Genomic DNA, 60,948 nt, shown 5'->3' with positions numbered 1-60,948 from the left:
AATTAAATCAATAATTAAAACAAATTTAAGAAACTAGAAATTTCGTCATCCCTAAAATTATTTTAAAGATATCATAATAATAAAAATAAATATTTAAAATAAAATAATTAAATAATATATTTAGTCATATAAAATTGGCCCCTCGAACCTGGAGCTTTGGTTTCACCCCTTGGCCCTGCCAGGTACCTTCTTTATTTCTCTTTCTCTAATTTTTTTTCCCCAAGTAGAGGATGTTGAGAACGTGTACTCGTTAAAAATACAGCAAGGGCTTTAGCCACGTCATCATGGCTACTATGCCTTCTCTAGGGAACATCCATATAACTAGTCGTTTCGGCTTTGGAGAAGGCCATTATCTATTTTGTGCAGAGATTCTTATTGGATTAATATTATTCTTAGTTTCAGGTAAAAAAACTTTTGAAATTCTGGTTTTGGTGTACTCATGCAGAAATTAAACACGCACCAAATTTAATTTATCCTACAAAACCCAGCTTGAGGGTATGCTTAAATGGGTTGAGTTTTTCATAATTAAATTGGGTGATCTCTTCATATTCTGGGCTAAATGCTTCTGAACCGAGGGGAAAAAAAGGTCTCTCTATATGGAATGATCCCATCATTATAAGCCATGCCTCTCTATACGGAGGAAAAAAATTTTAATGCAAGGTGGGGAAGGAGGAATTCCCCTAATTTTGGGGAGGTTTTAAAGGGGAGGATGGAAAATTTAATTTAATTTTCCAGTCCCTCACTTTGTCAAATAAGGGAAGGGGAGGGAAATTTTAATGAATTTTTTTTCCCTTTTCCTCCAACCAAACAAGGAGTAAATAAGGGGTTAGATATCGTTTCTACGAAGCTGACCAATTTTCATGGCTGACTCTCAATGATTAAAGCTTAAAAAGCTCATATTGTTTTTCAATATATTTTTATTCGAAGTCTAAATGTGATAATGCAATTCCACAAATGATGTTGTTGTAAATGATTAATTAAATTCTCAAAATGATTAAAATGGTTTGAACTTTTGATCTCTCGATTTGTTTGAGAATTTAATTGGCTTAGGCTAGAGCTTTGAAAAACGTTAACAAAGCTTTATATCACGGGCTGAGAGTCTGGCGCAGCATACAGCGCCCGTGTGGCGTCCTGGAGGACCCCATAATCCTCAGGACAAGCCTTACTATATACGGATCACACTGGTTTCGCCCTGTCATGGGCTCATCAGGGAGGCGGCACTAGCCCCCGACCAGTTGTGCACTCAGCCCGAAAACTGAGGCAGAACACCCCCAATGCCAATGTTGCCCTCTTTACCTATATTGTGCGAGGCTAACCAGCGAATCGTTTATTACATTGGTCTTTATACGGTCATGGAGATATCATCCGTGACATTTAGCCACCAATTGTGGAGATGAACACATTCTCCTCACAGTAGTAGATGTTTGACGTGTCATTGGTTTTCAACATAGTCTGGGTTTTGGAGCCTCCACTGAAGTGGAGCTCGAAGGGATTGAAACGAAACTTCTGCTGTGTTTAGATTGCAATCCGAGCAAGATAAAGATTCACGCTGATTCAATGTAAGGGATGAAACTGATTACGAGGGATTGCATACCTTACCACACACTGATGCCCACTTATTCAGCAGATTAGAAATATTATGTGTCAACCATGGGATATTGAAATTAATTTCAGTGGGCCACAAATCAATCGATTGTGCTAATCAACCAGCGAAGAACGCGCACTTTGCAGATCAAGATGTGAACCAGTTGCTGATTGTTCCTTCATGCTGTCGTGATATATATATATATATATATATATTTTTCGTAAGGACAAGAGCATATGCTATTATGCTCCAGTATTTAAGCGTCCGTAGACTAATTCTCAATCCCAAGCTTCCTGTCATGGGATTTGTCTTTCAACTCGTGCAATTACATCTTTTTTTGAAAGGTATTAGGTAGGCCTAACTTATTTGAAAAGGAGGAAGTTTGATTAAATTGAGGAAAGGAAAAGTTTGAAGGTAAAAATTAGTTAAGAAAATTTAAAAAATATAAGAGTATTATTGTTTTGAAAACTCGAGATAATTTATAAATAAAGAGGAGTGAGGTATTTATACACCTCTTCTTAAATCTAAAAAATTTTCATCTTTTTAATGGATAATGAAAATTAAATCAATTCTATGGTTACAATTATTCTCTAAAATTCTCTTATAAATATTTATAACAAATATCATGTAAATATCCAAAGGCAAAATTAAAATATTGAGGCTTGAGTTTTGTAAATCTTTTTAAAATATTCTTACATTCTCTAACACTCTTAAGGTTATCTAGGAGCTTTTTGAGAGGTTTTGAAACATTCCGAACCTTCTTAATCTCATAAAAAATTACAGATCGTGACATTTCGCTTGCCTTATATTACTCCATCTAGTTTTATTTATAAGATAGAAAGAGAATATTTTTTTATCTTATTTATAAGTTATCTCATTAAATTTTCATTGCAATTTTTTTTATTTAACCTCTATTAAATGTTGAAAAAAGAAAATATATTATTAAAATATGTACATTTATTAAGAGAAAAGTTGAAAATTATTAAATTTTTATATAAAGTTAATAAATTTTAAATTTTTTTAATTATAATAAAATATATTAAAAATATTTTATAAATGAAATAAGAGTAATATATAAAAGTAGTGGATGTTTGATTCTATAGAACAATGAGCGTATTTTCATCATTTTTCATGTAAATTTATCTTCCGCTGGTCATTAAGTTTTGTAGAGCAAATTCACATCAGTTGCCCGTTTTCCTTACGTGTCATTCCCTCGACGACTTTCTCGTTGCTCTATCTCACCGTCAAGTCATTTGAGATTCTCCCCCTTCAATTCTCGATTTCTCCCTCCCTCCTTTACTTTTCATTGCGGATATCGTCCAGACAAAGGTGGAGTAGAACCCAGGCGATTCTCTCATCCAAGCAAATTTATTGCGGATTTCAATTCTTTTTCAATTTTTCATTTCATTTTCATTTTTTCTGACCAAGATTTGATTTCTTGCATGATACGATCATATCGCCCCGCTATCAGCGTCCGATCAATTTGTAACTAATATGCTGTTCTTTTCTCTGGAAAATTTCGTCTCCTCTTTTTTCACTTCGAATTCTTGTTCCATTCTTCGTCGTTCCTCCTGTTCCAAAATTCGTATCATTCCTGTTGGAATGTTGTGACCTGCCTGACTGCCTGGTACGAGTGGCTATTTTACTTTATTTTTGCCCCCGGTATCAATTTACCTGTTCGCTGGTTTAAATCATGGAAACAGAAGGGGTGTAATTGAACTTCCCATGGATTGATTTTTCCTGTATGGAATTTTGTTGATTAGGTTTTTGTAAAGCTTCGCGAATTGCTCTTGTTTTCTGACCAGAAAGAGAGTAATGCATCTTGAGGAATTGAAGGGAGAAGAGGTGGGAGGTGGAGAGGAAGAGAAATTATATCTCGGAAATGGTGTTATTGGTGGGGCAAATTTTTTCGTTTCAGATGCGAAAAGGGCTCTGGTTGGAGCGGGGGCTCGTGCTCTCTTCTATCCCACTCTGCTTTATAATGTCGTTAGGAATAAGATTCAGGCCGAGTTTCGGTGGTGGGATAAGGTTGATGAGGTATAATTTTGTAAACCCCTGATTTTCTTTCATGTTCAGTGATATTAGTCTTTTGTGATTGGTTGGATTTTTTTTCCTTTTATTTCTGAAGCAACACGAACCACTTGCAGGATTCCACTGGTGAGAGAATATGGGTTTCAATTTGTCTGTATGTAATGCATCAATGTCTTCGCGGGGTTTTCATGTGTTACTGATTACTTTTCTTCTTATGTGGTTTGGATGGAGTTATATGATTTTTGGGGGTATTTTTTGTGGATTAGAAGTTTCAATTTGCAATTCTTTGCTCAACGTAGATGTGTAAACCTTAGTTATCAGATGTATTTCCTATGGTCCTATTTATAAGGTGGAGAAAGAAGTTTTTTTTTTTTGTCTTATTTATAAATTACCTTAATTCAATTTTCATCACAAATTTTTCATTTACACTCTATTAAATATTGGAGAGAGAAAATATGTTGTCACAGTATGTATATTTAATAAAAGCAAAGTTGAAAAATTATTAAAATTTTAGACAAAGTTAAGTTTCAAGGTTTTTTTTAATTCCGGTTAAATATGTTGGAAGTAAGTTATAAATAGGATTAGAGAAGTATGTTTTTTCTGGCGTGTCTTTATTTTTGGGTTTTAGTATTTACTTGACATTTGGTTGGATAATGTTCTTATATTCTTCTCCTTTAGTACGATTCTGTAAATATGTGTTATCAGTTGTCAGATATGTCTTATTTCATAGGCGTGTCCTTATTCTTTTGGTTGGGAGGATACGCATAATGGTCTTATGTTCTTTGGGAAAGTGAGCTTCTCCTTTATTCTGATGCACTTATTTTTCAGTTCATATTATTAGGTGCTGTTCCTTTCCCTATTGATGTTCCCCGCTTAAAGGAGCTGGGTGTTCGAGGAGTCATCACATTGAATGAGTCATATGAGACTTTGGTCTCAACCTCACTTTATCACGTGAGTGTTCTGTGTATAGTTTTATCTTTTCTGCTGCCTGTGATGAAACACTGAATAGAAACACTCCCTACTTATTCATCTAATTGATAGATTGGGATCCTGTAATTTTTTATGAATGTTTCGACGGCTTAGTGGCATTTTGTAATGAAGAAATATTTATAACAAGTGGAATTTTTTGCAAGTTAGTGCTACATGTTTTTATTTTGAAAATAAATTTACACTTTCTTTTTTCTTTTGAAGAGTTTAACAGGAATCATATTAGAAACTGTAACTCAATCTAGCGCTTTCAATGATTTGATATTTAATATATTTTCTGCTTGTTCGGTTGTGGTTTAATTCATATTTAAACTTGGCAGGCTCATGGAATTGACCATCTCATGATTCCTACTAGAGATTACTATTTCGCACCTTCATTGCATGACATATGCTCTGCTGTAGACTTCATTCATGGTAAGCATTTGTTTGAGTATAGGACTTTGAAGTATTCAATAGTAGATTTAATTTAAGTCTCTTACTTAGCCACATGGAAAAAATGAAACTGATGAGTTATATTTCTAAATAATTTAAGCCTGTTGCTTCCCTGTTTTTCTGCACTGTATTTCTCTTCACTTTTAATACGTTCTTCTTTTGAGAACCGACGAAGGAAGAAGAGAAAAGGAAAGGTAAACTATAATGATGAGTTTCAAGAAGGTGTTGGTGAATATCAGCAGTAGCCTTGTCAAAATTTTATTCATTGCTTTTCTATACGATACGCTTAGACTCGGTATTTTCAGTTGGTTTCAATTTGACTTTGTTTTAACAAGTGTTCTTTTTATTAAGAAAATGCGTTGGCTGGACGGGTTACATATGTCCATTGTAAAGCTGGGCGCGGTCGTAGCACAACTGTTGTTATCTGTTACTTGGTTAGTGCCTCACCCTTACAAGGAAAGAAAAGGAAAAACAAGATTTACTGGCAGGTCTCACAATTTAAGCTTTTTCTGTAGGTGCATTACAAGCTTATGACACCTAGTGCTGCATATGATTATGTGAAGTCAATTCGACCAAGGGTTCTTCTGGCTTCCTCTCAGTGGCAAGTAAGAATGAAATTTCTTGTTTTAGCTGTTATCACTTATTAGTGACGATTTGTTTACTGATTGTGTTGTGAGAACTCTGGCTTATTGTAAATGGACTGTAGCTCCAATCTGATTTTCCGCGCAACAAAGTTGAAAAGAAAAAGAAATGGATCCATTATGCTGAGCAGAAAATTTCTCATGATGTGAATTGCGTTGAGAATTGTTTATAGTGGTAGTTGTGAGGACGTTTCTTATGTGATTGGAATGTTGAAATTTCAGGCTGTTCAGGAATACTACCACCTTAGGGTTAGGAAAGCGATGGCCTATGCTCCCTCGGGTAACATAGTAATGAAGGCACCTGCAGGTTCACTAGACCTTGTAACATTTGATGACGGTTCTGTGGTGGTGGTAACGGAGTCAGATCTAGAAGGATACGAGGCCACTTTGGGAAGCAAGATATGGGCAAATGTGAGCGTAGTGTACCAGGTGCGGGTCGCTGGACAGGCAGCGTTGGCAGGAATATCATGCCTTTGGCTGAGATATGGTAGGCACCAGGAGGTTTCCACAGTCAAAGCGAGCAGCAGCAATCATTTGGGTGGCATTAGTGTTGATATCCATGTTTACTGAGAGGGGGATGAGCAGGGAGGAAATCAATAATAGTTCCCTCTTCAGCAGGGCTGAACCTGAAACCCATAATTCCATCTCCCTCCTGTATATATTCCACTTGTTTGCTGTCCTGAATCCGAATGACCAGCTCCCAGTGTTACTTGTGCTGTGTCACCATTGTATCGATTTTCACTCCTTCCTAATAGTCATTTAAGTCGCTTCTCAACATCTCGATAGCTGAAGGCCAAGCGAAACCTAATGCTGAGTCTCACTCACCGTGTCACGCCATTTTTAACAATCTTGCCGAGCAAATTTAAATGCAGAACGCGTGAATCAGAGATTATTAAAAATAACAAAAAGTAATTGTTGTTCAATAATCCCGAAAATGTACTCTCTTCCACCCTGTAAATTTTGCAAGTTTTATGTCTTTAAAGTATAGTTGACATAATTAATATTTTTCTAATTTACCCCTTATTTATTGATGATCCATTCCTAGACAATAATTTATTCATAATTAAAATTAAGAATACAAAAATTATTTTTTTATAAATATTAATGAGTGGTGGCAGTAATAAGTACTCTCTGTGTTCAAAAATTTAAGACATTTTTTGAGGAATTGAATGTTTAAAAATTTAAAGCATTTTTAGTTTTTTGATATGATTGACAGAAAATCTCTATTGATATGACTTTATATTTATTGTAAGATTTTTAATAGAGGTAAATATAAAAAAGAATTAGTTAAAAAGTAGGTAATTACTTTATTGGGGGTGAGATTATGTGAAAAATATTTTATATTTTAAGAGGACAAGTATAGTTTTTTGACTGACAAAACATAATTTCATTGGTTAAATCAAGAGGGTTTAACAATAAATCAGGCATGGCCTAGAGGCTCCCGAACAAGTTGGTCGAAGTCAGGGTCCCGGCTTCCGGGAGGCAACGGCATGCTCCTTCAAGTAAGGCACTACATATTTGTGCATATCTCCATCTGACATTTCCAGATGATCTCCCCCTACACTTACGAATTTGACCTTCCCACCTTCGTCCATGCTTCTCAGCCCAATCCAGTCCTCTCTATAAAGTTTTGTCTGCATTTCATATCAAATCACCAACACAACCATGTTCTAGGATCACCATAATTTTTTACTACAGTAAGCATAATTTTCAGGCTGTGACGCTTGAATTTGAATTGAGAATCCTACCTGATTTGGAGATAAAACCGGCTCGAAGCATCCATCGGGATAATATCCAAACCAGGAAGTTTCCTTTGGTATTAATACTGTGTCATTCTCAAACTTTGTAGCGTATAAAATTAGACAGGCAGATAAATTAGCGTTGTCAAAAAGTCAACTCCAATATTCGTAGGATATCAAAGAAAAACTGCCATACAAGTTCAACTTACCATGATAAGCACCAAGTTCTCCAAGCTACTCAGTCTTTCCTTGTAAGTGGAATTCCTGGTATCTGGGTGTTCATTGTTAAGCACAGGAAGAAACCTGCATTTCTCCAAGTAATCATGGATTGCCTGCAAACAGATTTGGGCTCAGCTGTCAGCATTCCCTCCACAGGGGAAAAAGGATGGGTTGATTTGGAAGATATCATAAAATAACAAAACCTAAGCAGCTTTCCATCTCAATCTAAAAGTTCTTGAACAGAAGCCTCCGACATGCGAAAAGTAATACTCACATTTGGTATTTTAAGATAACCGCTAGGAGCCAAGTGTTCCTGCCAGTTTGAGTTAAGGCATGTCAGTAATACACGCGTGAACGGAAATGAATCCAGATAAACGAGCACACTACATGGAATAGTTAGCGCACTTTGAGAGTAAAAAAGGGAAACTCTGTGAAGTCAAAGGCAGAGTGATTACTTGAACAAGGTCACTGTAAACCGCTAATTTGAGCAGTTGGCCTACAATAATGCATAGGGCATCTGACTTTGGAAGCCAAAGAAATAAAATTGGAAGTCAGGAACAAAGAAGAAAGGGAAAAGAGAATGAGGAGAGGTTATATTCTTGTGTATATAATTTTGGGAATAGAATGCCAGGAAAGCCACGGTGATACTCACGCCGCATTCAGGAACTGAGGCAAGACCGGCATGGGGGCCTGCCAAAGAGATGTAATTGTTAACCTGTTTCAACACTCAAAAGGGGAAAAGTCATTAATGCTTTTCATAAAATAGATATAGTATTGGATTAAAGTTTAAATTGTACAAATAGAACTTACAAAGATAAAGGGTTCTTACCGGAGGACCCCCATCACAAAATTCTATAACACCACGAGCAATTATATTGCCCTGTTGAACAAAATAATAGTTTAGGAATGAAACCCCAAAGATCAGGCTTGAAACTTTGAAAACCAAAAATCTTTAGAATTGAACATTAGCATGATACATGTGACTTGTTGAAGCTATAAAAAATTAAGTAGAATAAGCTAAGTGATATTTAACATCGTTAACTCGTTGAAAAATATTCCTAAACAAACATATGGGCCGCAAGGGAAAGACAAATTGTTTGACATGATCATGTTTCCCTAAATAATTCCTTCACAAACCATGACAAGAATCTGAATCAGCAGTTATTGATTGACTTTTCAAGTAAATACTATAAAGATTAGTCTTGAAATAATGTGATCTAAGTTTAGAAATTTGACATGAACAGGAAACTAGCGTGGAAGCATTTTGCAATGGAAAGGAAAGACAGAAGAAAGTAAAACAGGGAAATCTCAGCCCTCATATTTCACCTGGGAGAGCCCAACAATGTTGTATCCCTCACGCAATATGTTCATTTCCTTGACCTACACATTTTGATGGGAAAAAGTAGTCAGAAGGAAAGATCAACTGGAAAATCCAGGTTAGATACATTACCACAATGGTCTGTGAATCTCGATCACCTTCTGACAAACAATCTCGACCTGAAATTTACAAGTAGAAATAGTTAAAACCATCAGAACGTCTGATAATATAGCATGCCCCTTTTTCTATTTCAAAAGACGCATTCAGCATTGTTGATAAATTTGATGTTTTATATGGATAATAATGATATTCATTAGCACTGATTCTTTTGATGATGTATTACCTGTCTGTGCATGGGCATCAACCATGAATCAGAAACTCCATTGCCTGCCTCTCTGGAGCAAAATGAGACAGCCTCATCAAACACGTAGAAAATTTAACCTGTTTTATATCTAATACTGGATAGATACTAGATTGGTTTAGATATAAAACAGAGTTAGCTGCTGCATACTGTGAGAAAACTAATAGAGAAGTCAGGGAAGCATTACATGCAATGTCCTTCAACACCAGAGAAGTTGGTCAATTTCTCCACGATTGTTGGAAACTCCATGGCTGGAGCAATCACTATTTATGCCTACCATTAAAAAACAAAGACGACGAGGCGGCATTTTAGCTTAAACAGTGTACTGTTTGAAATTAAAAATCCTACCAAATTTATGTAAGACGTGTGTTGAGTAATACATATAATTCTCTTCCTTTTACACGAAGTAAATGGATACTAGATTTATGAATAGATACCGGAAATCTCTAAAAAGCGATATATTCAACGTTGGTGACAAAGAAAAGTAGAAAACAGAGAAACAGAGAAAACAGAGAAACCAAAATGGACTGAAAACAGAGAAAAGAATCCAAACGTTTATATGGAAAACAAATAAAGAAGAGAGAATATGAAACGAATACCGTGGAGTACTATAAAGGGTTTTGGATGTGAAAATGCGATGAACGAGAAGGCCAGAGAGAAGATGAAGAGGAGCGACGGTGAACGAAGAGCCATCGTTTGATAGCTTCGTAGATATGAACAACCTGGCACAAATTGGACATTTAATATTGATTCTTATTTATAGTTTTAAGTGTTTTTACATTTTCACCTAGGTTAATTAATGTCTGCTGTGGATGTTAGTTACAGATAAGGACAAAACTAAGCCAATTTTTCATAGACTTGAAAAAAATTGAATTTTCTTAATAAGTGCGATGAACAAATTGTGTTTGTGAATGAATCCATGAAAAGGGGAGTACGGATTCCATTGGAATAAATGTAATTAAACAGAGGGGGCAAAAGAAGTAAATGCAATTAAAGCAGAAGAACAAGGGAAAAGATGAGTCGTACCTTTTGTGAGACTTACGTGTGAGGAACAGAGCAGAAATTTACTGTATTTATTTCTGTTTGACTTTAGTTGAGTTGAACCTTTTTTTTTTTCCCCTCACAGTTCATTTAAATAGCTTGACCAGATCAGGGACGGGCCGACCGATGCACCATTGTCCCAGCCCACTATTCCAGAATGAAAGACTCTGATAAACTGTTAGTGTTGAGCCTCCATTTTTTTTTTCTTTTAATCCTATTTTATTTTTCTATATTTATTTATTACTTTTTTTTTTGTTTTATAATGATGATTATAAACATTAGCTGTGAGAAAGCATTGCTGCCTAAGAAGAAAAGGGTGTGAGAAAGCGTCAGAGTGTCAGTGTGAAAGCATTTCCTCTTTAATTTGTTATGGGGGCTTGTTTTTCAAGTGAAACATCAAAAAACGAAACTCGTGGTCACTTCTCTGCACAGTGCTTGGCACTTGCCTTTTCAAGATAGAGGAAACTCTCCCTGTTTTTAAATATAAGAAAAACTAAGTAATTTTACACAATTTAAAAAAGATTAAGTATAGTTAATTATATCTGAAATTTAAAAAATTTGGATTAAATTGTTCATATGGTTAATGAAGCAAACTTGTCCAGTGAAAATAAACATTAACTTTATGAGGGATAAGGGAAAAAAATGATAAATGTTTCATTAACCATATGAATAATTTGTCCAGTGAAAATAAACATTAACTTTCTGAAAGATAATTTAAAAAAATGATAAATGTCTCTTAAAATTTATAATTTTGCTTATAAATAAAAATAAAAAAACTCGTGATAATTTTTTTTATATTTAAAAATGGAGAATTCATATTTAAACAGATAATCACAATCCTTGAGGGCCACATTTTATTTTTCTTTTTCCCCCCTCCCCTCCCCCATCCTATCTTGATCACGCTAGTGAGTGTCCTAACTTTTTTTTTTCCCATTAAAGGGAAAGAAAACACTGAACACTAAACTCTAGCATCAGACATTAAACTATTTCAGATAAAATCAAGAGGAGATGTAAGGAAAATCACATCTCCCATTTACTTCAAAGCATCCTTCGCTAGTGAATCTGCAATAGAGTTAGCTTTCCGGTTGCACTAAGTCAAATCAATAGTCCAATCTCATCGTCTCATGCTCTGGATCTTTGAGATGGGTGTCCTAACTTTTTGAAGTATTCCAAAGAACACAATGTAAATGTGTGAATAATGATTTACTAAAATGGAGCACGTAAACTTTGTACAGCCTACCATCATGAAACTTAATATGGAGTTGCATCCTCCTCCTCCTCCTCCTTTCTCTCCTTTTCTTCTTAGAAAAAAACTTATACATTTAGCCTTATATACTTAAGGTGTTTATTTCTAATTAAGTTAAAACATGTGTATTTATTATAGATTATTTATTTCATAATAAAATTTTTATTAATATTATTGATATATTAAAATTCACATATCTTGATATGATTAGATGAAAGTACTCAGTATATAAGTGTAAATATATAAATCTTGCCTTTCTTCTTATTCCATCCTTATCTTTGGATTAAAAATTAAAGGGTTGGGATTTAATTAAATTATTTTATTTATACTCTATAATTAGTTTACCATTGTGAACTATTCATATCATATTTTAATAACCTTCTATTAAAAAACATAATACATTTTTAACCAAATTATACTTTCAATAAGTTAATTAATTATCTTTAAACTAATGCCATCTTTACATATTTTCTTTTATTTAATAATTTGTCTCGTTTAAAGATGGAATGTTGAATAATTTATTTATCAAGAGTACTTGTAGAAAAACTTATTAATTATACATTAAAAAACTAAAAATATATTATATTTTTAAATGGAAATGGAGAGAATAGTTTAGACATGTTTATTTAATTATTTATGTTTTATTATAATAATTTTATAAAATATTAAATCTCAATCATTACATTTTTAATCCAAATATAAAAGATAAGATGAGGAGAAGAAAATGAATGGAATAACCTCATATGATCCAAAAATTCGTTGCAGGCAGAATTAATGCTTGGTAGGAATTGTGTTGTGAGTACTCCCCCCTCACTTTTTATAAGTGATATCCTAGAAGATATTTTTGGCCATTTATAAAAATCCTCTTTTTTTTTTGGATTTTGATAACATTTGATATACAATTCCAAAAGTATCATCTAATAAATTCAAAAAGTAATGTAATATTTTAATTTTCATAAAAACTTATCTCATAAATCAAATCACTCTTTTTTAAATATAGAGATAAAATTGAAAAGTTATTTATTTTTAAAATAATTTTATTATTCTATGTAACTCATTTTAATTTCATGAGTTTGTCAAAACTTTCTATTAAAAAGGAATATTGGGAGTAATATGAATGTGGCTTTACTCATGGTTGACCAATAACAACAGTCCATTATGTTTAGGTGTGCATTTATGGGTACCGCAGATCTGCCAACCTCTCCAATAATCGCCCTAGCCTTCCCTCATTCTTGCCCCTTTTCCTCATCCCATTAATCTTTGCGATGATCACCGTTGCTACAAATTGACCCGGTAGGCCCATGCTTACTGCAACTGCACACACATTCAAACTTTTGGCTTGATGAACGCCAATCACCACTAAGCATCATATTCCTCAACAGGACAGAGAGTTAATAAAACCCGTGTGACGTGCTGCGTGCGAATCTCTCGTCTGTTTCTTGTCATATTAATCCAAGACTTCATAAGGATTATATTCAAAAGGAATTGCAGCTGTTTTCACAGCCTCACATGAGTTGGGGACTAACAATAAAGGGTCAACTGTGTAAACGTGGTGGTTGGAGCCGGAGCAGTTGAGGTAGGTGTAGTTTTTAAGAACATGATAGAAGTGGAATGGGGTGTGGGAGAGATTAAGGTTCAGACCAGAAGGACTTGATGGACACAGTTTTGGGTCAACAAGATCAATTTTTTAGAGGTCAAAATCAATCGGCTTACCAAGTTTCCTTAGGACTAGGAGGGAGAGTGACTAATTGCGAGGTTTTCTTTGCAAGGCAACTGAAAATAAGAGGGTAACTGACCTTTCATCTGAAAAGGATAATGAATATGGAGACCCCCATCACTGCACTTAGTTGCAGGGAAATTTGAATGCAGCACCTAAATTGAGCATTGGAAAAATATGGAAAACCAGAAGAGAATGAGGAAGCTTCTGAATGTATTCATCTCTAGAGAACGCCAAAATGGCGCAAGATCATGACTTGAAGCAGGACATGTGAACCACTATTCTTTCCAGTTGCTTTTATGGTTCAGGCCCAAAAAGATGTTGCTTTTATGGTGGTGGGGGAGAAATAGACTAGAAGTAAAACACGTAATGTCTAGTGTTTGCAAAGCAGTTTCTGCAAACACCCAGAACAACTTTACATGAAGATAAACACCTAGAACAACTTTACATGAAGACGTGGGTTTCTTGTATGCTTAAGCAAACTTCAGGTTACAGGGCTCTAGACTTGTCAACGCTGAGTGATGGAAGTCTAACCTGCATTTTCACCTATCAAGCGCCCTAAAAACCATGTAAAGAAGAAAAGGAAAAGGTAATCATCAAAAGGGTGCAGTCAGAATCCGATAACAGTGAAATTCCATCGTTGATCTTCGCTAACTTGTGAAGATAAATTTCCACAACCGTCTCGAAAAATTACAAGAACTTCTATATTCAAGTGATAACTTCAATGGTCAAAAGAGTCGCTTCTACATAATAAGTACAGTACAGACATTGAAAAGTACAAAAATTTACAACAGAGTATGTCGGTCGTACTAAAATTACAAAACATTCTTTTCTGGGGTATACAATATACCAACTCGAGAGACTTGTTCATGCGATGTTTGTTAACCAAATGAGAGTCACAAGAGTTCGCGTGCCAGGCGCACAGGATTTTCTTTTAGAAAGGCCACTTCTCCAACATGAGGTGCAATCAACAGATTTTGATCAGCGTCCTCATTTTCGCTCTCCCCAGATGAAGACAGCCTCCTAGAGTCTGATCCCTCATCATCTACAATGGCACACAGTGAGATCCCCCCGGGGAACATTATTAAATATTAATTATTAATTATCAAGATGGAGAACAAAGGCAAAATGAAACTCGATTATCTTAAGGTCCAGAGTGTTATGCCACGTAAAAACATGATAATTTTGATCATTGCCATCACAATAGAAGTAACCAAAATTTTAGTTTCCAAAGATCAAACTTGAGATCTCTCTCGTACGCAAGTAGTTCAATAATTATGACGTAAAATATGCGTTTGTGTTTGTTCTGTGGTCTACAAGAATAAGCTAGAATATCTTACTGTGTTCAATGGGGTAAAACAAAGCAAGTTCAAACTTTGCCTCTTTTTCTTCTTTCACCACAAAATGCACTTACTTTTAAAGGTTTTCCTCTGCCTTTTCCTCAATAAGTATTAAAATGAAAAAATATACACAAAGCATGACAAATGCATCCTGGACAGACTATTAAAAATTACACATTATTGTTGCATAGTCTTACCAGAATATGCCAAACGTTCTGGAATATGTGCAACAGCAGCAACCTGAAGGCTTTCCGGCAGTAGACAATTGCAGAAAGAACCTGAAACTTTGAATAAAATATGATCAGATGAAAACAAGACAAGTACGCGCGGTCACCAGATCCCCAAAGCACGGACATGGACAAGTGTCAACCGCTACTCCACAATAATCTCAAATTCTTGTTTGGCGTTGACACAGAAGCATCTAATTCAACAGATAAATGACGGATAGAATGGAAGGCAGCATACATATCCACATTATGTATCACATATGCAAGCTAGCCTTATAGCATACACTATACACAAAGACGAAACAGGCAAATTACATGCAGAGAGATTCCTCACCTACTCGAGCCAACCTATTTACCCATGCAGGTATAGGCTTTCCGGTTAGTTGTTGGCAGACTTCATCTGTAAAATGGTTGCAATTCTTGGCTATCAGATGGTAAGTGTCTCCATGATATTTACTTGCGAGGATTTCCATAAATGAACGGAACTCTGAAATAGACATATCTGTGGTACCCAAGAACACTGATCGCCTGAAGATGAAGCCAGGGCAGCTTCTAGGTTCCACCTCAAAGACGCCACTTGCTGGGTACTCATGAGCTCCAAAGCCATATTCCATGCCATGCACTGTCCATAAACAAGATAACTATACCTCATTGCGAGATTCTACAGAGAAAATAAAGCAGTTTAAGCAAGCTCCTGGTCAATATTTGTTCAGGTGGCATAATTCAACACCTTTATCTTTACAGTATGGCTTCTTTTGTTCTTTACTGATTCACATAATCTCCTTGTCAGTTAGCGTAACATAGCATGGCCCAAACTTGTTCAAACAGAGAGGACTTGTACACAGTTGGGAACCAAATGTTGAATTACAAGGTCATAACACCAGGTTTAAGTGAAATATCCCCTTCGTTATGTTGACTCAATTATTAAATAATCATCCAAGTTTAACCTACTGATGATATTTCAAAAAAGTCCTTAGTGTCTAATAAATCATAAATACTTCTGCTAAGCCTACACCTTTTCTCCCTCCTTTGGCCAAATGTTAAGCCTTCCCTAATAACTTGACAATAAACAAGTAAATGTCAGCCAGATGATCAACATAAAAAGAAGTCACTTCCTCCAAATCCAATCGCCTAACACAAAGATAAATGAATAAATCATTTAGTTCAAGTAAAGAAACCACAACAACCCACACTACCCACCCAATTTGCTGCACCTAAAATCATGAGAGGGTAAGGGGGAACAGTGGCAAAGAAGGAAACAAATTATCACATCTAACTCACGAAAATTAGTAAAATCAGATAAGATCCAGCCTTTCCTAACAATATCTGCCAATATGGACGCTGTTAGACAAGAAATGAAGACCACCATGCAATGACGTAATTTGCAGGGTGTTGGTAATAGACAATAAAAGGAAGGTCTACGCAATAATTCAATTCAGAAACTGGCAGTAATTACAATTATAATGAATAATGAAAGATTTAGACTTTGAGGAATTGAGAAAAGCCCCTTCCAGGTAGGTTATGACCATAAAGTACTGTATGCAAAATTTCAATGGCATTCACTAGCATATGAGACCAGAGAGAGAGGACGTTACAAGAGAATATACATCACCAGAGATGATATTAAGACAAAAAAAATTGATTGAAACTAAAAGGAAGTTACTTAGCATCGTCATTACATAGATTTAAAAGACAGTTATTTCAAGCTAGAGTAAGAATGACATTCTTTATTTCTTTTATAGGAGTAATTAGTATTTCATGTCTTAATGGCAGTGTAATCTTTATGGCTCGATGAAGAAACCATGAGGCATGTTTGAACTGCAAAACCCAACCCTCAACTCGCTCAAATGATCGAACTTAAATATATTTGCAAAGATAAAGAAAATGATAGTAAATCAAGTTAAACCTCATAGAATGACCATTTGAATCACTATTTCCTATTTTCACCGCTATCCAGTGTATTCTTCTACATATCTCTTTAAAAAGATTGATAATAAAACAATGCAACAAACAGCAAGATAGCTCTTCTATTGATGACATGTTCTCGACACAGCAACTTTTCATCCAATATGTAAATATCGGATTCTCTTTTCATCTTCATTTCGATATTCAAAATTAGACATAATATCATTTAATAATAGATGAAAGTGTAAACCAAAACTCTAATAACCAAGCTAATACCAAGGCTGTATAAGAGTTTCCTCCAACAAACGCAAAGAAAAATAAAGCGCTGGAAACGCAAAGTTTTAAAAATTTCCAGCAAAGGAAGCGTGAGGGTAATACAGCCAGCCAGTGTTATTAAAACCTCGTACCTTCTATTCCTGAATGATAGATTCCAATTCCAAACATGTAAAAATAATTGTTCATAGGCGTAAGGTCATATACATTGAGATGCACCATCGCACTATTTTTCTTCCCACCATCCTGCTCGCTTTCTGAGTTCGGATTCGACGGCAACAACCCCATTTGGTAAAATATCCTCCTTTCCTTCTCCAAAATTCTGCGATGATAACTCCGAAATCACAAGCCTATCTCGTTTGTGAAGAAATGCCTAAAAAACATCAATATAAACAAGATGGCGAATCAACTCCGGGTTTCAAACATACAGATACCATGGAAGGGGGAAATCATAGCTTCTATATGGTTGGCACAGAAACAGACGATGATTACAGCAGAAAAAAGGAATGGGGGAAAGCTTGAAATCTTTGGCTTTAATATGGGGTTGATTCGAAGAAAGTGGAGCAGAACTAGGAAAGATCAGGCGAGGTTCAAAGCTTCTCAGGTTTTATTTATTCCTTTCCTGAAATCCAACTGAATAAACTTCATGAATACCGAGTTTCAAATTGAAAAGGTTGGTAAAAAGATGGATCGAAAATGAAGAGAGGGATCAAACATTAGGCAAAAGGATGCGCGAAAAGGAGAGGAACTCACGGAGGGGCAGTGCTCATTGCGTTCGCGGCACTGGCCGCCATAATTCTTGAAAAATACCAAACTGTATTTGTGAATTGAAAGGTGAAGCATCATTACTCTTTCCTTAATTATTATCTTTATAAAATGCTACCCCTGTTCTTTTTACAACTCTCTTTTAACTAGTTCATTAAAATTAAACTAAATTAGTTAAAATAATAAAATTATTTTAAAAATAAATTACTTTTTAATTTTATCCTTATATTTAAAAAAAGAGTGTCATGATGTACTTTCTCAAATTATATTTATAAATTATTTTTAATATTTTATCAAAGTTAAGAAAAATTTTAAATTTTATTAACTTTATTTAAAACTTCAACAAATTTCCAAATTTATTATTATCATATACACATACTTTAAAATTAAAAAAAAACTACAAGATTTAATAAATTTTCTTACATTTAATAGGTAAAATACTAAAAATAAATATAATAATTGATGAAGTGTCTCATAAATAAGATCAAAATAAATATTCTCTTTCTGATCTATAAATAAGATCAAAAAGTATGAGAAGAATTTTCTTACAAATTAAAATATTATACTTTCTTTTAGAATTTATTGAAAGATATTTTTAAAATTTTACATAGAAATTATAGAGATTAAAAAAAAGTTACTTATATAATGACTTAATTTTTTTTAAAAAAATATAACTTATAAAAAGGACAGAAGAAAGTATGTTTCATGCGAAAACTTTCTTTTATTAGGGAAAGAAAAAGGCATCCCAATTTACTGTGCAAGAAAGTTCATTTATGGTGCTTTATTGGCTACTCTATTTGTTTTTGTTTTTTTTTTTTGGTGAATGATTTTTTTGGCGACTTTAGTCCAAACACACCTACTATACACCAGTCTAACGGTCTCTGATTGGCGACTTAACGTTTTGCGCATTTTGTTTAATCTGTACAGTTGTATATGTTTATTTAAGAAACCATAATATATAATTCAATATTAATCAATCAATTGTATATTTATTCACCACTGAAATATTTTATTTATCTTAAATTATATAACTGGAATTATGTATAGTTTTATCTTGAGTTTTTACATTTAAGATATAATAGTTGTTACTTCTAGAAGACACTAAAATGATTTGTATTTTAAAACAAGATACCTATTAAAAAATTGTTTATGATTTTAAACTGAATGAGTATAAAAAAATTTTAATGAAAATTTTTTGAAGAGAAGATTTTTTTTTCCCCAATTAAACTGTAGATTTGTCATGTTTAGATTGAATAATTCACAAATGAAAACCTGTGTGGAAGACGGTACACGCAGATTGAAATAGTCAATAAATTGGTCCATTCGAATTGAATGGAGTGGAAAATAATTGAAGCTTCATTTGTTGGGTTTTGTTATGGACCATCTAGGATATGGCCGCTTTTTTCAGATTCTCACTTGTTAAATTATAGTATAACCGTGGCAGTGACGCGTCAAATCCTTTGTTTCCCTTCCGCCACGACGTCTCTTTTCTGTTCTTTCCAAACTTTTCCTCATTGCCTATGAAGAATTCCTCCTTCTCTTCTTACACTTTGATTCTGGAGTCAAGATTCCCCCCCCCCCCCCCAAATTAAACGGGTAGTCCGTGTCAGCTAATTCACCTGAATAGACTCAGATCCTGGTAGATAATTCATGCTAATGAAAACAAGTTTAGTGTGAGACTGTGAGGTCAGGTTTGAACTTGGTCCTGATATATGTAAACGTGTGCGTGCATATATGTACATATATATAATCACATATATACATATTGGAAGCGATTAAGAGGTTTAGTTGCCTATACAGTTGACATCTTGGTGGGTATCCATGACATTATAATATAAGGAAGATGACTTTCCATCGAACTTAGAAACCATGTGATGAGGTGATAGTCCACAGTAACGCTGCCCCATGCGAGCAATGCATATATCTATTATCTTCATGAACATTGAATCCTCCTGGATCTGTGGTTGCTTTACAAACTCCACTAGCGGCATCCACTGCACCACCACATTTGTTTCCATCATTTTCCTTCAAATACTTCTAAGCCAACAAAAAGTTTTCATATCCCTGTTGTGTGTGTGTGAGTGAGTCTCACCTTAGCGGCCTCAATTTCAATGCCATCAACAATGATGTTACTTGAGAGGGGTCTTAGCATGCAGATGAAGAACAGATCTGACTTCTGAAATGCCACGTTGTGCGCATGTCTGCAGCTCATGTTCATCACATTCATTAGATCTTTACTGTCAAGAAAAATACAAGAAAAGTGAAAGGTTCTAAATCAAAATATAAGCTCCTGTTGTATTCTTTGTCACCAAAGCCATGATTTATGCGGAAGAAGCAAGCCTTCTTATGGTATTGCTGTCCAAACCTTTTAGTGATCATATTATAATCATGAAAAATTCAGTGAATAAAATGTGATGTTTGAACGGAATCAGCAATTACTATATCAGCTTTTTCGATTACATGTTTCAGTTCTAACCTGAATGCTATGACTTCAATGAACTCAGTATTAATCTGCAACAAAAGGCAACAAGTATTACAAGAAAGCCCTGATTAGAACCAATTATATCATATCATACGACTTCATCAATCACAAATCCAACACAGGGTTGCATCATAGGAATATATTGTTCATATCACTTTAATTCTTACCCCAGTTTCTTCCTTCACTTCTCTTACAGCTCCATTGTATATCTCCTCCGCCTGGTAAAATCTTGGTCATGCGATCTAGATTGGAGTTGGAAATTGGAATACAAAAACAAAAATATAAACAAGGCTTGACAGTTACACTGTCTTCTTGTTGGATTTCTACTCTTCTCGAGAACAGTTAAAAAAAGATGGGAGAATCTACAGTGCATACCTCAAGAATAAATCCAGTTGGAATCTTCCAAAGACCTAAAGTTGCAGGAGAACAATGTTTCTCTTGAACCACAAGTACCTATGCAAATTCGTAGTAGGAAATTACAGTCAAATACAGAGCTTGCCTTGCATACTCAAGCTCGCCAAGAACAGCTTGAGATTGCTGATAAGGTTTAAAACATGGCAAACGTAGAGTAACATGAAAAGGTTCCTTGGAAATTTTGTCTACATTTTAATATAAAATGGAAGCAAGCAGACCTCATTGTTGTCATTGACAACAAATCCCCCAACTCCTACTTGATGTGATGCATTAGCAGGAAGCATGCAAGGTCCTTCAGGTATCCAGTGTGTTAACATCAAATATCCGGGCTCCGCATGGTGGTATTGAAAGCCTTCCTGAGACCAAAAAGTTATCACAGGTTCAACAACACTAGATTGAGTAAAACCAAGAGGCAGAAGCAGATATAGAAAGATCACTGGGTGTGATTATGCAGGTATTTTTGCGTGTCTGTTGACTTATTCAGGGATCTCTGTACATGGCGCACATGACACATTCTGGGATCTTTCACATAAACATGCATAGAAGTATAGATTCTATTTCCTAATAATTTGTTAATCATATTACAAGAAAGAATTAACTAAATTACCTTCACAGCGATGGGAACAAGGTCAGATTTTTCTAAGGGCAACTTAAGCCAAATTCCCTTCTTTCCCTGCAATTACCAGACAGCTATTTGTAAGTTTTCGGCAAGAAGATGACTTTATTCCCCACAACATGATAGATATTCTGTTCTAACGGCTGAGATCCCGTAAAAACATTTAAAGGAAATGGGATCAGTCACTATCAGAACATGGTTGCGTTTTGCAAATTGTCAATATATGTGTTCTCAAGTAAATATCTAACTCTTTTAGTGCTTAAGTAGGTTTAATTCGAGAAATATAGGAGATTGGGTTGAAGGGGCTTACCATCTTCTTCCAATACGAAAGAGAGAGACGCAAAATAGGTGCAAAGGCAGATGGGTTATCTGGCAACCCATCTGGATTAACGAGAACTCCCCCATACTGGTCATCCAAGGCATCGAGCGTTCTTATATTTCTGAAGTACAGATTGAAGGCTGCCCCATTTAAATGTGTTCCAATTACATTCGTTCCATTTAAATCACGGGAACTGGTTTTTGCTGCAACATTATCTGCTAAATATTTACGATCTGAAGTGCCGGACCATTGAGCCATCGGAATTAGCCCTGTAAGACCCCAAAATGAAACTTCAAAAACTTTATTACTTTTGTCAGTGAAATGCCAGCATTGAATTTGTCCCAATGGAACTGGACCATGGCTTGTAATTTATCAGTAGATAAGTTAACAAATCAGACATGAGATTTCAATTTAACGGACAAAAGACGGGCTTGCTGAAACACGAAACGACATGCAGTGATACATACACAGGAAAAGAAACATCCAACCAAAAAAAAAAAAAATGAATGCCTTTGAGAAACAGTGGGATTTTCATTCTTACCTCTGCGGCAGTTGAAGTGTATAGAGAATGGAAGAGTAGCTTGAAGCCCGAAATTGGAGAGCAGAGCAGAGTAACTTGTTCCTAGACGAGCAATCTCAGATGTAGACACAGACATGGAATCAAAGAATTTGAGCCCCATCTATGTCAAAGCCCAAATCTCACCGAAGACCTGTAGCCACAAACCAATCAGAATCCGAATGTTAATATGCTTGGGGTTGAACACAAGTGAGAATATTCACTAATATCAAGAGTCCCATAGCAGATATCGCTCTATAAGTAGAAAGGTGCCCTGGGATTCATCGTCATTCGGAGAGAACTAAAGCTCTCATGATTGAGTAGGAAGCGTGATACTACAGATTAGTTAATCCAAGGTGGTAGCTGGGCTCTTTGCTGGAGTGGGAAATGACTAATTAGTTAGTCACTTGTCCACTTCGCCATCCTTCAAGGGGCGGTGAACATAATGGGTGGGGTGTGTTTGGAGCAATAGTAATCAATCAAAGGGAAAAACCGAACAAAAATCACGAGTTAGGTTTCGGTGATTACTGATGACGGTCCAGATTTTAAAGACATAATATTATATATATATATATATATATATATTATTTATTATAAAAAATTATAAAATTTTTATAAATATATTTTATCATTTAAATAATACAGATTTAATTTGATATTAAAATTTTATAACTTTAATAAATTAATCATCTAAATATATTTAGACAATTTAGATTTAATATTAATTTTTTTGAAAATTTTTATAAATTTTTATTTTAATAAATATAATATTAAAAATAAAAATAAAAAATATTTAAACTAGCACTTTAAAAAATTTAAAAAATTGTAATTTAAAAATTTTAAATTTAGACAGTTAGTGTGTATCAATTTATAAAAATTATAAAAATATTTAATATTAAATTAAATCATGCAAATTAACTTTTCATTGCAAACATTAATAATGGAGTAGATTAATTATTATTTATAATTTTTATTTTAAAAAATATATAATAGAATATAAAAATAAAATGTATAAATTCAAATTGTCCGAATTAAAAATCTAGCCAACCCGTTGATCATATAATGAAGTAATGAACCGAAGCAGGACGCACAAAAATCTCCATTCAATTTTCTTCCAAAAAGGTCTCCATTCAATTGATTAATAAATGCAGGCAACAGACACGAGGGAAGTGACTCAACTCCATCGTATGAGGCCAAGAAAGTGGGGACGCCGCCACCACGCCTTCCAAAGAGCGCGTGACGTTCAATCAGAAATGTAATTCTAGTTATGACTGTACAAAAGTCCTCTTGTCCGATCTGATTCAGTTCAATTTAAGGTGATCTTGTCTTGTCTTATTTTTATAAATACTGATTCTTTAAAATTAAAAAAATTAAAAAGATCAAATTATTTTTTTACGTTGGATTGGATAAGAGATTGAATATTTGGACCACTTGGCTCAATCCAGTCCTATTAATTTATTTAATATAATTATAATTAATTTATTTTTAACAAATGTTTCAAGTGTAATTGATGTTAAGGAAATAATTATATGACGATTTGTTAAATTTGTTTTTAAATTGTTGTTGTAATTTAGTATTGTTAAAGTTTGTTAAGTGTTATTTTTGTTCAAGTTATACATTTAAATCATTTGGACTATAATTGAAATATCTGTTTTCTTGTTATTGGAAATAATTTTGGATTTAGTATGATTATTTTAATTTTATTATATTAATTGAGTTTATTAAATTAAAATAGATTATTGCTTCTCATAGAGAAAAAAATAAAAAAATAACTAAGTAAGTACTAAACTAATATGATTAATATTTTATTTTTATGAACTAAATTCTGTTCTGTTAATCTTTGAGTTATTATTAGATAAAATCAAATTACAGGTTGCCTAATCCAGTCCATTTCATGAAAGAAGCTAAATTTCAGATTGGGTTGAAATCCGCGCCATACAATCTTTTGTGTAATCCTAATTCTAATGAAGAATCCATTTTATAATTAAATTAAATTATATTTATTTGGCCGACAATAACATTTTATATATTTCACAATAAATTATATTAGCCCTTATTTATAAGTGACGTTGATAAAAATATAATAAAATATTTATTAAATCATGACTTTGTAAACTCAAGCACTAAAAAATGTCTATTTTAAATTATTTTATGTGTTTAATTATATGTTCTATTGTCATATATTCAAGTTCATCTTTTTTATTTTTAGCATGAAAGCTCTAGCAAGGTGCCATCAACAAAAGCATTTTTTTTAATGATAAAGTTACTTATATTTAATATATTTCTAATAAAATTATCCTAGTTGAAGTGTTTTAATTGTCTAATTTTATACAAAATTTTAATTTAATTATTTAATTTTAAATCGCTCTTTTCAACTCTCCAACTATAATACCGTCAGCTTCAGCGTATCGTGTCCATGAAATAGACTGGATTACATTGCCAATCCCGCGCTGCTGATTAACATATAATATTAAAAAAAAAAACAACTGTCAACACATGGTTCACAATTGGAATGTCCAGGTCCCATTAAGCTCAAGTTTTCCCACTCGGATTTCCATGCCTGTCTTTACTTCTTTTAGAGATGGCGAGTGGCGCGGCGCGTGCTGGAATATTTGGTGCGTTTCTGATTTTGGGGTCCTATTAAATCTATGCTTTAAAATCTGGCAATGCGCTCATTGCGTGGACAGCATGAACCACACGTGATTCAATTTCACTCTGCCCATTCACTCTGCCACCCTTGTCCTTTACGGGTTTCTACGCTCCACTACTGAAATATCCCTCCCGTAATATTTGTGCGTACACACCCTATCGTTTAAAACTGTGAGCTGAATTACACCTTTTAATAAAATAATTATTTATTTTAAATTAAATTTATTTTTTATATTTATTTTTATTTAATAAAATATTTCACCATAAAATATATAAAATAATTTATTCAATATACAAAAACTTTTTTTTAAAGAAGGTAACGGTTATATATTAAAAAATTAAAATTATTTTATATTTTTTAATGCATAAAGTTCATATACATGTAAATTTTGAAAAACACTTTTGATATTCTTCAAATCTCCATTCTACTCGTGGAAAAAAAAAAATCTTCACTCAGCATCAACAAAATTCTCTTCTTTTATTTTCTCGATTGCTTATAATAATGTAAATTTTATCTTCCAATCTTGATTTTTTGATAAGTTCTGTATTCTGCTTGCATTAAGACAACTTTTTTTGCTTTTTTGTGGCTGCCAACAAACGCTCGTGGGTTTCTAATGCTCACGTGTTTCTAATGGCAGTGTGGGGCTCGTTCAAAGTGGGAGACTAAGACTGGGCATTCAAAAGCCGAAACTGGGCGTCCGGCCCAAACTGTGATTATCTCGAAGGCCTTCTCTGCAAGCCCAATAGGAAAAAAAATGGGTTGGTGTGGGAAGCAGGTGGTGCTGGTCAATATTATGGTTGGACTTTGTAAAATAATTGAGGTGTTGTCGGGAAGCAAAGTCAAAGGATAGAAATAGATGAGAGAGAAGCTCGTTTTTATTAATTGGCGAGGAAGAATTTTCAAACACATTGGTCAAAATTCAAATCCTATAACTTCCTAATTTCCTCATTAAATCTTCTTGGACTAATCCACCGTTCTTTATCCTCAGCGATGCCAACGTTATACTTATAGTTTATTATTCTATCTAGTCTCCATTACTCTCTATAGTCCTATATTTTTTGTCACAAATTTTTCCTTTTATCATCCATTTAATGTTAAAAAAAAATATGTTATTAAAATATATTTATTTAATAAAAATAAATTTGAGAATTTATTAATTTTTTAAATAAAATTAATGAGTTTTAAAATTCTCTTTAATTTTAGTAAAATATATTATAAATGACCAATAAATAGGACTGAAAAGTATAAGACATATCCAACCACCTCATCGAAATTAATTAGGGGTAATTAAGTTGTTAATTTTTTCTGAAAATAAAATAAATTTTTAATTTTATCCCTATTTAAAAAATTAAATTTACATTATATTTTTTCTTCTAGATAATGAATTTAAATGAGATAATATTATAAAAAATATAATTAATATCTCATCAAATGCGAAACAGATATCTTATAATTAAAAGGGAGAGGAGGGAGTGCCACACATAGGAGAAAGGACCCTTAATAGAGCACTTGTTATTATTTTTCTCATGGAAGGATTGCGCATTTACACTCCTCCGGCTCCAGCGGTAACTGCAAAGAGTCTTGTTGTCTCACGTGTGGATGATGTCTTGCATGGTTCTCCAACCATTTAATGGAATATTTTAATTCTTTGGTTTTTTCAAATCCTGCAATAATGAAGCTTTCGAGTCATTCAGTAAATACTCTCTCTCTCTCTCTCTCTCTATATATATATATATATTTATATTTATTTACTCCCCCATCCAATACATAAATTATTACTTCGCACTTTAATATAAGATGAAGCTTGACAATTTTTTTTTATCATCAAGTTAGAGTGATAATTTTTTTTCCAAATTTACCCATTGTAAATTTATTATAATTTGAATTTTTAAACAATAATTTATTATATTCATTAATTAAAAGTAATGGTAAAATTGAAAAGTTACATTTTTTAATAATTTGAAAATTACCAATAACAATTTTTAATAAGCACAAAATTTATTAACTTCATTTTATATTAAGAACTGGCGGAGTACCTCCTAAAAAAAATTAATAATCATTTTTAGAAGTCATCTTACTTGGAAAGACTAGTCATTAACTAGTTTTGTCAATTTTATCTTTTCATAAATTTCAATGAAAATAATAAAAAGTCAAACATGAGAAAGGAAAAATGGTTTAAAAGATTTTTAAAAAGTAAATTGAAAAATTTACATGTTCGCATGATTGAAGGTTTTTAGATGGTCAAAGCTACTCAGGTGGCCTTTCGCATTCACGGGTTTACTATCAATCCTCATGAATTACTTATTATCCAATTATTTTAGGATATTCTGGCCAAAAAAATTATTTTAAGATATATATATATATATATATCTTTCATTATATAAATCCTTCTAGAATTATAAAGTAATCTTTCATAATATTTTCCCAAATTTGCCCTCATCTGTTCCAAAAATTTACTACTATTTGTTTAACACAGTCAAATACTTACACCTATTTCAATAAAATAAAACGAGAGGGGCAGTTATAATGAAAAAAAAATGAGGGGTAAATTATGTCATAATTTTACATAATCATTACTTTAATCTGTATGCAAGAACTTTAAAAGACCAGTATAATGAAGTGAATAAAATACTGATTGGATAACAGTTACAAGATCGAAGGGAATTTTTTGACCTTAAACTATTTTTGCATGAGCAATAAATATCTTAAAACTATCAAATTGTGCAATATTTTTCTTAAATTTTTAAAAAATGCCGCAATGTGGGAGCAAATGTCTATTAACTGGGTGAAGGGGGGCTCGCATGCATGTTTGTGCATGTTCTTAACAAAAATCCGCTCTCTAATAACATCAACGCCATTACAACATTTTTTTTAAGAAGGTAACACCGTAACATTTCATATTAAGCACAATAATTCTATCAGAATAGTTTAATTAAGAGCAAAAAATTTTCTTTAATTCATAAGATATTAATTTGGTTTGATAAGTATGATTAAGAAGTAACTACAATTCGTTTGTTATTATTTTTTAAGATGCATTTTTATCAAAATTATAGAAAGAAAACAAAGATCATCTCTCGTCGATCACATCACGTTCTCTAACTTTACCCTCTTATCTAGTTTTGCCGCAAACAAGGATCATGGAATAGAATGAAGAGAAGGAGTGAAAGTCAAAGAATGGAACAGCATACGACTTTGAAGACAGCGCAGGTTTCATTTTTATCGGGTAACCGTAAGACATCAAAATTCAAAATAACGTTGAAGTCAAAGATGATTAACACATCCTAACAATATCAATTACTCTCTCTATTAGAAAATTATTTTTTAAATTAAATCTCACCTACAATAAAATAAGTAATCATTTTCAAAATAATATTATTTTTATGTTTATTTTTATTTAATATGTTATTATATTTTAAAATAAATATAAAGCTCTTTACTTATGATGGGCACGTTTGTAGAAAAATACATTAATTATATTTTAAAATACTATAAATATTTCACATTTTTAAATATTTAACCTTTCTAAAAAACCCTTGCATTTTTAAAGGAGTAATAAATTACTTTAAAGATTGAAAACTAAGGCATATTAGCTCTGTTTACCATTTTTAATCTAAATTAATGTCTGAAATATTTCGTCCCTCCTTGAATACAAGTCTTAATATTAAAAGAAAAAATTAGTCTTTTAATCCTTCAACTTTTAACTTACTTATAACTCAATCCCTCAATTATGACTCGTTGCGATTCAGTCTATCAACTATAACTCGCTGCAACTCAATCCTTTAACTTTTGATTCACCTATAACTCGGTCTTTATTTTTTAATTTTTTTTAAAATTCTTATCAAATAAGAGGGATAAAAATGTTCATATATTATTTTAAAATATCCTTCTCTTGATCATTGATGTGATATATAAACTAATATGAAAAAAATTAACAAAAATTAAGGGACTAATTTGTAAGTGATTTAAAAGTTGAGGGATCGAGTCACAATAAATTATAATTAAAAAATTAAATTATGAGTAACTTAAAAGTTGAAAGATTAAAAGATTAATTTTTTTATATTAAAAAATAGAAATCAAGGAAGTATACATTTTTAACATCAAACCCATGCCTCTCGCTTTGACTTTTCAATCACCCTCAACGATAGTCTGAGCCGTGTACGGCAGCAGAGTGCACGTGACACTCCACTTAATTAATTAAATGGCCGTAGAGTAAATTTAATCAAGTTAGACAGTATGATAGCTAGGCGATTTTAGCAGTGATGGTTATGAATTGATATACATCATCACAGGACAAAGATGGATTAATTATGAAGTTTAAGCCGCAACGTTACTCGTTTATTTATAATATTATATTAATTAAGCAGTGTCCAGACGAGGCATTGTATGAAATTAGCAAGATGTTTGCTTGTATAAACTCCGAATTATGCACGTGATGCAATTCCGCGCACGACAATCGACAGAGATTTAGTCAATGACAATACAACAACATATAATTAGTCAATGCCAACGAACATTTCGTATAACCGTTGACTTTGTGAATGGCTTTCCGAAACCTCCTTGGATTTTATTGTATGTTCCGGCCTGTTTTCTTGTTTGGTTCTCATTTCAGCACTGGCTTGAGAATGCTCCTCCTGTTTTGACATATATCATTTGCCATGCCCATGCGTGATGTGTTAGAGCTTTTATAAAAATCAATAACCTTATTACTTCACCACATTTTAGTTATTTATAAAACAGGATATCCTATTATCCCTCTTTTTTCAAGGGAAAAAGGTCTTCCCTGGTTGGTTGTTGAATTTAAAAATGCATGATTCAAACTCAAACTTTTACTGCTGGTCCACCACTTTTTCACAACAAAAAGAGCAAATGTTTGATTAGGTTTCAAGATGTGTTTAAGTCTGTTTACTGATTCACAGTTCGTAGGTAATTAATCTTATTCCGGGTTTGATCAGCGATGTGATTGAACAGTTAAGTTGTATGATTACTGACTAAATTAGAGCGTGTTCAATTGCAATGGAGTGTGTTTTCACATCTTAAAACGTGACATATAACTTCAAAAGACATGAATTCGAAACTCAGATGCGAGCAGCTATTTGAAGAATAATCTATAAATGCAACGCTGTTCAAACTACAAGGTGTGCTATGCTCTAACCTGGTCTGATTTCGTGACTCAAGTCACCTATCTTGATCTTTTTGCATACATAAAATTAACCTTTAAACTAACAAATTGAATTGAATTGAATCACATCCATTTTCAAGAAAATTTTACAAAGACGTATGAACCGGGTTCATCTCCAAAACGGGATGCAAACAGGGAAAAGGTTACCACGGCGGATGATATCCACATCATACAACCATGAGCTGGGTACAACCCAAGGGAGGCAGAGGAGATAATGGCGGGACGCTGAAAATCCCGTTCAAGTCGCTGTCCCAGAAACCCTTCCAATTAGACGGCGTTAACGGAGTGTCCTTTGTATAATTCTCCTGGGACTCCGATTCCGTCGTCGTTTTGGCCTTCTTCCCCAACGCCTTTACTTCCACTTCCGCCATCTCCTCTCCGTCCTGACGGAGTCGTTTTCCCTCGCCGGAGCTAACTACCGAGCTCGATGTTTCTATTTCCAAAGGGAAGTTTAGGATGGCTTTGGAGCCGCGAAGCTTGAAGGCAGCTCGATCGTAGGCTTTAGCGGCTTCGATCGCTGTGTCGAATGTTCCCAACCACACCCTGGATCCCCGCTTGTTCGGGTCTCGGATCTCCGCCGCATACTTGCCCCACGGCCTCTGCCGGACTCCTCTGTAGTGCTTTTTCTCATCCACCTTTGACTTTTTCTGCTCCAACATCTCTGCGGGCTCCGGATTCCCAAACTGGATCCACTCGGTTTTCTTCGGAAGCGAGATTTGCAACGACGGTTTCCTACTCGAAAGAAGTTTCTGCTGCGATTCATGAGTTCTAGGGTCGAAGTCCAGCACGCAACTGTTTGACGGAGAGCTTTCTGGGGAACTGGGTTCGAGTTTGGGAAACTTTGTTTCGAACTGCGAAGCTTGTACTTGGGATTTTGGTGTTGAGAGGTCAATTATCTGGGGTTTGCAGTCGAATTCAAATGGATTCGTTTGATTTTGTGATGAAGGTACGGGACGCGTCGGGCAGTCGAAGATATCAGGAAAGCAATCGGACATGATGGAATTAGCGTCAGAAATGGAAGACTGGGAACAGAGAGATTGAGAACTTGAAGTTGCGTTCGCTTCCTCAAACCAAGGGGCTTGAGGAGCATCGGTAGCCGGGGTTACCACCGGAGACAGTTCACCTAGAAGATGTAATTTTATGCGTTCGAGGGCGGAAAACTCAACTTGATTGGCCATCACGGAGTCTGATCAGATTCTTTTCTTTTGTCTACAGGGGATCTTCTGAAGAAGATGAAGAAGAAGAAAAGAGGAACTTGTTTTGAAATTTTCAAGAATATCGAAGGAGCTAGGATGTGTGTTGTGTAAGTTGAGTACACAGGAGAGTGGAAAAGGCATATATATAGACGTGAATCGTTGAACATCTCCACCACTTTCAAAACCCAAGCGCTACGAGGGACGCAGGAAGCATCGTCTGCCCTTATCAATCATTCTCGCAGCTTATTTTTCCTGCGGCAAGGAGCACATAAGTTATCCTGTTCCACTACTTCTCAACCTTTGTTTCTGTTATTGGTCCTTGTGAACGGCCTCGCCTCTGAGATTATGGTTCATGAATTACGACGTTCGACTTTTCTTTTTTGTCGTCTTCTGTCTTTTTAAGGTTTTTTTTCTTCTACGTTCTCAGTAGCTTCCTGAAAAGTTGCTAGTGGTGGGAGTAAGTTTCATATTTTTCAAAATTTTTAAGATGCATTAGGTAATAGGTAGACATATTCTCATCAACAATGTATTTATATAAAGTAAAATTTGATGACCTGGTTTGAGGTGTATACAGTGCATGTATGAAATAATCTTTGGTATTTATCCAATTATTTTAACCACGAGAAGGTAAAATTGTTGAATTATTTCAATGATTTGATTAATTTAAATAATTGGGTATCTTCGAGCGAAAGACGATGAAACAGAAGTCTTTGAAAATCTGATCATTTGGTTAACAAGACGGTAACTTTACGATTGGAGCGGAGGTCGTGGTTCTGTCTCTTCCCGCAGCCTTGATAAGGCTTCTAGAAACCTAGCGTCTGGCTCTAACGTGCAAGTAAAGAAACGTTTTGTCTGCGGGTTTTGCATTTGGCAATAACTAATATAGTGTCCCTGACGTCCAATTCTGTTAAAACACGAGAAATTACCAGGCTAATGGGTAAACTCAGATCGGATGAATAATTTGGAGTGACGATAAGATGACCAGGAATTATGCAGGGCTTCTAGAAAGGCAATCCTTTTTCTCCTGTAGCTTCCTTAGAATGGTGATCATCATCACGTAGGATTTGATTGTAACCCAAAAGCATAAAACAAAGTCCTTAAACTATATTGTTCGCAGGCCAACAAGGTTTAAAGCAATCTATGGACCAAATGACCAATACCAATTAATGATGGCGATGCAAGAGAAGAAAGGATTCTATTATAGGAAACGAAAAAGAAAACTTGGCATGCAGAGAATTATATAAATTGGAAGGGTCTTGCAGAAATTAATGGTGCTTAATGTATATAAAATGCTAACTTACACTGGTTTTACATCCCTGCTCTCGTAATTTCCGGCTATTTTATGTAATTTTCATTCTTCCTTACGAATCTTTCAGACTGATATCTTCAATTTATATGTAGATTACACTTGATATATCAAAGGACCTTAATTTTCTTCCTCAACTTCTCTGGCAGAGTTGGGAACCTTGCTAGCTTGTAGATACTGCTATGACTTGATTTTACGCACTACCTTTCACATAGGAAATAATAAATTCTAATTTCCGGTGAGTGAAAAGGATAGATACGAATTAGTCAATGATCGCAGGTGCAGTTAATACACCGATCGATCATCACCCAGAGGCCAGAGTCTCTTGCTGTATCCAGGCATGTTAATTTCAACCACGAGCCACCTTTTTTTTCCCAGCAGAATTTCAGCTATAGACCATAATAAAGACTTAATTACTTATAGGTCCAAAAAAATTATGAAATTTCAAGTTAGTCCAAAGAAAAATAATCAAAAGAATTTATACCATAAAAAGATTAAAATACCCTTATTTGATCTTGTTATGCGAAATCACTAATTATTAATTTTCTTACTCCATTTATTAATTTACTAATATGAGTTGCAAATTATATGAGTTGACATGTCAATAATTATATAAGACTTGATGTCAGTTATTAAATCATAATCAACAACATCAGTTGTAAATTACTGACAAGTTTTATAATTTATTAATATCAGTTGTAAATAACATCATGGTTATCAATTACTAATAGATCTTATAATTTACTAACATTAGTTGTGATTTTAATAAATTAAAAGTAAAGTTAATAAATTAACAACTAATATTACTAATTATCTAACAAATGGGCGTAATTTACAAATAATATTAGTAAATTGATAAACGAAGTAAAAAAAAACTAACAATTAGTTATTTTACATAACAAATAAGGGGTATTTTGATCTTTTCACTAGCGACATTCTTTTAACTTTTTTCCCCTAAACTGACCTAAAATTTTTTAAAAAAATTTAGACCCACCTATAATTAAGTCGTTAAAATAGTCCTTAATTGAAATTCTTTTTTTCTTTTTTTTTCTCCTTGATTATTAAATATGGACGGACCCATCACCACAGGCGTAGCCAAGCTACCTGCCTCCATTCTTTATTCGTTTTGAAATTCCCTTTCATGTGACAAACCCAGAGAAGTAGAAGTAATATAATTCTCAATTATATGGAACTAAGTCTTACTCTGAGTTGTACCAAGTCTTGACTGTAACCATGTCAAAGTGAGCATCAATGCGCTACCGGATACTTAATTAACATTCCCAATATAGTTAAATCCAACATATGATCATTCGTTTCTTATAATTTTGACTTGGTTAAAATTTAAAATTTTAATTTGATGCAACTCATTTTTTTTATAATTTTGACACAATTATACTCAATTTCTGAAACTTATGTAATTATAATTTAGTTCATATAATTTTTAACTATCGAAAATGCTAATTCTTATATTTTTAAAAATAAAATTATAAATACTAGATCTATTTCTTTAAATTTCAGGGACCAAAAGTTTAAAATATTTTAAATTGTAGAGATTAAATTGCACTAAATTAAAATAAAGCTAAACTAATCAAATAATTAATTTTTCATAATTAAATTCGATGAATGGACTATGTCTTCTGCATATATACTATGTCTTTAAAATTTATAGAGTTGACCAAGCTAGTCATAACCAATCTTGTAGATTGGCAAAGCTCCAACGTCTATGATCGGAAGAAAACCTGCGAAAAGGTCAACTGCTCAACGGCCCAGGATAAAACATGTGCCCGAATTTCTATAAATAAGTGGCGAAATGTCTTTTTAGTTTGTATTGCGAGAGATTTACCTTTAACGAGCAATGCCAGTACTTGTCTTTAATTTCATATTTATTTTAAATTATATTTTATATCTAAGATAATATATAATCCCTCCCTTCAGTTTATATTATAGAACCATTTTTAGAAAGATTCTTTTGCCATATTGACGAACAATCAATGAGAAATATTTAAATAGATTGAGCGCCTTGTATCATTTATGGTCTGTTAAATTAAAATGACTCAAATAATTTAAATAAATTTTTATGTGATATTATTTAAATTAATTTTATTTTTATAATATAATGTATATTTGATTTATTGCTTTTTTTTCTATATATTATCATTAATATTAAAATTAATTTATATTTAATATTATTAAATATCATATTTTTATTGGATAAATCACAAATAACGTAGTGCACCTAGTTTACCTAAGTATTTCTCAGAATTGATTATGTTTTTCAAATATTATCTTTATTTGCATGATATGTGAGAGATAATATGATGTAAATTTAATTTTTTTATTTGACTATGGGTAAAGTTAAAAATTTATTTTATTCTTTAGACAAAGTTAAGAACTCAATAATTTTTTTTAATTTTGATAAGATAATTAGAAGTGTTTTAGAATAAGGGGTTTTTTGTTGATTTCTTAAATATTGCCACGCGTCGCTGCCTGCCTTATTGCTCATTCGCTTCTGCAGGTCAACGAGCCCTGACGCGGTAGATCTGCCCTTGGATGGATTACATTATAATCCTATAATAAATTTTTTATGATATAAATAAAAAAAATATAGTTGCACCGTTTTACAAGAAAAATCATACTCTGGTGTTAATTTAATCTGTCGGACTAATTCATATCCTTGGTTAAAATTAGGTTTATTGGTATTCTTCTAGTTATAGTACCACAATAAATTTACAAGCCGGTAATACTACAAAATTCATATAGTTTTTAATTAAAATTAAATAGGATAAAAATATGCTCTAATTCTAGTGTGTTGTGAGGATTTAACTTATCTATTAAAAAAATTAAAGAGCAAAATTGAAGATTAAAATTATAATGACACCAATCGAGGGATGAAGAGAGGCTTTTTAATGCATATCTAAGGAATTGCTCTTATTGATTTTTTTTAAAAAAATATTTTTAATAAGTAAATCAGTTAACATTTCATCTTTAAATAAAATATCTTATTAAATAAAAATAAAAATAAAAATATAATAATTATTTAAAAATAGATAATTAATTTATTAAAAATATAATTTCATTAAAATTAAAAATATTTTAATAGGTGGTATTCCTTTTTGTGTGTTTATCATTTATTTTTAATAATCCTTTAACTTTAAATAATATTTTATTTTAATTAATTAATTTTATAAAGTATCTTCTTAATCTTTTAATTCTAACACTATTAATTTTACTTCAATAAATTTTTAAATATTAACAAAATATTCTTAATTATTGATATATTTAATTTTAATTTTTTAAAATAATAAAAATTGACATAAAATATATTCATTTAAAATTAATGATATTAAAATTTAAAAATTAAAAAAATATTTTATAAAATTAAAATTTTATTTAAAATTAAATGATTAAAAATATATTTTAACATTTATTTTTATTTTAAACGTGAGTACTATGTGTGCAGGTCCAATGAACAATGGAAGTTGACTCTCACGAACACGTGCGTGCATGTCAGTCCATAAACTTTTCTTTGTTTTTTGTTTTTTTTTTAACTGACATTATCCTATTCTAGTGGTTGTCTTTCTCTGGCACATTTTCTCTCTCGAGAAGTAAAGTTTAAAACCTCCAAAATTTATTAATAAACTCTAGTTCATAATTAAAAAAACATGGTTACATATTTAATGATAACGATTCAAAAATAAATTAAACAACACACAACCTTATCTTATTAGGCAAATTTAACTATATAGATTGCGCGACATTACACAATGATGTATTCTACTTTTTTTTTTACCTTAAAAAATATATTGTGTGATATTGTTGTGTTATATCAATAATTAAATCTATTTAATGAAACAGTTATTTTTAAAAGATTAAAAATTCTGAAAAAAATATAATCCAAGGTTTTGTGAAATAGAAATATATAAGCACATAAAAATAAAAAGAACACAATATACCTTAAAAAAAAGTAACAAAGATCACAAACAAATAAAAGGCACCTATATATTTTTGAAAAAAAAGGCAAAAATGTCCCCGAATTTTTTTTTTTCAAAGAACGCTTGGTATGTTAAATCTTTTATGAGCAATAATCACTCAAAACAAAATGATGTAATTATATTCAATCGTTAACTCAAAAAAAAATGTTAATTGTTAATTTTTTTGACCAAATATTGACACATGAGAAGTTTTCATTGGCCATCCTCTCTTCTCAACCACTCTCCCTTCTTCCCCTTGAGAACAGCAATGTTCACCTTCTTTCATAATCTTCTCCCTTTCCCTTCGGTCTCTAAACAAGCCTTGCCTCTACCAATCCCTGCCTCATGTTCACCGTGCCATTCCCATTCTGAACTAATTATGTTTGTAGTTGATGGATCTTAGCAATCTCCTTCAGATCAAAGCCATCTCCTCGAGTTCGCCTTGACGACGAGTTTGTGGTGATCCCTTTGTTTAGATTTCACGATATTCCTCCTTCTCGACTTAGATCACTGACCCTATGTCGCTATGTGATATGCCTCGTCTTCTCAGGGTAGAGCACAACTGTGCAAGAACGATGTAGCGAGGAGAAATCACTACTAAAAAAATTATATTTAGTCACAGATCAACAAAATCTATTACTAATTTTGGATTTAGTAATGGATTGTCCGTCACTAATTTTTGCCACAAAATATAGCATCTCTAATTGATGGGACAAACATGTGTCTATCACTAATTTAGTGATGAAAAATATCTATCAATTAGTAAACTTTCATCATTAATTGTTTTATAATGATGGTTAATGTCATTAATTGTAGACTAATTACTTACTGGCACCATTCAAAGTTTGTGAAAGCTTTGAAAGTGTGTCTTTAAGAAGTAAACATTTGACTTCCTAAAAGTTTGATGTAACCAAAGAAAAATCTTTTTATACTTTTATATGTTAATTAATTATTTAATTGCAAATTAATACTGTCAATTGTAAAACTATGTTTTAATGCAAGTGTGGTATATGAAACTGTAATCTTCCCTTTATAATAAGGGGAAGTTTTGAATTGATATTATTTTTGTGGAGTTCAATGGTATGATATTTGTGGAGTTTAATGAATGTGTATGGTGAGGAATTCAATGATGTAAAGTAAAGTGAAATTTAATGAATGTGAATGGTGAGGAGTTCAATAATGTAAAGTAAAGTGGAGTTCAATGATTTATTGATATGAGTTTATGTGATATTCATATATGACATGAATACAATGATGATATCAAGCATGCCTGCATATTGAGTATGTTATGTGATATTGCGTTTATGCATTGCATGATCATGAGAGGCAGGAGTTTACTTAAGAAGAGAAATATTATGTTGAAATTCAAGTGATAAGGCTACCATTAAAACTCGATAGTTTGCCTATATATTACTATTTTTATTGTCCTACTTGTTTGACGAAGAAGTTGGTTTAGGAAAAATGACACCATTTAGTATGAGATTTAGGGAAAACTGTGATTCACAAGTTAAGAAACTTTAATCAGGTAGCTTCTCATGCGTGACTGCCTAAGGTAGTCTTATATCATGGATGATCCCAATATGTAATAGCTTATGATTTTATGTCAGAGGTATAAGGAGGATATAGGGGGTGTAATCATGCATATTGTAATTAAGGGTACATGGTTGTCTATTATGTGACTCCTGTGATAAATTATTGTGAAAATACTTGTTTTATATTGTTTAAATGTGAAGAGTGCTATGATGTTGTTATAATATGGAGTTATGAAAATTTATGATGTATTATATTAAAGAAGTGTTTAGTGACTTGATGTTTTTATATGAATATGAAATTATTTTGCCACTTACATTTAAATTAATTGACGCATTAGTATGAGTTAAATATACCTTAATTACTGAGTGATTATACTTACCCTTCTCTTTTTAATATCACAAGAACTAGTTCAACTAGTCAGGATCAAGGGAAACAATCCAAGGCATAGGATACCTATCCTATTTATGAGCCTCATTTTTATTTTGAATGTTATGTCTAAAGTGCTTAATATTTCCAACTAGGATAATTTATGTTTACTCACTTGCACTATGTGATTGTTGAGCTAAGATGTGTATTTTGGGCTCTAGATTGTGTATGTACCTAATTGTGAAATCTAAAAAAGGTCAAAATATTAATGCAAGTAAGTAATGAGTAAAATGTGATTGTTGTTGAATGATCATGAGAATTATGAATTGGGGCTTTCCTTCCTGTTTTTTTGTTTAAGGGGTTGGGCATTGAAAATGTGTCAGATGTATTAACTGTATGATGTAATATGTTGCACAGGTTCAATATAGTTTATTAGGTGTAATCTAGGGTGTAGTTTGGGCGTTTACCATTTAAAATGAAATTAGAACACCTAAATTGTTTTTGAATTGTGAAAAAGGAGTGAATTGAGAAATGGGTGTTCAATTTTAGATTGAGAAACAATTTAATTTTGAAATTAGTGCCAGTAGTTAGAATAAGGAGAAAGTTCTCTATAAACCTTAAATCACCTCAATCGGACGTTAAATGAAGAAATGAAGAGCGTCGTAAGTCTACCCATGTTGCTATCAAATGACAACAATAATGCTATTAAAATTGTGCAATGTATTGTGGTACATGGCACAGGGAAAAATGTACCACAGCGCACATACAACAAGTCGCGATGTACTTCAGTTGTTTTGTACTATTTTGTTATTTGTCAATCAAAATGTAAATGCTTTGTTACAAAATTATATCCGTACTTCTATGAAATTATTTTTCTTTGATTTGCGATATATATGCATGAATTAGAATGTTTTGAAAGTTTTGAAAACTTGGAATCTTGTTGTGCAAACATTTACAAACTTGATAATCCTTTTGATTTAATCTCTTGATTACCTTGATCTTGGAGTTAATTGAAAATTAATAAGGGAGACCTCACAACTTTACCAAAGACTTCTCCCTTTTCATAGGTGCCTTTTGCCAGTTCAGCCGCGATTGCCTTTCATTTTTAATATACAAAATTCAATATACATACATATGTACATATTACTTAATGTTTGCTGTCAAGTGTTACCACAAGCACATAAGTCATCACAAGTTGAGAGTTTTGTAGGATAGGGAGGCACAATGGAAGATTAAAATTTTAGAATTTTTATTTTGATATGGACCGAATGAACTCGTTTAAGTCAAGGTGGATAGAAGCGTTACTTTTTAATTCTTTGAACTTTATGCATATTCTCTTCAAGAGTTTGGATCTCAGGAGATAACAATGTAGATATATTCCATCTTCCAGTATCCACAAGACCAACTCTCTAACTCGAACAGCGTGCTAGCGCTCCCAGAGTCCGTTCTTCTTTGAACTTTGATTTTTTTTCTCTAGGGTATTCTGTGGCTCTCAAAGTGTTTAGCCGTCATAATTTTTCTAACTCTCTATCTTTACACGTCCCCTTATATCTATTATATATAAATTAGGGTTTTTTTTCTTCCTCTTGAAGACAAGTCATAAGTGGCCTTTAGCAAGACATTACAATTACCCAATTCATATAGGGATCGATGATTCGATATAACCTATCATGCAACCGTATTATATCCCTTTTGTCACGTGATATTTTGGTTAAGTGTGGGACATGAAATTATCATTCTTCTTTACCTAACCACTATTTTCTTGATCTCTAAGTGGACTGATTGTAGCAATAGAAAAATTATTTCCATTATAGTATGTCCATACATTTTCTCAGTTTTACTTATCGAGGGACCCAGTAACATCTTTCACTTAATGTAAGGGATAAATTTTATCTTAACCACTCATATTTCTCTACATGAATATCACCAAACTCAATCATAGCTTTTATAATCACTCGATCCAATGTGATTGTTGACTAGGTTAAAGTTCAGTAGCCATCATGTCGGAATCCATAATGATCTCAAGTCAAAAGGCTTAGTGATATAGTTACATATAAGATAAGTTTATGATTTATACCATGCAACTTTCTCATAACAAGTCAATCCAACACCTTTTACTCCTTTAAATACCTATGATTTTAATTTGTATCTCTATAATTAATTAAAATCATACTAGTCATATTTCATCTGTGATCCCTCATAAATGATTAACTAGAGACATTTAAGACAATTACTATAATTTGTCCAAGAATACAGTTATCATAGTGAACTTGTAATTGATATGATAATAAAAGAAAAAATCATTAAATAATAATATACATAGTACAATGATTGGCCTTAGGGCATAATTTCTAACAATTTTTCCAAAGATTTTGTTCCCATGAGGATTTAAGTAAAGGAGAGTTAAAAATTTACTATTTAACTTTGAGTTAGGTTAAGCAAAATTAAGTGTGGGGTTTTATTTAAAAGGAATGAAAATTAAATTGAAAAGTGTTTTAAAGCAAGGAAAATTTGATTGAAATTTTAACTTTAAGAAGAAAGAACTTAGGATCATCTCTCCCCTTTATATTTCATTAAACTTGAATTAATTCCTCTCAAAATAATTTTTAATTAAAATAAATGATAGTCTAATATTTTAATTTACTTGAAAAAGTTTTTTCAAGTCAAAATCAAATATTTATGCAAACAAGATATTCTCAAACTCTTAACCATAATTAATGAAAACAAGCTTGAAGCTCCTATCTTAATTTGACTATAAAGGGTTAGTAAAATATCTTCATTTTACTAACAAAATTATCCATTTATCTTTGTAAATTTTAAGTCCATCACTATTTTAGCTAAATTTTACACCTAAATTAGCTTTCTCAAATACAACCCAAGTGTTGGTTAAAAAAAAAGTACAACTTAAGTAAATAAAACAATATAAATAGTTGTTAAACACTTAGAAGCACCAAGCAAGAGATAAAATAAACATATATAACATTAGTTATCAAAACAGATGAATAATCAAGTCTTAATCTATACAAAAATTCAAAATAATTCTAGAAAATATTATTAGCTACTCTTGTTCAAGAACAAGCTAAAAACACCACAATATTCGAAGCCTCTAATAGAAACAATAGAAAGAAGGTAGGAGAGACAGAAAAACTAAAGGAAATTGACTTGAAGCTCTTCAAATTTTCAATCATTAGCTAAATCTCCTTCAATAACCCTAAATCCTAGCCAAACTTGAGCTCCAAGGCCTCTCAAAGTTGTGCGTGTCTAGCTGGAGGCATGGAAATGAGCTTATGTAACCCTTTGTGCCACAGTTTGTTATTCTTATGCCACAACTTGTGTGCAAATTTGGTGATACACTACGGCGCGCCTGTAATTCTTGGAATTTCACTTCTTTGTACCACATGCCAAGATATACCACACATGCACTATAGCACATGACACAGAAAGCTTAATCTTCACTTGTGATCCAATAATTGCTGTCCTTTTACTTTCAATTCCATCCTCGAGCATCATTTAGCTTGCCATTAATGTGATTGCTCATAAGAGGTCACTTAAAACACCAAAAACATCTATGAGATATTTCACAGTTAAATCAAGGCAAGATTCTTACGGAAATTGTCAATAAACCTATCACCAAAGATTGATTCAACAAAAGCCTATTTTTCTATATTTATATCCAAACTATTCATAATTGAACCAAAATATATATAAAAAAGTAGGAAAATATATTGAATTCGTATCAATTTCAACAGGTTAACACTTAACTGAGAACAGATATATTCCACATGATGTAATTTTTATTTATTTCATATATTGTTATTATGTAAATATGTTGATGATATGTATTTCCATATATGTACATTAACACACACAAATGTATAAATCAATATATATTATTAATAAATAAATTATTTAAAATTATTTAATATATATTATTAAATTAAATATTTGTATATACCGTTTTATATCATTTTGTAATTTTGAATAATTTTTATGTAAATCTCTATGTATATTATAATTTTTTAAATTTAGAAAATATATAAATACATTTGATTAACTTTTTTAATTAAAATAGGTGTTACTAATACAAAGATTTGGTGACATAAAATTGAAACATATTTAAATTTGTCACTAAATTTGCATAATTTGACAAAAGTGTGATGACATGTATTTTATATTTATCACTAATTTATGTAATTAGTAACAAATTTCAGCCTGTTACAAAATTTTTGTCACTAATGTCTATGATTCAATACACTAAATATGTATAATGAATTTTTATTTTTTTTAACAGTGAACTTAGAAGAAATAGAGAGTCTATAAGAGAAGGAAGAGATTGAGAGAGCGAGAGAGGAAATCTAGACTCGGCAGAACAAGGGCAAAAGAGGGTAGGAAGATAATAGAATAGAAAGAGGGGAAACAAAGCACAGAAAAAAGTCAAAAACAAAGAAAATCGAAATTGATGAAGGGTTGAAAAAAAAAATAAAAAATAAAAAATCCTGGTTAGGGAGTAGGGACTTTTGGGTTTGAGTTGAAAATTCCCGGAGGGGTGGTTGGCTATAATTGGAAGTCAATACGTGGCAACACAAAGCAAGTGCATGCACCGAACCGCAATGTTTGAGCCTGGTCTTCCTTTTTCGCTGAATCCTACGTTGCAGTCTTCCTTCCTTCTACACCACTCCTACCACACTCCCTGCGGGCCCCACCCTCAGTCTCGTCTCATCTTTGAATTCCATCACCCATATTTATATTCCCACGTGTGCATATTATCCGAAGCTGCATGGAACCTTCCCCACCCCCAGCCGCATTTCCAATTTTTACTTTGTTGAATGATCCCAAACAACGTCCTTCTTCTTCTTCTTCCTCTTTTTAACTTTATCTATCATAATTTAAGTTAAAAGATTCAGTTCCTTGAATTTGTCTCCATTATTAATATGATCTTTCAAATTTTACTTTTATTAATTTGATTTTTTGGATTTTCTTAAGTTATCATGCTGAGTTTTTAAGTTTTACAATACAAGTGGGTAAGTTTCAAAGGATGCAAAATGCTGCTATGTTTGCCTGGAATAGTACGTTAGTTCGTTGGTGGAAGCAAACCTTTAATTAAAATTAATTTCTGTCTTCTCATTCACCACGAATATGTGAAAATCATAATTTGGACTGGATTGTTAATTATTGTTCTTCGTCTCTATGATTCTAATTAAAATCTCTGCGCCAAGGTTAGAAAAGGAAGCTGGAAATCCCATGCTATAAACAATTATATATTAAATATATGAAAACTTGAAAAGAAACTAATATTCGAATGACTTCAAAATGTCTTTAAACAGGATGATGATGAAATTGACACTACTGAAATTAGCCAAAGGACCACTTTCAAAAACTCGTGCATTACATGGAGTTTAAAAAAGTGATCCATAGCATTAGCGAGTCACGAATAAGAAAAAGAGTAGTATAACCTTGGGTGTGACCAACAAAAAGTTGATCCAATCTGTAAAGAATTTGTCTCATAACTCATAAAATTATGACTCCAAATCTTTTCAACCAATGTGAGAGAACTTTAAAAGGATTTTCTTAAATTATTATGCTAATTCTTTAAGTTTTAAAATACAAATATAATGTTAAATTAATATAATGTGTAAATTATATTGATAACTTGACACACACACACACACATATGTAATTAAATAAGAAAAAATTAACTTTTAAACCATTTTAATTTTTATCAATCTAGTTTTGACACTACATTTTGCTCTCTCTCTCGTTAAATTCTCAGTCTATTTTTTCATAAATAAAAATTATACTTTTTTAATTGACATGATTGTCATGAATATTTTATTATTTATTTGAGATTTAACAGAGTTATCTCTTCTTTAGACAATAAAAATTAAATTGATAAAAAAAAATCTCTCTAAAATAGATATAGGGCATCTTCTAAAAGCTTTACTTTATTCAAAATATAACGTATTGAGTAATTTTTATAATAAATTTTTTAATTATACTCCTAATTTATTTATTATTACTCTTTTTTAAAAAGTAATGCATTAAAATTTTAATTGTCATTATCAAAGTGCTTATATAGGATATTTAATGAGAATATAATTGAAAATATGTAAATTTTTGAAGAAGTTTATAATTTAACTAATATTTTTTAAGAGCTATGAATTAATTAATTATCAATGCCCGATATAGTGATCGGTGAGCAGTCTTGAATGTTGATAACTTAGAGAAAAAGAAGGTTTTATTATCGCTTAAACTAATATTGATAATTAAATAATACACCCAATTGTTGAATGGGACTTTGAGGAAGGCTGACCGAACCTTGGACTTTCGGAATGTCCAGTTACGTGCCGTAAATCCCTCCATGCTTGGATTCAAACAAGTTGAAATTCAGAAATTATACCTTAAAATTACGCCACTCTGGTTAGTAGGCTGTTAAATAATAGTAAAAAAAATTATATTAAAATCCCACGTTAAAAAAATTAATTATTATAAAATTTATTAATAATTGAACTAAAGTCCTTTAGGCAAAAGAAATAATTAAAAGTATTCACAATTGACTGTATTATTAATAAATTTTATAATAATTAAATTTTTTGTGTAAGAATTATTTTTAATTCTCTCACAATAGCATTGCCCCATACTATATTAATATTGTCGGGAGGGCCCTTGATTAAACCCCAGGAAAGGGGGAATTTCGTGCGTTTCATTTGTCAAACATCAATTACTCATTCAACGCTTGCAGTTACTTTATGCTTCGCGTTACTGGTCAAATCAATCATCTTATCTAATTGCTGGCTAAACTCTTTCATGAGTCCAAAAGCTTTGATAAAAAAGTCGGATTAGTTTACAATTACAGCGAGTGACGTCTTCATATTTATCAATCAATTTCCAATGAATGCTGGTCAAAAAATTAATTTCCAATGAATGCTAGTCCTGGATTTGTACATCAAACCTCGTATTTCCCTCAATAAACCACTTGCCAAAAAAGTCGTTTACTTATTACTCAAGAATTTTTTGTAATGCATATTTTGGGGGTTGAGGGGATGAAAGATTCTTAATTTATTTGTTCAAGAATTAGACCTTAACACGGTTCAAATGTATGTCACTGCACGTGCTTAACTAATTATTATTGTTATTATTATTTTATCAATGATCGTGAAGAATGTGAAAAGGACGCAATGATGTATGCACGATGCTTATTTTTTTAACGAACATTTCCCATGCACGATGATATTGTCAAATGTAAATTACACTTGTAATTTGAAGCAGGCTTTTTGAATCGCAAGGTTTGAATTTGAATGTCCTGTGGAGGAAAATGAAACAACTGAGTGAGGACCGAAGTATCTTGATTTTATTTCGTCTGAACGCAGGTGTGTAAAGACTGAAGAATGAATAAATAATATGTTAGGTGGGATTATTGACTACTTCTCTAGGGTAAAATATATACAAGATGGCTGCAAACTTGGTTTTTTCCCCAAGCTTGGAAGTTTCACATTTGTCGGGGTCGTGGTCCTTAAATCACATACCTGCTATTATCTCCTGTCGCTTTATACTTTTCGACGTCGATGTAATATTGTTATTGAACATTTGAACTATCAAAATGTTTTTTGGTTGGTCTCGCCACCTCTTAAAGCAGAGGCAGGTGGAGAGGTTCAAATTAAACTTCAAAGGTACCAGATCGGACTTCTGTTTGATAATTTAATTTAGAAAAAATATAATTTGAGATCTCTGCACTTTGTTATTGATTTCTACACTTTTTTTAAATGTTTTATCTTTACAATTTTATTTTTCAATATTTTTTATATTTTTCCTTTTATTTAATATAAACATCTGACATTTTTAGGTCGCCCGCAATTTTTTCCCTCGATGGAAGTGATGCTACTGGTTATTAATTAGAGTGAAGAGTCAAAAGTTCAATTGTTAATTTAGATTCTTAAATATATTTTTTTAAAAAAAAATTAAGAAATGGTTGCAAAGTATTCCTCCATTTAAAAATATAAAATATTTTTAATCAAATCTTATCCTCTAATAAAGTTATTTTCTACTTTTAAACTAACCTTATTTTTTTATATTTATCCTTATTAAACACCCTATAATAAATATAAAGTTACTATCAATATGAGTACTTTTGAAATAAAAGATAATGATTACACTTCAAAAGACTAAAAATAACTTACATTTTTTAATATCTAATTTTTTAAAAAATATTATATATATTTTAACAGAAGGAATATAAATTTTCATTTCTCTTTTTTCCACCAAGCGTTCATGTATTACAGCGGAAGATGAGTGACATTTGTAAAGGGAACCTTTAGTTTTTAAAAATAATCAAATTATGTTTTCGGCATGCATGTGGGTATTAATTATGATTCATAGCAATTTTTTCTAGTACCTTGATCTTGAATTGAATTTGGGACCTTACATAATGTTAGCAGTATTTTGTTGTGAATAATGATAATGTTATTTTGCTTCCCATGAAAGTAATTATTTCATGGTTTTTCACAGGTTTGTTTGTTGGTTTTGGTTCTCAACTAAATAGATTTCAGTTTACATTAAAAAAAAAATGAAAGTAATTATTTCATGAGCATCGTGGACCGGTAAGACGCCGACATAACTGCCTCGGATTAATAATAATTACGCCGCCTGTACCAGTCCCTCTCACACGTGAGGTTCATTAAGAAGCTTCCTACACAGCCTCCCAGCCCCTCCAAAAATCCTATTTCATAATTTTCAATTCATGTATCAACGCTAAATTGGGAAATTCAAAATTCAAATCACTTTCTGAAAACGTCCAAAATAACATTCAAAGACAAAATATCAAACGAAGACGGTTCCCCTGTATATATCCACTCATATCCCAACCCCATCGATCGCTAGCTTGCTCGCTTCCTAAATTCCATCAGCTTCAATCTCTATATCTTCCCACCAACCCAATCCAATGCAAACCCACGACACCATGTCCGGACCCACCGGCTACTACTCCGATTTAGTCTATCTGGAATCCATTCGCCGTCACTTGCTCGGTGAATCCGACGCTGCTCCGGTTGCTAAATCCAGTAACACCCCTGCTCGCGAACATTGGGGTGAATTGCCTCTCAGAGAGGACGACCCCGAAGACATGCTGCTTTATAGTGTACTCCGGGGCGCATTCCAAGTCGGATGGCCCCCATCGGTCCACGCTGGCTCACCGGAAACCGTCTGCTCCACTTTTCCATACGCCATTGCTGTGAAACCGGAACCGGATGTAGTACAGGTGGCGGGGGCGGCCCCGCGAGAGAAGGTGAAGGAGAAGGCGAGGCATTACCGAGGGGTGCGTCAGCGGCCGTGGGGGAAGTTCGCGGCGGAGATCCGAGACCCGGCTAAGAATGGAGCTCGGGTGTGGCTGGGGACATTCGAGACGGCGGAAGATGCGGCTATGGCATACGACCGAGCCGCTTACAAAATGCGGGGCTCGCGGGCTCTTCTTAATTTTCCACTCCGGGTGAACTCTGGTGAACCGGAGCCTGTTAGAGTGAGGGCGAAGCGGTCTTCTTCGTCGGAGACCGGGAAGGGAAAGGCGAAGGTGGCGAGAAGGGAGGTTGGAAGTGACGTGGCATCTCGTGCAAGTAGTGGACAACATCTATCGGTCGGCTGAAAATATGCTAAATGCCGTTCTGATGTGTCCTGTAAATTATGTGATGAGATGCTATGGAATACTAGGATTTCTGCATCATGCAGTTAGCCTGAGAGATCAAATTAATAAAGATGTGGCTGTATTCAATTCAATACATTTCAATAATAACTATTCCTTTTCTAGCGTTTGGGGCAGATGGGAGCCACATAATAATCTGATAATGCTTCATAGACATGAGTGCGACTGTATGATTTTCTTTCAATTTTATTCCCTTGCTCGTATCATCATTTCACCGATGCTTGCGCGTCAGATGCTCAAAATGTTTCACTCTTCATTTGAGATATATACCCTTCTTGATAACGAAATTAATGTTAGTGTGTGCGAGGGTGCGGCTTTTTTTTTAAAAAAAAAAAAACGCTGACATAACTATAATAACGGTTGTTGGACCGGTAATCACATTGTACTTCAGGTTCTTTATAGTTTTTTGTTTGGATCCCATTTTTAAAAACGGGGGAACAATCAGGTGGTAACGTACAATATAAGATAAAATATAAAATATTGATTACTAATTTATAATTCTAAAAAAATATTAGTTGAAATTCTAATTTTTTAATTATACTCTCATTAAACAGGAGTATAGTTGAAAAAAAATTATAAAAAATACACTGTATCTTATATCTTGGATCAAGTAAAATTTTTAATAAATGTGTTATGTTGTGGTTTGAATGGAGTTTGTCCTAATCTGAGGCATTTGTTTTCACACAACATATATGTTGACCTGAATAAGAATAAGAGAATAATAAGTTGCTGTGAAGGCTAAGCAGTTAAGAGCGAGGCTAGCAATTATCACTGTCAATTGATCAATTTACAATTTCCAGTAGCTTTTAAGCTCGGAATTATTTTCAAAGCTTTGACCTTGACTTTTCACCGTTTACTTTTATTCAAGTTCAAAGGATCCTTAAAAAAAACAAGATCGAACAACGAGGGTAAACTCAATAAATGGAAGACCAAACAAGATCCCGTGGGGCTTCATCCAACGATCATGATATTCTTCATCTGTAAAGTCCCCACGAATGAGAGTATATTTATTTCAGAGTTCAAAAAAGAAAAAAAGAAAAAGCCCCACGACAACGCGCAATCCACGGCAACATAACCTTAACGTGAGGCGGTGCAAATTAATGATTGGCAAAGTTAGCGAAGCTTTCAAATGACGTAAACTTTTGCAAGGATTGTGTCATCAATACTCTCCGACTTCCTGTCCTACACCCCACTATAAGCATGGAGAAAATTATATCAACACATCTAATGAGTCCATCGGTTTACTTGAATTTCTCTGGACCCAATTCTATTTATTGTAAACAACTTATATCAGTTGATTTTTTTTCCTCAGTTGATAAATAAATTTTTGTGCATGTTTGGGATTGTAGGTCTTGTAACTTAACAACCCATGTGCTTCGAATTAAGAGCTGAAGTATTTATCGGATGAGATTAGGGCCAGACAATTTGAGCAATCTAAAACAACAAAAAATATTCTAGTTGATAAAGATCCACACCATAACCTACAAAGTTATAGTTTTAAATTTCATTATTAATGTAAAGATCTTATTAGTAGACAATCTATAAATACATATGTAAGCACATCTATAAGCCCAAAGATATATTCTAGTTTTAAAAAATTTTGAAAGTCAACTCACCTAAATTTTTTTTTTACTTAAAAGAAATTTAAGCAGTCTACACCTCTATGGTTTCTTAGATTCAAATAAAATGTTTTCTTCGAAGTTTCAAAACTAATAACACATGATGAAGGTGGGAAAAAAGCCTGATAACTGTAGGCTAGTCAAGAGCATGAGTATAGAGATATAGATATATTATATATATATATATATTATTAAAATCAAATAGGATCAACCAGTTCAATTTGTTGAATTGAGAATTGATCCTAAATCTGGTTAGGTCACCATAAAAATTAAAAAATTTGAGAATCAGTCAAGAAATGGTCGAACCAGCCTCAAACTGATAGAACTGGCGAGGAACTGGTTGAAATGAACATTTTATTTTTTATTTTTTATTTTTATTTTTGTTTTTTATTCATATTTCCAAATTATAATTTATATGTGTTTTTTTACCAACAATTTATATGTGTTTATACCTAATAAACATTTTGAAATGAAAAAAATGTAAGAAATATGTATAAATCATGCATATATGTATATATTTTAAAGTTATAAATTATAAATTATGAAATAATTATATATATTTTGGATGAAAATATTGTAATATTGATGGACAATATCTTTTTTTATTGTATATATTTTTTAAAATTTAAACACTCATTTTTTGTTATTATATATGATTTTTTTTGTACTTTAAATATATAATATTTAAAATATATCAATTTATTCATGATTAGTTGAACCATGATTTAAATCATGGTCTAATCATTGTACCACGAACTAGTATCTCTCGATCAGTTTAATGGTCAGTTCAGTTTTCATAACATTGTAATTATAAGTTAAATTGCTCATAATAACCTATTGATTAAGATATCTGATAAAAAAGATCAAGTTTTAAAAATTTGTAAATATTCATTATGGAGTTGCAATCTAGTCGGATAAATGCATAACACAAATTTTCAAAATCTCTTGAAACTTGTGTTTGGGCTAAAACTAAACTAACACTGATTTAAAAGGACACAACAACCATAGCAAGAGCTGAGCTGAGTGAATGAAACGTCAAGCCTAGTAAAAAGTCCAATAATGACAAGGCTGGTCCATATCATGGTAAAATTACTTGACCAAGTCAACATAGGTCTTGGAATCCCTCAATACTCAAAAACTCCTAGTTAGACCATTGCCTTATACGAAACCATGATATCAACAAGCCTCTAATCTCGCAAGTAGAGGTGTATATGGATGGGTATGTGCCACTCGTGGCCTTACCCTTTACCTGCTTTGTGTTTGTCTAAATAAGTGGCCACCCACCCATATCCACATATACCTATTGCACCCATTCTAAAACAGATGCAAATGGTATGGGCAGGTTTGGGTCACCTGTTTAATAAAAACACCAATTTTCTTTAAAAAAAAATCAACAAAAAGCCCTAGCAAATGAACAACGCAAGAAGATGTGGGAAAGAGTCCCTAGATCAAAATAACAAAAAGGACAAATTTCAACAAAATTGAAATTGAAGCATTTTAAAACTGTTCAAGTGGGTAATTGTTCTCAACCAATTTTCCAAATGAAAACTTAGATTCTAGGAGGCAGTTTGCAATCCCAAATACTTAACCATGGAAAATTGCCAAGAACGTGAGGAGGATTCAGTAAATTAAGAGATAAAGACTATCCTTTACAGAATAATTACCAAGTGAGTTTACATTCAAAACCAACACATCATTCTGAATTTTTGATTATGCAAAGAAATGGGGAAAGATAGAATATTAGTAGCCACAATTGGTAGGTAACCAAAGTGAATCAAAGCATTACATCCATAAATCTATGAGAGCATTTCGAGCAGGTTATCGTGATACTGATAAGGAAGTAGGCCATCAGAGTTTACATTACTTAAAAGAAATGAAAATAGGTTCGGTTCAATCCAAAACATTACATCCATAAATCTATGAGAGCATTTTGAGCAAAAAGAACATATAAAGAGTGAATCAGAACATATAATTAGATCAAAAAGAACATATTTGATAAGGATAATAAGAACATATAACCAGCAGCTTAAGTGAATCAGAGTTTGCATTCAGATTTAAGCAGAAGCATAAATGTACAAATATAACCAAAGTACCGAACCAACAGCTAGCAGCAGTCAAGGAGAGGACGATAACAATGTGACTTACTCGATGTTGGCGAGACAGCGAGGGAGTGACAACAAGTAGATGAGATAGGATGAGAGGAAGAACAGCGAAGGTGAAGGCGAAGCTTGCATAAAGGCAAACGCCGAATACTGAAGCTGAAGCTAAAATATCTTGCAGTCTCACTCGACTTAGGCTGTCAGGCGAACAGAAGAGGGGAGACGGCCGAAGGAGGCAGAGGCGACTGGCTCTGGTTGGCGAAGGCGAACCCCGAACGAACGAGAAGCAGAGTAGAGGAGAGGTAGCTTGGTTAGCTGCTTAGTTAAGGCACAGCCACGGGTTAATATCACTTTAAGAACCTTGGCCTTTGCTTTTTTAAGTTTTTGAATTTTTTTTTTCAAACATCACCCTAGGCCCAGTTGAAAGGAACAAAGCCAAATAGAGAAAATTAAATAATTTTATTCAAAATAATAATAATAATTATATACAATGGGTACAAGCTACCTGTGACCTTACCTATCACCCACCTATTTTTTAACTTGCGGGTATATACCCGTCTATACCCATTTTTTTTTTAGAGAATAAGTATGGGTTAACCTGTTTTAGTACGGGTCAAGTGGGTACGTAGTTCATAAGTAAATTACACATTTCTATTCACAGATTGTGACCTTCACTTGCAAAAATTTTGAAATGTGGGTTAATAGTTAAAAACAACTAACGATAGCCGACACACACTAGCCCTTACTATAAATATCAGAACAATTACAAAGAAAATACATCACAAAAAAATTCACACAACACCTCAATACTCTCAAGAGTTCTTTTATTTATTAACATTTAGCCTTAGTTTATATTCCAATTTAGTGTACTTTTTTTCAGTTTACCTATTGTAATTCGTCCTTACAAACATTACTTTAATCAAAATTATTTCATTTTATCTCAAATCACATCTCTATATCTGGATAAATTAAAGTAAGGGAGTCCAAAACTTCATTTATTTGAGATTTAATGTTTCTAGCATGCTTAATATATTTTGTTGTTTGCAGAGAATAACTTGATTGTAAGGTCTATAATTTGCAATAAACTTCAAAAGCTGGTGTTTCTCCCTAATTTATTTTTTGTTCATGATCCTTTTTGTACAGCTTTTCCTTATTACCATGTATGCTCTGTTTGCATAAAAGGAAAAGTAGAAAGAAAAAAACGAAGAGAGAAGATTAGAGGAAGAAGTTTCTAAAAATAGAAAAATTATTGTTATTTTAAGAAGTTTTCTTTCATAATTTATTTCCTTTTCTATTTTTCTTCTCAATCCAAGCAAGGGTGAGGGTGGCAAGATAAACGAAAGCATGAAGGCGCGATGTCAAGTGATCTTAATGGCGCAGTCAATGGACGTCTCCACATCTTTCGCGCATCAATCAATCAATTAACCGTAAAATAGCTCCCAAGTCAATTACTTTGGGATCGTTAAAACTAGCTTGCGATGTGATCTTGCTCACTCATTCTTCTGTTTGATTCCAACTTTTGATATTTTGGAAATCTTAAACGATCACTATTATATTTCTTGCCCAAACGGATCCAAACTTTCAGGATTACTATTTCTTGCCCAAACTGATCCAAATACAGGATAGCTATTATTAACAGTAACTTTATGAGTTTTTCGGGAATGTCATTGGCATAGTTATTTAACCTGATTGTTTGTCTTGAGATTCAAACTTGAGACCTTAAGATAAGATAATTCAACTTCATAATCAATTGAACTAAAGCATCATTTAGTTTATTGATCACTCATTCTATGTGACTTTTTTTTTTAAATAAACCAATTGAACTAATTTACAAATTAAAGTAAGAATTATTTTAGATCATAGTATTAAAGATGATAATTTTAGTTTAAAACATATTATTTAATAGTGTATTAATAAAAAGAAGGATGAAAATAAAATATAAAAAACAGAAAGTTTGTACAACATAACTACAGTGTGAGATATGTCCTATAAGGTTTTAAAAAGAAAGAGAGCTCGCTATAATTAAAATAGATTAAAGTATGCCTATTGCCTTTAATTTTATATAAAATTTTAATTTAATTCCTTAATTTTATAAAACAACTTTCAAGTCCTTTAGCTTTAATACTATTACTTTTAAGTGATTATTTTTGTGTCAATTATTATTATTTAAAAAATTATACTTAATATATTAACATTTGAGTAAGTTTTATTAATATTTAAAATTTTAGTGTAAAAAATTTTTATGATAAAACTAAGGGAGAATGTCTGCTCAAAAAAAAAACTAAGGGAGAATGCTAGATAGGTCCTAAAGGGATCAACTAATTCAATTTAAATTTTAAGTGCCAAATTTTAAGAATTTACAAGTTTAGCTCTCAATTTTACAATTTTATTTTAATGAATTTACAACTTGTATCACAAATTTTAACAAAAAAGACAATTTCATTTATTATTCAACCATATTAAAACTTGAAAAAATAAGTTATAAATTTATCACAATGAAATTATAAAATTGAGAGCTGAACTTGTAAATTTCTATAGTTTGATACTCGAGACTTAATTTAAATTAATTAATCCCCTTATGACCTATCTATCATTCTCCCTAAAACTAACGATGTTAGAGTTAAGTGATTAAAATGACACTTTATAAAATTAAAGGAATAAAATGAAATCTGTTAAAGAACTACAAATATACTTTAACCAGTAAAATATAAATGAAAGGAAGCAACACATTATGCTTTTTAAAAAAATCAAAGCCATAGCTAAGTTTTCAAGCTTGATTATTAAAAAGATATTTAATAACATGTATTTTATAGCAATTAATATCCTAAAATATTTTTAAATACAATGCCACCTTAACATTTATAAAAATAGTACAATATTGTCCCAAATATGACGTGTGATTGTTAGTTGACCTTACCATACTCAGGTGGCATGTCAACATGCAACATCATAATTTTACAACTTTACAAAATGTCATGATAATAAAGAGATTTTAAACAACAAAACAAAACAAAATATATTTACTATGATATAAAAGTTTAAAATCAGTTCTCAAATTTATGATTATTATTGTTTTTGTATAAGATAACCATGATAAAAAAGAGTTAAACTTATTTTCAACAGCTTTCATAATTATAAAAATATTTACCAAATAAAAATATCTTTAAAAACCAACCTTTGTAAAAAAAGAGTAAACTAGTTTAAAAGGTTATCAAAATTATAAAAGTTTAACCTTATTATCTAAAATCATATACAACGCTCTACCATCATAAAATAGATTTCACCACGGTAGATAAAAAGAACTTAAAAATAAATATTCAATTCCACAAAATTCAGGCTTGCTAAATGTTATTTTATTTTTCATTATTATTATTTTCTTTTAATTAAATCCTAAAAATTTCTTTTCCAGACTGCAAAATTGCTTGTAATTCATTTATTATTTAGAAATTAAATTTTAAGATGTTATACAGCATGCCATCCAACTCACTTTTCTTTTTAAATATCTAAAACAGTTTTCATCCAAAATCACGAGCAGCGTCATCGAATTCTCTAGCCCAAAAAAAAAAAAAAAGAGCGTCGTTGAATTCAAACTCCGAAAAAAAGTTTGATCCAACTCCCTTGCAGTGTGGTCGAATTTGAACTTTGGTACAGGCCCATGATGAAGAAAGATGGCTTGTTCCATGATAACAATTTTTAGAATTAAGAAACATTGCAATAAGAAACAAAAACCGAAATAGGAAGTATTTAGTATTTACAGATTACAAAATTGGAAGTCATGAAACCTGTTGGAGAACCATGAATTACAAGGACCATAGGAATGCAAGAATTACAATCCCCCTACACCCAGAAATCACAGAATCAAGATATATACCCTAAATTCCTAACGGACAGGAAAAAGGGGTTAAAAAAAGAATCAAAGTGGATTGAAGTTCAGCGAACATATGTGACTTTCAATAATGAGAAGGATAAAAAAATTATAAAAATGATTAATGATTTGCTCACTTCTGTACTGCCATCCATTTCTCAAATGCAGAAAATTTAATCCCTTTTCTTTTTCTTTTGGTTCTTTACAACTTTGGAGAAAGAGAGAAAAGGGGGAAAACAAGACGACCTTAAATTAAACCTGCTTGAGGAGTTAAAGAATCAGAGCCACAAGGTGCCTGCTTTTTTGAGAAAGTGGACATGTGAGGGATTTGGCTTTGATCAGAAGCTCTCGTTTTTTTTGTTTTTTAAATAAGTGAGTAAGATGCATGAAGCTGGAATAGAAGAGCTGAGAGTTTTTTAAACTTGAACCAATTTTTTTTTTTTAAAGAAAAGGAGCTGCAAGCGCAGCACATTTGGAGAGGGAAGGAAAAGGAAAAAAAATATTATTATTAATATTAAATCTATATAAATATATATATATATATATATATTAAAACATTGTAAAAAAAAATAGCACATAAGGAAAAGAAAAGAAAAAGATAAAAAAATTATTATTAATATATATATAATATTTTTTTGAAAAAGAAAATTTAAATTTTTTTTCAAACAAGTCCAAAGGAGATAAAAGTTGTGACTTTGAATTTAAACCTGAAATGAAAGTCATGACTTTGATCTTATCTGAAATCTCAAAGTCGTGAGTCTAAAGTCATGACTTTTGTTAGAACTTTCTTGACAGCAAAATTCTGCAGCACTATGTTTTCAAAAATCTAATTTGTTTACCTCTTAAAGCCTTTTTCAAGCACTATATTCACTCCAAGATCAATCTCTAACCATCATTCATCAACCACACACAATTTCTTTTAATTAAAATGCAATCAACCCCCAAAAAGAACCATTTTTCATGGGAACCAAACTAAAAAAAATTGCATTTACTTCAATAAGCTCAAAATAATTGCCAAGACAAGTTTATAAGTATAAAAACAATTTAAATAGCTTGACTTCCCTAAAATTTTACTTCCTTTTGTGCTCTTTTGTTCTTTGGCCACATTTATTGCTTCTCCAAAGGCTTATACTTCCTCATATCTTCTGTCGAATGCTCTCATTATTAAACTTGAGCTTATGATTGTGACATATGCTCTACATTCATTGTCATGCTTCTTGATTTTAGACTTGGCTTTGCTCTTCATGTTTTGTATCCTTAGTTCAAATCTATTATGTGGAAGCTAGACCTTGTTTAAACATGTTATGCAAAGTGCTGTTTTGTGCTAGCTTCATTTAATCTTGTTTGCTTTAAGTTTGAACCTTTATTCTTACTTATGCTGGCTGTTGCTTATTGGTGTTGCATTGTGCGCTTTCTTACAGGCAATGGGTAAGAAAAGTATCCCACTTTCTAAAAAAGCCAAGGTTACTGAGGTTGGTAAAAGTTTCAAGGGATTGGGATGGGATAAAACTCGACTTGTCACTGCTTTGATTCAAGATTATTTTGAGCAAAATTTGAAGGAGAGAAAAATAATTTAAGAAAGACCCTTCCCTTTAAGATAGTTTGAACAATTTTACAATGATTTGCATGATGTCTATCATGCCACTAGCCTCATCCGTGAATAGAGCCATGTCTCTCAGCCGCTTGTTGAAGCTTACTATGCCTATGTTGCTTGCAAGGATACCTTGTGATGTAAGGTACGGGGCAAATGTGTAGAAATCATTGAGGACACATTTCGAAAGGTGTACAACCTTTCTCTAATAGAAGAGTACCAATATACCATTTACAAGAATGATAGAAATCAATTGCCATTTGACGATGTAGTCCAAGTACTATGCCTTCCTGACAAAAATATTTGGCAACATGACACTCATGGCAATCCCAAGAGCATTCTGTGCTGTAATTTGAATAGGACAACTCGTATATGGTAGCACTTCTTGGCATCAAATGTTATCCTAGTGACCCATATGAGTAATGTAATTGTTGATCAAGTTGCCCTTTTGTATTCTTTAATGATGAGGCAACCTGTCGACTTTCCAAAGATCATGTTTGAATATATGCGAAAGTTGCCCATAAGCAGATATCGCAAGCAGGCATTTGGGTTCCCACACTTGATTACTCAAGTATGCTTAGAAAAGAAGGTTCCTACTTATTCGAAGAATCTTATGCTTCCTCCTTTTCCTAAGTTCAATTACAAAGAAATTAGATGTGCTGAGGGACCAAGAGATGTGCCAGATTAAGCTGCGAATGGTGGGAGGCATATTGATCCACCTCATGTTGAGCCTACACTGAGCAACCTCATAGCACTCATCCAGAATATGCATGAGGGCCTCCAGAGCTAGTTGGATCGAATTGACTTTAGGCTTTACCACATTGAGCTATTTTTGCATTAGAGATTTCAAATGGACTTGCCAGATGAAGAAGAGGAGGCCAATACTAATGTTGGCCAAAACTCAAACACTCACACTGACTAGCTTCACCCTTCTTTACTTTACTTCCTTTTATTTCTATTTTTAATTCTAATTAACTATTGATTAGTTCTTTTTGGATAAATATGGTTAGTTATGATTTTTTGATATCTTTTGTACAGGGTTAACTTTAATTTTGTTGTAGCTAATATGTGATACTTTGACTAATCTCTTGTAACTAATTATTCTATGATAACTTGTGTACATGCTGGTGTAGTTAGTTGAATTTTTAGACTGCCTATGGACATATCTCAATTATATTGTTATAGGTTTCTAATTTTTTGTGCCTCTCATGCACCTTTTTTTTTCTGGTTAAGTTGCACGAGAGAGGGCCCTCATTTTACCCTTTTGACAGTGTAGACACTGTTGAATTTAAGTTTGGGGGTGAGGGTATTATTTTGGTTGATTTGACATGAACTTCAATTTTAAAACTTAGCTATTTACTGTTCGTCTCTTCTAAAATTTGAGCTAGATTGAGAAATTATTTATTGAACAAAACGCATAATCCAATGATAGAACGTTGCTTAAACCGTATGTTTTATAGGAAGTTGTAATCAATATTTTGGCATGCTTGATTTACAGGATTAAGGCTTGCTTTTTAGTAATTTGTGAAATTTTCTTTTGCAATTTTGAATCAGACAATGATTTAAATGCCTCTATTAGAAAATTTTGTGGTAAGTTTATGTACATTTTCTTTCACAATTGATAAACTCTAGAACCTATATTGGAAACTCTTGAGGCATTTTAATCACTTCGCATGATATTAAAATATGATTTGGACATTCTTTTAAATGCGTTTGAGCCTTTCAAGCCTACCTATTGCATCATTTCCACTTGAACCCCTTTTTGAGCCTGGAATTGAAAATTTTATGTATTTCTTTTTAAAACCTACATTAGACCCTAGCCTCTACAATTTGAAAAACCATGAACTGCCCTACTCTTGAGATAACTGATAAAAAAATTGTGTGCTAGTGGGAAAGATTGGTTTAGTTATTCAAGGAGCTGTTGTTGTAAATTTGGGTGTGAGGAATGAAAATGAAGTTTGAAATTCTACTAATTGTGCTCCTAGAAAGAATGTAAAAAAATAGAAATATACATGAAAAAAAATTGCAAAAAAAAAGAGTTTCAATATCAATAAAATTGGAGTACAAGGAATGGTATTTGAGATAAGTTTGGGAAAAAGTATTTGACTAGCAAGGATAGAATGGTTGGCTTCTCATTGTCATTTATCTCAAGTTCTTTGAATTTCATTTATTCTTTCATTTCAATTAGCCTAAAACCTTCGGCCACGTTACAAGCTTACAAAGTCCCATTGAAGTGATCTTTTAGTGGAGAGAGAAGAAGAGTTTAGCCATATGAAGTCTTGATATTGAGTTTGTTTCATGCATATTGAGTTGTTACATTTTGACTTGATAGTTGCAGGAAAATCATTCTCTGGTCTCACAAACACATATTTCTAAATTGTTAGAAAGCATGATCTTAATTTGTAAATCAGGCATTCCTTTGTATTTCACTGCTATCCTCTTTAATATATATTTGGAGCAACTAGTGAGGATATTTTCATGCATGCTTAGTAGATGAATAATTGGTCAATCTAGTTGTTTTATTACTTGTTTTACTTGAGGACGAGTAAAAATTTAAGTTTGGGGGTATGTTAACCTCTAGAAATTCATGTTATTTAATCATATTTTCCTTAGATTCTAATCTATTTTGGTTTAATTGTATATGTTTTTATTGCTCAAATTAAGAAAATTTGCATTTTATTTTAGGCTTGTGTTCTTGGCTTTAATTTGATATTTTTAGCCTAATTTCATATTATTTTGATTGAAGTTTTGATTAAAAGCATTTTTGAAGTTTTGTGGATGTTTTTGAAAGGCTTTTGGATGAAGAAATTAAGAGCAAAATAAATAATTTTTGTTAGCTGTAAAAACAGTGCAAAACTATCAAAGTCGTCCCAAAGTCGCAACTTTCATTCATGATTTTCACCACTATCAAAAAAATGATGCATTTCATTTATAAAAAATTAGTTGGCTAAGACACATGTAAGCTCAGAGCTCGACCCATAATGCATTCTTTAGACTTTTAGACACATTTGGAGCTTGGTTGTGCTAGGGTTTGGACATTGGAAGAGTTGAGATCAAGAGATTGAAGCTTTGAAGACATTTAGAGCTCTTTTTCTTTAGTTTTGCTATTCTTCTTCCCTTTCCTATCTTGTAATCTGAAATGGGTCTACTTATTTTGTATATTTGTAGTTTGTGGATAATTATGAGTAGCTAAACCCTTTGTTCTAGGATTATTTGGAACCCTTGTATGGATTAACACTATGTTCCTCCTCTCTTTTTGTGATTAATGATATATATGTGTTTATTTTACTCTTTCCTTAAGGCTTCTAAGTGATTGACCACCATTTAGATGTTGGGTTCACTCAATTGATGCTTGAGAGGGCTAGGTTGAGTGTTCTGGGTAAAGTTATGTAAGAACTTGGTATTTGCATGTTGAATGGATGGTTTTGCTAGTAAGATAGAGATATACTTGCTAGCCTTGCATAGCCACATTAGGATTGGTGTTTAAAATTGAGTTTTATTAATTGTAATAAGAGATTGAACAATTAATTTAACTAAACACTTGTTCATGACTTGAGAGAACTTGTCTAAGTATTTTTAGAACCCTAGGTTAGCACTTGTTTTCATTAAAAGCATTTACGAGAGGAGGTAATTTTGGTGTTATGAAATACAAGAGGGATAAATAATCTTAG

General features: G+C 32.4%; 6 protein-coding genes across 13 annotated transcripts; 2 read left to right on the top strand and 4 right to left on the bottom strand.

The window, feature by feature from the left end:
- Positions 1 to 2,889: 2,889 nt before the first annotated feature.
- Positions 2,890 to 6,453, top strand: LOC129322797 (phosphatidylglycerophosphate phosphatase PTPMT2-like). Its single transcript, XM_054969186.1, has 7 exons — positions 2,890 to 3,212; positions 3,349 to 3,622; positions 4,445 to 4,567; positions 4,924 to 5,017; positions 5,387 to 5,469; positions 5,551 to 5,640; positions 5,899 to 6,453. Exons 2-7 carry the CDS (start codon positions 3,401 to 3,403, stop codon positions 6,244 to 6,246), a joined length of 960 nt encoding a protein of 319 aa, XP_054825161.1. The 5' UTR covers positions 2,890 to 3,212; positions 3,349 to 3,400; the 3' UTR covers positions 6,247 to 6,453.
- A 545-nt stretch (positions 6,454 to 6,998) lies between these two features.
- Positions 6,999 to 10,039, bottom strand: LOC129322798 (uncharacterized). Of its 2 annotated transcripts, XM_054969187.1 has the most exons (12): positions 9,913 to 10,039; positions 9,501 to 9,586; positions 9,296 to 9,347; positions 9,111 to 9,131; positions 8,961 to 9,014; positions 8,464 to 8,514; positions 8,287 to 8,349; positions 8,090 to 8,155; positions 7,909 to 7,947; positions 7,625 to 7,747; positions 7,425 to 7,517; positions 6,999 to 7,310 (listed from the first exon to the last, which is right to left on the bottom strand). In XM_054969187.1, the coding sequence occupies exons 2-12, from the start codon at positions 9,560 to 9,562 to the stop codon at positions 7,137 to 7,139; spliced, it is 798 nt and encodes a 265-aa protein (XP_054825162.1). In that variant the 5' UTR covers positions 9,563 to 9,586; positions 9,913 to 10,039; the 3' UTR covers positions 6,999 to 7,136. The 2 variants fall into 2 exon arrangements, with proteins under 2 accessions (XP_054825162.1, XP_054825163.1); XM_054969188.1 differs by lacking the exon at positions 9,913 to 10,039 and having other exon boundaries at positions 9,296 to 9,421; positions 9,501 to 9,585.
- A 3,960-nt stretch (positions 10,040 to 13,999) lies between these two features.
- Positions 14,000 to 17,895, bottom strand: LOC129322829 (deSI-like protein At4g17486). 6 transcript variants are annotated; one of them, XM_054969240.1, is made up of 5 exons: positions 17,816 to 17,895; positions 17,197 to 17,435; positions 15,219 to 15,506; positions 14,855 to 14,941; positions 14,000 to 14,362 (listed from the first exon to the last, which is right to left on the bottom strand). In XM_054969240.1, exons 2-5 carry the CDS (start codon positions 17,348 to 17,350, stop codon positions 14,214 to 14,216), a joined length of 678 nt encoding a protein of 225 aa, XP_054825215.1. In that variant the 5' UTR covers positions 17,351 to 17,435; positions 17,816 to 17,895; the 3' UTR covers positions 14,000 to 14,213. The 6 variants fall into 6 exon arrangements, with proteins under 6 accessions (XP_054825215.1, XP_054825212.1, XP_054825213.1 ...); XM_054969237.1 differs by having other exon boundaries at positions 17,197 to 17,384; positions 17,816 to 17,890; XM_054969238.1 differs by having other exon boundaries at positions 14,855 to 14,935; positions 17,197 to 17,384; positions 17,816 to 17,890.
- Positions 17,896 to 19,514: 1,619 nt separating this feature from the next.
- Positions 19,515 to 22,726, bottom strand: LOC129322390 (nudix hydrolase 8). 2 transcript variants are annotated; one of them, XM_054968715.1, is made up of 10 exons: positions 22,488 to 22,726; positions 22,200 to 22,368; positions 21,650 to 21,927; positions 21,331 to 21,396; positions 20,942 to 21,079; positions 20,685 to 20,762; positions 20,477 to 20,527; positions 20,304 to 20,338; positions 19,920 to 20,064; positions 19,515 to 19,821 (listed from the first exon to the last, which is right to left on the bottom strand). In XM_054968715.1, the coding sequence occupies exons 2-10, from the start codon at positions 22,336 to 22,338 to the stop codon at positions 19,612 to 19,614; spliced, it is 1,140 nt and encodes a 379-aa protein (XP_054824690.1). In that variant the 5' UTR covers positions 22,339 to 22,368; positions 22,488 to 22,726; the 3' UTR covers positions 19,515 to 19,611. The 2 variants fall into 2 exon arrangements, with proteins under 2 accessions (XP_054824690.1, XP_054824691.1); XM_054968716.1 differs by having other exon boundaries at positions 19,920 to 20,028; positions 22,200 to 22,723.
- A 7,370-nt stretch (positions 22,727 to 30,096) lies between these two features.
- Positions 30,097 to 31,367, bottom strand: LOC129322754 (ethylene-responsive transcription factor 5). The gene has a single exon (XM_054969120.1). The coding sequence runs from the start codon at positions 31,219 to 31,221 to the stop codon at positions 30,211 to 30,213; it is 1,011 nt and encodes a 336-aa protein (XP_054825095.1). The 5' UTR covers positions 31,222 to 31,367; the 3' UTR covers positions 30,097 to 30,210.
- A 15,902-nt stretch (positions 31,368 to 47,269) lies between these two features.
- LOC129284521 (ethylene-responsive transcription factor 1A-like) lies at positions 47,270 to 48,207 on the top strand. Its single transcript, XM_054920034.1, has one exon. It carries the CDS (start codon positions 47,351 to 47,353, stop codon positions 48,044 to 48,046), a length of 696 nt encoding a protein of 231 aa, XP_054776009.1. The 5' UTR covers positions 47,270 to 47,350; the 3' UTR covers positions 48,047 to 48,207.
- Positions 48,208 to 60,948: the final 12,741 nt, after the last annotated feature.

This window comes from Prosopis cineraria, unplaced genomic scaffold (genome assembly GCF_029017545.1).
Source record: "Prosopis cineraria cultivar Desert tree isolate PC_DT_omini unplaced genomic scaffold, ASM2901754v1 PC10, whole genome shotgun sequence".
Taxonomy (NCBI): domain Eukaryota; kingdom Viridiplantae; phylum Streptophyta; class Magnoliopsida; order Fabales; family Fabaceae; genus Prosopis; species Prosopis cineraria.
This window is presented reverse-complemented; position numbering and strand designations above follow the sequence as displayed.

Bases quoted from the DNA above. Each gene is read 5' to 3' on its own strand.
- LOC129322798 (XM_054969187.1), bottom strand. From the start codon at position 9,562: ATGGAGTTTCCAACAATCGTGGAGAAATTGACCAACTTCTCTGGTGTT. The intron at 8,156-8,286 runs GTGAGTATCACC...TGGCTTCCAAAG, and splicing joins CCTCAGTTCCTGAATGCGGC to TCAGATGCCCTATGCATTAT. The intron at 7,311-7,424 runs GTAGGATTCTCA...TATGAAATGCAG, and splicing joins CGGTTTTATCTCCAAATCAG to ACAAAACTTTATAGAGAGGA.
- LOC129322754 (XM_054969120.1), bottom strand. From the start codon at position 31,221: ATGGCCAATCAAGTTGAGTTTTCCGCCCTCGAACGCATAAAATTACAT.
- LOC129322829 (XM_054969237.1), bottom strand. From the start codon at position 17,856: ATGGCGGCCAGTGCCGCGAACGCAATGAGCACTGCCCCTCC. The intron at 17,385-17,815 runs GTGAGTTCCTCT...TTATCATCGCAG, and splicing joins GCAATGAGCACTGCCCCTCC to AATTTTGGAGAAGGAAAGGA. The intron at 14,942-15,218 runs GTGAGGAATCTC...TTTTATTCAAAG, and splicing joins AAATAGGTTGGCTCGAGTAG to TTTCAGGTTCTTTCTGCAAT.
- LOC129322797 (XM_054969186.1), top strand. From the start codon at position 3,401: ATGCATCTTGAGGAATTGAAGGGAGAAGAGGTGGGAGGTGGAGAGGAA. The intron at 3,623-4,444 runs GTATAATTTTGT...CTTATTTTTCAG, and splicing joins GGTGGGATAAGGTTGATGAG to TTCATATTATTAGGTGCTGT. The intron at 5,641-5,898 runs GTAAGAATGAAA...TTGAAATTTCAG, and splicing joins TGGCTTCCTCTCAGTGGCAA to GCTGTTCAGGAATACTACCA.
- LOC129322390 (XM_054968715.1), bottom strand. From the start codon at position 22,338: ATGGGGCTCAAATTCTTTGATTCCATGTCTGTGTCTACATCTGAGATT. The intron at 21,928-22,199 runs GTAAGAATGAAA...GGGGTCTTACAG, and splicing joins ACACTTCAACTGCCGCAGAG to GGCTAATTCCGATGGCTCAA. The intron at 21,397-21,649 runs GTAAGCCCCTTC...TGGTAATTGCAG, and splicing joins TTTCGTATTGGAAGAAGATG to GGAAAGAAGGGAATTTGGCT.
- LOC129284521 (XM_054920034.1), top strand. From the start codon at position 47,351: ATGCAAACCCACGACACCATGTCCGGACCCACCGGCTACTACTCCGAT.